Raw genomic sequence first — 72,089 nt, 5'->3', positions numbered from 1 at the left:
CACTACTAGAAAGAGTTACTCACAATCTGGGATAAAAACCCGAAGATCCGTCAAAGAGAAAATGGCTTTTCTCTAGTTGGAATTGTGAATAATTAATTAATTTAATTCAGAAAACTATTTATAGTCCTGAAATATTTTGACAGAAAATATATTTATATTCTCGAACTTGGACTGTAACATTATGAAACTTGAAATGTTCAAATTTCACAAACCCAGGAGCATCCACTCTCCTGATATCTCCTAAATTATAAACCCTAATGTACACAAACTTGTTCGGAAAAGTCTGAAAATCATTGAAATTGGATTGGCTTCTATTGAATAGATATTGTTCGTACAAATGGAAATTTCGGGTTGTCACATCATCCCCCCGTTAGAAGGAATTTCGTCCCGAAATTAGAAGGTAAGCGGATAAGAAATTACAAATAACTAAGCAAAAAGGTGAGGGTATTTCAGTTTCATCTGATCCTCACGTTCCCAAGTGAATTCCGGTCCACGCATTGCGTTCCAGCACACCTTCACTATCGGGATACGGCTCTGCTTTGTTTGCTTGACCTCTCGGTCCATGATCTCTACTGGTTCCTCCACGAAGTTGAGGCTCTCGTTGATCTCGATCTTGTCGAGTGGAATGACAAGAGTCTCGTCAGATAGGCACTTTTTCAAGTTTGACACGTGGAAGGTAGGATGTACGTTACTGAGTTCTTTCGGTAGATTGAGCTTGTAAGCCATAGGGCCGATTCTTGCGAGAATCTCGAAAGGCCCTATGTATCTTGGATTGAGCTTCCCACGCTTTCCAAAGCGTATTAAGCCCTTCCAGGGTGAGACCTTCAATAGGACTCAGTCGCCCACCTGGAACTCCAATGGTTTCCTACGCTTGTCGGCGTAGCTTTTCTGTCGGTCTCTAGAGGCTTTTAATCGTTCACGAATTTGAACGATCTTCTCTGTCATTTCCCGAATGATCTCTGGACCCGTGAGAGTGCTTTCGGGAACTTGTCCCTTAGCTAACTGGGTATCACCCACTTCAGCCCAGCACAGAGGGGATCTACACTTTCGGCCATAGAGGGCCTCGAATGGAGCTGCCTTTATGCTCGTGTGATAACTGTTGTTGTAGGAAAATTCAATAAGGGGTAAATGAGTATCCTAAGCTTTTACAAAGTCTATCACACAGGCGCGCAACATATCTTCTAAGGTTTGGATAGTTCTCTCACTTTGCCCGTCAATCTGTTGATGGTAGGCTGTACTCATGTCCAGCCTAGTTCCTAGGGAATTTTGTAATGACTGCCAGAACCTCGAAGTGAATCTACTATCTCGGTCTGAGATGATAGATAAAGGAACACCGTGCAGCCTTACAATCTCCCTAATGTAAGTTCTGGTAAGTTTCTCCATCTTGTCTGTTACCTTGATCGGTAGGAAGTGTGCAGACTTGGTGAGTCTATCGACGATGACCCATATGGAATCAAGTCCACCCGTTGTCTTGGGCAACTTGGTTATGAAGTCCATAGTGATCCGCTCCCACTTCCATTCTGGTATCTCCGGTTGTTGTAGAAGACCGGAGGGTTTCTGGTATTCGACCTTGACCTTTGCGCAAGTAAGGCATTTACTCACGAAGGTAGCAATATCTGCTTTCATGTTAGGCCACCAGTATAGCTTTTTAAGATCCAGATACATCTTATCTGAACCCGGATGGACGGAATAACGAGTGTTGTGAGCTTCGGTCATGACCAAGTCTCTGAAGCCACCGTGTTTCGGTGTCCAGATCCGATCCATGAGGTATAAGGCTCCACCACCCTTGACTTCCAAGTTCTTATCCATCCCTCTAAGGGATTCACAAGCCACGTTTTCAGGTTTCAAAGCGTCAAGCTGAGCTCCCTTTATTTGCGTGGACAAGTGTGAATGGATAGTTAGAGTCAAAGATTTGACTCTACGACCAGTATATTCTTTCCGACTTAGGGCGTCGACTACTACATTGGCTTTACCCGGATGATAACGAATTTTGCATTCGTAATCACTAAGTAGCTCGACCCACCGTCGTTGTCTCATGTTGAGCTCTTTCTGGTCGAAAATATGATGTAGACTCTTATGGTCTGTAAAGATCGTGCTTTTTGTACCGTATAGGTAATGTCGCCAGATCTTCAGAGCAAGCACAACTGCTCCTAGCTCGAGATCGTGGGTTATGTAGTTAACCTCATGTGTCTTCAGCTGTCTCGAGGCATAGGCTATGACTTTACCTCGCTGCATCAGAACACATCCGAGTCCTTGATTGGATGCATCGCAATAGACAATGAAGTCTTCTATTCCTTCGGGAAGGGATAGTATCGGGGCGGTGCACAAGGCTCGTTTGAGCGTTTGGAACGCTCTCTCCTATTTCTCCTCCCAGTTTCAGGCCATGCCTTTCTGGGTCAGGGTTGTAAGAGGTTTCGCTATGCTGGAGAAGTTCTGAATGAACCTGCCATAGTAGCCAGCTAGACCTAGAAATTGACGAATTTCAGTAGGTGTCTTTGGTGCGGACCAGTTCTCGATGGCTTTAATTTTGGAAGGGTCCACGTGTATACCTTCTTCGCTAACTACATGGCCCAAGAATTCGACTCGTCGAATCCAAAATTCGCACTTCGAGAACTTTGCCTAGAGCTTCTCCGCTCGTAATGTTTCTAAGATTTTACGGAGATGTTGACCATGCTCCTCCTTACTTCGAGAGTAGATGAGTATGTCATCAATGAAGACGATGACGAACTGATCCAAGTAAGGACGACACACCCTATTCATCAGATCCATGAATACTGCGGGCACGTTAGTTAATCCGAATGGCATCACTACAAACTCGTAGTGCCCATAACGAGTTCGGAAGGCTGTCTTGGGAACATCTTCCTCTAACACTCGTAGTTGGTGGTATCTGGATCGCAGATCTATCTTTGAGAAGTAGTTGGCTCCTTGAAGTTGATCGAATAAATCGTCAATGTGGGGCAAGGGATAACGATTTTTAATGGTAAGTTTGTTGAGTTCTCTATAGTCGATGCACATGCGAAACGATCCATCTTTCTTCTTGACGAACAAGACCGGTGCTCCCCATGGCGAGAAGCTTGGTCGAATGAATCCTTTCTTGAGAAGTTTGTTAAGTTGACTGGAAAGTTCCTGCATTTCAGCCGGTGCCAGACGATAAGGAGATTTGGCTACGGGGGTAGCCCCTGGCACTAAGTCGATTCTGAACTCGACTTGGCGTTATGGTTGTAAACCGGGAAGTTCTTCTGGGAATATGTCGGGAAAGTTGCGTACTTCTGGGATTTTCTGGATGTCTTTCTATTCATGGCTGGTATCGACGACGTGTGCTAGGAATGCATGATACTCCTTCCGCAAGCACTTCTGTGCTTGTATGCACGAAATGATGCGAAGGCTCGTACTAGGTTTGTCGCCGTAGATAATTAAAGTTTCGTTGTTAGGAAGGTTAAGACGAACTGCTTTTTCGAAGCACATAATGTCGGCATGCAGAAGACTCAACCAATCCATACCGATGATAACATCGAAACATTTAATGGTAACTGGCATGAGATCTATCTTGAAAGTATGGCTATCTAAAGTTAAGGTACAACCTACGTATATGCAGTTTGTACTCTCTGTTTTCCCGTTAGCCATTTCTATTGTGAATGAACTATCTAATGCACATGGTTTTTGTTTAAGCAGGTGTGCAAATTTGTGACTTACAAAACTTTTCTCGGCTCCACTATCGAAAAGTATGCAAGCATAAGAGTTATCGAGGAGGAACGTACCAGTAACTATCGTAGGATCAACTACTGCTTCCTCGTGGCCTATGGCTATAACTCTTCCCACTCCTCCAGCCATCCCTACTTTAGGGCAGTTCCTTTTGTAGTGGCCCACCTCGCCACATCCGTAGCAAGCTTGGCCCATACCGGCGTTAGGAATCTGGGCAGCTTGAGTTGTTGGAGTTTTATAGAAGCAGACGGTGTGTCCCTTCTTGTTGCAGTTAGAGCACTGCATCTCCCTGCAAGGTCCATGGTGATGGAAGTTGCACTTGGTGCACTTCGGGAGGGTTCCAGCATATGCTCTTGCTGGTAAGAGGTTGGCAGGAGCAACAGGAGTCACTGTGGCAACATTGATTGCCACAAGTTGTTGCTTATTGGAGGATCCTTGCGGAGCCCCACTTTTCCTTTTATTCCACCCCTTCTTGTGGTAGTCGGGGTTGGACTTCTGTGGTACAGGTGTAGGGATTGTTTTGTTCTGGGGTTTCCGGTGATCGATGAGGGATTGTTCTAGTTCCTTGGCGCTATCAAAGGTAATAGGCCTGGAAGCGATCACACTTGACTGGATCTGGGGCGACAGTCCCCAGATATATCTCTCGATCTTCTTGCTCTGGAGAGCAACCATGTCGGGGCATAAGTTTGCCAAATCACAAAACCTATTTGTGTAGGTAGTGATGTCGGATCCAACCATTTGTAGACCCCATAATTCTTGCTCGAGCTTTTGTATTTCACCTTGAGGACAGTATTCCTTCATCAGCATTTCCTTCAACTTTTCCCAGCCGATGGAATACGCCACTACCAAAGTTAAATAGTTAACATGGCTGTTCCACCATGTTAGTGCTCGGTCAGAGAAGGTACAAGCTGCAAACTTGACCTTGCTGCCCTCCTGACAAGCACAGATTTCAAAGACGGACTCCATCTTTTCAATCCATTGTCTCAACACCATAACACCCCCAGTCCCATTGAAGCTGCGGGGTTTGGTGTTAGTGAAGTTCTTGTAGGTGCATTCCCGAGGGTGTCCATGGCTTTCGTCGTGGTTCGAGGGTGGTGCACCTGTTCCTAATCCACTAGGGGCAGGAGCGTTGATTGCTGACACAGCAGCTGCAACTGCTGCTGTGAAAGCTTCCTGGAACATAGTGGCATCAAAAGGATTTGATGGTTGAAGAGGTACAGGTGGTGGTGGAGGTGGTGGTATTGGTGCTGCGTTGTTTGGGTTCCTCCTTGGATTCCTGCGTGGCGGCATCTTTAACTATACGTTTAAAAGATGACGACATGGATAAGAATAAATGATAAATGAATGTGTCTCATGGACTAAATACCCATAGTCCAACAACAGAAAGAATAGCATGACTAAATGAAGAAGATAGCATTTGGATAATAATTTCCATAAGATTAGATATCTGACAATAATACTGGAATTATAGATGTCACAAGTTCGGGAAAAATGGCCTAGAAGTAGGCCTTACATCAACCAAGATGGAAATTTTTGACAGAATTTAGACTAGATCAAGACCTAACGGGTCTAAGATTTATACAGATAGGAAATTAGACCAAAGTTTTACATAAACTAGGTTATATCCAAAAGATGAGTCGATGAGATTCTATCGGCGACGAGAACTGCTAGCATGAGTCCTCAATCCCGACAGTAGACGTTTAATGTCCCTTATACGCCTGTCCGACCTTGTTTGCTGAGCTCGAAGTTCTCTAATCTCCGCTTGGGTTTCAGCAGGTTCCCTTTGCAGATTTGCATTGCGCACCAGAGTCCTTTCATGAGCAGACTCTAGTTGGCGAATGTGGTCAGTGTTAACACCAGAGTTGGCGTCAACTTCCAAAACTTGATTGATAGCCGCCTGAGCTATTATCGAGTTTCGAGACATCCTACGCACCATGATTGGTAGGACTCTGTCAGCAGAACCTCCTTCAGTGAGGTTGTAGAAACTTCGGTCGCCATTGTAGGGAATGGGCTGACCTTGTTCCTGACTCCATTCAGTCAAGTTAATGGCCCACAAGGGTGTGGGTCCTTGAAACACAGGGCGCGGGTTTAGGTTTGGGTTTTGAGCAGTTGGGGGTAGGTTGTTGACTTTTGGCTCCGAGTCAGAACTATCGGAAAAGCCCTCAGCATGGTGATCATCCAAAGGGATTGGGTGATCATCTTCTGGCTCTGCCTCTAGCCAACCAGCATTGCCTTGGTTCGGGAAGTACGGATCGCCATGGTGAAATCCAGCCATTTTAATCTACATGAGAAAAGGGATATAAGAAATAGCTAAGATAGACGAACTACTACGATAATTTCAGTAAGATCAAATACCCATATGGTATTCCTTTATGGTTGTGTTGGTAAGTTTTTAGACTTGTTGCCATATCACAACCATTCTTGGGCATATTCTAATCACTCCTCGGACCAGCATAGTTGATCAGGCTATGCCATTCCCAAGACTGACTATATATCCCTAGGCTTACTTGTGATATTCAATAATCGTAATACTTTTGTTCTTGTCGTTGTGACACTGATTTTAGTATGAATGCAGGCACGTATACTTACTTAAATATTTTATTATTTAAAGTATAACTCTGAGACAGAGTGTTTTAATCCCATGTATTTATAGTTAGTATATCTTTTATGGGTTGATATACTACATTCACTATAAACAATGCTCTGATACCAATCTATCACACCCCAAAACCACGAACGGCGGAAACGTTCAGGGGTGGAGGACGTCATGTACAGTATCACAACAGTGTAATATAATAAACAAGCAACAACATCATCCATTGCATTATAAGTGAAATTTTAATACATGTGTGTTCTTTCATTGTAGTAAGACACCAAAAATATACAATCAAAATAAAAGACGAGACTTATCTGCTCCGTCTTCTCAAAACCTGGCCTCCGTACCTATCTACTGGTGACCTGAGAATACAAGTTATTTTGAAAGTGAGTATCAGCTTTAAAGCTGGTGAATTCATAAGTATATAAGTGTCATTGCCTTGTTTGTGAAAATCTGTTATGAAGGCCATGTAAATTGTTAAATGAAAATGTTGAGGTAAGTATGAAATCCCTAGAAAAACCCTTATTTTCTATAAGTATGAAATGCAGTCTTCTACCAAGACCCGAATGTTCTGTACGTATGAAGTGTAGTCTTCTACCAAGACCCAAATGTTTTGTAAGTATGAAGTGTAGTTTTCTACCAAGACCCGAATGTTCTGTTTGTAAAATGATAGTTTTTCCTTTATGTTGACTAGTACTAAAAGTGCTTAGTCTAACTCATCGTTTATGTGAATGTGTCACAAAATAAAGTAAACAGGAAAAATGTAATATTGTAAGTGTTGTCACTGGGTACTAGGACCAATACAACATCGCATTAAGCGAAATGTATAACCTAATGAACATCCGAAGATTGTCCAATTGTCCTCTGTAGCAGCAGCAGGTAGGTGGAAGGGTTAGTCCCAAATCATTTTCCTAATATAAGTAGTAACCTTAGACCTCCGAAGATGGTCATCGACCACTGGTGCTAAACAGTGGGATTCGGAATGGTAAGTCCCGTCTAGTTATCCCATTAAACCGGGATAGGAAAGACAATTTACACAGTAAGTACTACTAAATCATCCTCATAGTCCTAAGTACAAATATCCAGGTAAGTGAATACAGGATAATGCACCTATGTAAAAGTGTTCTTGTATGGTATTCATGTATGTGTGTCCATGTAACAGGTAAGTATATGTAAACATATTCATGTATCAAGTAAACATCTGTAAGTACTCATGTATCAGGTAATGTACTAGTATAGACTCATGAATGAACTGACTCTTGTATGACTCCTTGTAATAGAAGTAGTGTTTGATATCTTCCCATTATTCCTATGATAATCTACTGTAATATAACTAGTTGATCATGTAAGTTTACACACTCTTACTACTCAATGGTGTGAGAAACTAAATGCAAGGTGCAAACTATAACATCAGTACATATATAAGAATATAAGTGTATATGCATAGTTTAGTTCAAGAATGTAAAATGGTTTTGTAAGACATCTTATGGGTTTTGAACAATAATTAACAATGACTTTATGTCATTTGAATAAACATTTCAAAGGTAAAACATTTGGTAACAATGTGCTTTTAAGATGTAAAACCATTTCATGCATCACATTTTGTAGCATGTGAAATCTGTTTACTGACAAACACAGTTATAAAATACATATAAATGATTTAATAACATGTTTGTTTCTACTTGTATCCCCCCCCCCCCCCCGCCATTAAAGCATTTAAAATCATTTAAAACATTGATTAGGGGTATGAACTCACCTGTAGTTGGTGATTGGAATGATCTGAACGGTATAGGATGGCTAGGTGTCAAGCGAGGACTTGTGCACACACTACGATCCAAATTAACATATAATCACACATATATGCACTCAATTAGACTCAAAGACTAATTGATAATGTTTAAGACATCCTAGATATAGATAACACTTTATGTAAGTGTTTTAAGCCGTAAGGACTTCATCTAAGCTATTGTGGGACAGGGTACTTGTGTTTAGGATTTCCAAAGGACCCTATATGAGAGTTTACTCTCCATAAACCATCACACATGGAGTTTACGGTTGTAAACTCTTGAGTTTACGGCCGTAAACTCCTAAACATGTGTGTTTGGTGTGTTTTGAAGTCCCAAATGCTTTCTAGAATTATTCTAACTTAGTGGCTACTTCCTTGGAAGGGTTTAAGGTCTAGAAGTACTCCAAATAGGAGTTTATGGCCTCAAGGCCATTTCCCCTTGGATTTTACAGCCGTAAACTCCCTTGGGGTGTTTCCTTTGTTGCTTTCAAGCCTCTTGCACTTGTGGGATAGGTTCTAGACTTTTATTCCTAGCATATGAAGGCATTAGGCACACCTTAGTGCCCTTTTTAGGAGTTTACGGCCCAAGAACCATGTCTTGGCCGTAAACTCACTTGGTTAAGTGATTTTGGTGTGGTTTGGTCCTTCCATTAAGTGGGTACAATTTCTTGTAAAGGTCTAGGGCTTTAGGTGTCATGAAAACACCCTTTATGTCCATTTATATGGAGTTTACGGCCTAAGCTTCACTTAGGCCATAAACTCACTTTCATTTGTGTCATTGGATGTGTTTAAGACCTTAAACTACTTGGGAAAATAGCCTAGATGCAAGGCTTAAAGTCCTAGTGTCCTCAAAACACCTTTTAGTGTTAGGAAATGGAGTTTACGGCCTATGAGAGTTCTGGGCCGTAAACTCCCCATCTTGGGTGGATTTGTGTGTGTTTTCTTGTCCCTAACATGCATACATAATGGTCTAAGGCTTTATCATAGCACAAGTGTCGGTTTTGGCTTCGTTTCGGGAGTTTACCGCCCAAGAACACCTTGGGGAGTAAACTCCTAGATCTAATGATTTAGCCATCTAAATCATGTTATAAGCATCTAATATGTATTCTAACACTACTAGAAAGAGTTACTCACAATCTGGGATAAAAACCCGAAGATCCGTTAGAGAGAAAATGGCTTTTCTCTAGTTGGAATTGTGAATAATGAATTAATTTAATTCAGAAAACTATTTATAATCCTGAAATATTTTGACAAAAAATATTTTTATTCTCGAACTTGGACTGTAACATTATGAAAATTGAAATGTTCAAATTTCACAAACCCAGGAGCATCCACTCTCCTGATATCTCCTAAAGTGTAAACCCTAATGTACACAAACTTGTTCGGAAAAGTCTGAAAATCACTGAAATTGGATTGGCTTCTATTGAATAGATATTGTTCGTACAAATGGAAATTTCGGGTTGTCACATGACTCTTGTGTGATTCTTTGTAATAGAAATAAATGTTTGTTTCTTCTAACTATCCCTATGATAATTAACTTGAAAGTAATTGGTTGTTCAAGTAGATTTATGCACCCTTGCTACCCAAGAGTATTGGAAACTAAATGAAGGGTGAAAACTATAATCTCTAACATATAAATGAACATATGCGCATATGTATAGTTTGATTCAAGAAGGTAAAATAATGGTTTTGCAAGATATCTAGGAGTTTTGAACAATAATTAGGAATGACTTCATGTCATTTTAATAAACATTTCAAAACTAATACTTTTGTTATCAAGGTATTTTAAGATAGAAAACCACTTCATGTGTCACCTTTTGAAATATGTGAAATCTACTGAGTGAAAACATAGTTACAAAATACATAAGATTGATTTAATAACATATTGTTTTCTACTTGTATTCCCCCCCCCATTAAAACGTTTAAAATCATTTTAAACATTAATTAAGGGGTATGAACTCACCTGTTGTTGGTAGTTTGGATGAACTGGACGGCGTAGGATTGTTAGGTGTCAAGTGAGGACTTGTACAAACACTAAGATCCTAAAGAACATATATTCACACATATATGCACTCAATTAGTCTCAAATCACTAATTAATAATGTTAAGACATCCTAGACAAAATAAACACTTTATATAAGTGTTTTAAGCCCTTAGGGTTGCATCTAAGCTATTGTGGGACAAGGTACTTGGGTTTAGGGTTCCAAAGCACCCCATATATGAGTTTACTCCTCATATACCAACACACATGGAGTTTACGGTTGTAAACTCCCAACCATGGGTGTTTGGTGTGTTTTGAAGTTCCAAATGATTCCTAGAATTATTCCAACTTGGTGGTTAAATTCTTGGAAGGGTTCAAGGTCTAGAAAGACTCCATTTAGGAGTTTACGGCCCTAAGGCCATTTCCCTTAGAGTTTGTGGTCGTAAACTCTTAAGTATGGGTGTTTTTGATGCTTTCAAGTCTCATGCTCATGTGGTATAGGTTCTAGGCAATTGTTCAAGGCTTTAGAAGGAATTATGGCACCATTTGGCACCATTTATTGGAGTTCACGGCCCTAGAACCTTTTGGGCTGTGAAATCTCTTTCTCCCTTGAATAATAATTGATTTGGTGGTCTAAACATGTAATGTAGGCTTCTAGTTTGAGATCTGAGGCATTGAGGGACTTTGGGACACCTTTAGCCCATAAAATGGAGTTTACTCCCCAAGTGTTCTTGGGTGGTAAACTCCCGAATCTTTCGGTTTTGTTTGTTTTCTAGTCTCAAACACACTTATATACAAGCCTAAGTTCGTTACCTAACATGGGGAAAAGACTAGGTAGCATTTAAGCCACATATAGGAGTTTACTCTCCAAGATGTTCTTGGGGAGTAAACTCTCAAATCTTGTTGTTTGAGTTTATTTTCTATCCCTAAACTAGTTAGTGTACTAGTCCAAACTAGTTTCATGGCTTAAGGGAGGACTAGGCCTCATTTGGCTTTCGAAAAGGAGTTTACTCTCCAAGATGTTCTTGGGGAGTAAAATCACAGATCTTGTTGTTCTGTCGTGATTTTGATGTTATTAAGCACAATCTAAGCTATATAATACAACTAGATTGAGGTACTCACGTTTTGGGATAAAAACCCGAAGATCCGTGAGAGAGAATTTGGCTTTTCTCTAATTGGAAATGTAACTAATGAATTATTTGGTTCAGAATTCTATTTATAGTCCTGAGATATTTTTGGCAGAAAATATTTTTATTCCCGAAATGATTTCTAATATAACCGAGTGTTGGAATAACAGTGTTGCACAAAACCCTAGTGCAACCACTCTCCTGATATCTCCTTAAGTGTAAATCTTGAAAAACTGACAAACTTATACCCGAAGTCTGGAATTTCACTGAAACTGTTCTATGCTCTATTGTCTTGATATGGTTTGTTCAGACTGGAAATTTCAGGTTGTCACATCATCCCCCTGTTAAAGGGAATTTCGTCCCGAAATTAGAATTTAGGCAAGGAAGTATGTACGAATGATCGAGTCGTTAGGTGAAAACTTCCTAATCGATTTGCTCTCGCGCTCCCAAGTGAAATCGGGTTCTCGGTTGGTATCCCAACGAACCTTTACTAACGGGCGATGGCGTTGCTTCGTCCGCTTGACCTCTCGGTAGAGGGTCACTATGGTTCTAATACGAAGGCAAGGATCTTGTAAATCTCGATCTCGTCGAGAGGGATTACAAAAGTCCTAATGGAGGGATACTGTTTCTAGTTCGAGACGTGAAGGGGAAAATGTACGTTACTGAGTTCGCGGAGTAGGTCTAGTTTGTGAAACGCAGGACCGATTCTGGTAAGAATCTCGGAGGTCCTAACTATATTGGATTTTAGCTTTCCACGCTTTACGAAGCGTATTAAGCCATTCTCAGAGTGAGGTTTCCTAAAGAATTTGGTCTCTCACTTGGAATTCCAAATGTTCTTCCTCTCGCTTACTTCCCAGTCAAGGGCCATCCCTTGCTGGGTCAAAGTCGAAAGGGTTCCTGAAGTTTATGGGGAGTTCCGAATGGACTATGATAGTAGGTCTGTAAGACCTAGAATTTGGCGAATTTTCCGTCGGTGACTATGGTGCCGAAAAATTCCCAACGGTTTTGGATAATTTGACAGAGTACTCAAGAATTCCCACAACACTAAAAGTGTGCCTCAGGAAATTTGACTCTAAATTCCAAAACTCTTGTTCAGAGAACTTTGCGGAAAGTATCTCCGAGGGTAATGTTTCTATGGGTTCTGTCTTACTACGAGGGTGGATAAGTAGTCATTATATGGAGAAATGACGAACTGATCCCAGTAAGAAAGGCGTACTCTAGTTATTCAGCTCATGAATACTATGGGCGTATTGGTCCTATCCGAAGGGTATCACTACGAACTCGAAGTGTCTACATCGAGTTTGGAGGGTAGTCTTTAGGACATCCTTCCCTAACACTCGAACTGGTGATATTCGGATCTCAGGTCCATTTATGAAGTAATTCTTTCCCTGTGTTTGCGAGGCAGAGACAACGATTTCTAAAGGAAATCTAAATTATGTCTCCGTTCATCGAGGTACATAAAATGCACTTCGTCGACTTCTGGTAAGGATAAGACCGGAGCTCTCAAGGGTGAGAAGCCTGGTCTTCTAATTCTATTGTTGAGTAGTTCGCTGTGTCATCCGGGTTGTTCTTGTATCTTCCATAGGTGTTTAGACTGTAAGGCGATCTGGTTATTAGAGTCATACTGGGTTCTAAGTTTGTTCCTATGCCAAAGCAATTACTCGTACTCCTGGACAGTCTCCGTCCTGAAGTTCATATTAGAATTCATACGTGATTCAATGATCACAATTTCGTGTATATGAGTCGTATATAATTAAGACTGAAAGGGTAGTCGAATAACTGATTCTTCCTTAATCTCACATCCCATCGAGGGAAAAGAAGTTAAAGTGGAATCATCAATTCTAAACCTGTAGAACATTGATTATATATCACTCTCATGTATACATTCTTCAGTGATAGATCAACCGTATGAATCCTGGAATTGAACTTGACGTACTGCATGAGTAATACTATGGGGATTCCTTTAAAAAGGAAAAGAACTATAAGGTACTCCTGGTATGAGTACTTCGGCGTTGTGATATGACGGCTTCGCTAAAAGACGTTTACAGAGAAAGAGATGTACTTATGAAGCTGGTATTGCGTGGATCGAATTGAATCGAGTCATATGATAATGTTGGAATCATACAGAAACTCAAAGACATTAGATTTGAGCATAAAACGTTTACAGACAAAAACAACCGTGCAACCATGATTAGAGTTACAGTACTTTAGATTTGCTACAAGACTATTGTTGCGAATCAGATATACTACAAAAGACAAGTATACGCAGCATGAGCATCCCTATACCGACTGGATCCCGCAAAAGATAAGACTCTAGTTGCACTAGTTTTAAACATGTTCTTGAACATATAGTATACTGACGACATGGAGGGAACCCATACTATAGTAGGGTCCTTAACTGCCTCTTTGCATTCTGAGGTCAAACTCCTCTGGATTTGCCGTTGTCCTTCTCTGATGGACAGTCCCTTTTGAAGTGCCCTGTTACACCACATAGATGGCATATTCGAGAAGTTTCGACATTTGTGGTTGAAGTGATGTGTGGGATCGGGATATTGCAATAACGGATGGTGTGTCCCTTTTTGTTGCAGTTTAAGCACTGCGTCTCCCAACAAGGTCCATGGTGATGATAATTGCATTTGATGCATTTTGGGAGTTTGCCTGCATACGGCCTGACGGGGTTACAGTTAACTAAGATACCAGAAGGGATGGTAGTTGGAGGTGTTGATGTCGTGGTTGTGAAGGTTGTTACTGGTGGTTGCTTCCTGTTCGCCCTTCGAAGCGACTTGTCCTTAGAGTTAGTCCAAGACTTTCGTTTGATACTCTTGGTCTTAGGACTTGGGGTATCGTGGTAGTTTGTTGCTTGCTGAGGTACTGGATTGTTACTTGGGTTGGAATTGTCGTTAACAAACCTACTAACACTTGCGTTGTTAGCGTTCATGTGGGTCAAAAAAGCTAACATGGCAGCCGAGACTGCAGCTTGAAAGGTAGCTGCATCAATCTGAAGAGTTGGTGTTTGGTTGATGGGCTGATCGGTTTTCTTGGGATTCATGATTCTGTTACACCGAAAGAAAAATGAATTTGTGAGCGAAAATGGTTGAATCTAGACGTAGTTCGATTGCTCATGTAAAGAATAGAAGTATGTTCTCTAAGGTTCGACCTACATCCCTATGATGCAGTCCTAGTATGGAATGCAAGTATGTTCTCGAAGGTTTAACCTACATCCCTATGATGCAGTCCTAGCAAGATCGGAAGTAAGTTCATGCAATGGTCTCAAGATGTTTGTCGTTCTAGTCGAGGTATCGTTGGTTGGCGAATAACATGATCCAACCATTACCAGAGCCTTGGACATGTCTCCGGAGTTAAATGGCTATAGTCCAATGACTTGACTAGAGCATGTTTCAAATAGTCTCAATGAAAGTATGATAATAGTATTCGAATAAAGAACGACACAGAAGTTAGCCGACTGTCAATATCTTTGATATTCATGACGTACAAGTTCGGGAAAATGACCTTTTAAAAAGGTCTTACATCATATCCAGAGAAGATAGTTCTTGACAGCATAAAGACCTAACTAAAGTACTTGCAGTACAAGATAGTTTCATAGAAAATGCCTCATCGGGCATAGACAGGAACACGATTCCTTTCTAACAAGGAATATAACGTAACACATCTACTACTGGCGACGGTCATCCCTCTGGTGAACTCTCAGTTCAGCCAGTTGGCGTTCCACATCAAGTAGGTGTCTTTCGTACACCCTCTCGCGTACCCGAAGTTCCATGACTTCGGCTCCTGATTCAGCCAGTGCTTGCAGCAGGGTTTCATGGTCTCTCTCAGACCTCTCATGAGCATGTTCAAGGCGACTGGTGCGAAGCATATGCATTCCCCCATTTGTATCGACTTTTGCGATACAAATGGGGGAATGCATATGCTTCGCACCAGTCGCCTTGAACATGCTCATGAGAGGTCTGAGAGAGACCATGAAACCCTGCTGCAAGCACTGGCTGAATCAGGAGCCAAAGTCATGGAACTTCGGGCAACTCTTCGGATCAGAATTGGCATGATTCTGTCTGCTGAGCCCCCATTGCTCAGTTCATAGAGGCTTCGATCACCATTAAATGGCATGGACAGATCTTGTCCTTGGCTCCATGTTTCCAAACATTCCACCCACTCAGGCGTCGGGCCATGAAAAGCCGGACGAGTGTTAGGAATCGGAAAGGGAGCTGCCTGAGGTAGGTTCTCAACCTCGGGTTCAGAGATGGCATCGTCTGAAAGGTCTTCAGCATGTTGATCATTCAGAGGGATTTGATGATCATTATCTGTTTCTTCTCCAAACCATCCAGCAATAACCGCGTTCGGAAGGAACAGGTTGTCGTGGGGATGGAATCCAGCCATGTTATCTACGCGAGAATTTGAGGTAAGAAAATACTTATTAGATGAACTATCTAGATAATTATTTAGGAAATCCTCATTAGTTCCATCGCTATTTGTAAAGTGCATACCAGTTATATGTAATCAACACAGGATAGGCCTTCGAATAAGTGACCTTAACTCCACATTCACAAGGAATAAGGGTAAAGCAAAAATTTCACCGATTCTAACTCTATATCATCCTAGTTACATATAACTTTAGCGTATCCACTTAGCAATTATCAACTTAGGAATGAAGATTCCATTTTAGTTCTCAAGTATAAAGTACTTATAGTAACACAAAACACCCCTATGGTATTTTAGACTTAGGTTCTGTTATAATGTTCTCATTGTGGTGATGTTGGTAAGTTTTTAGACTTGTTGCCATATCACAACCATTCTTCGGCATGTGCTAATCACTCCTCGTAACAGCATAGTTGATCATGCTATGCCACTCCCAAGACTGACCATACATCCCCAAGCTTACCTGTGATATTCAACAATCGTAATACTTTTGTTCTTGTCATTGTGACATCGATTTTAGTATGAATGCAGGCATGTATACTTTGTTAAATATTTTATTATTTAAAAGTATATTCTCTTAGACTGAGTGTTTTAATCCCTGTGTATTTATACTTAGTATATCTTTTATGGGTTGATATACTTAATTCACTATAAACAATGCTCTGATACCAATCTGTCACACCCTAAAACCACGAACGGCGGAAACGTTCAGGGGTGGAGGACGTCATGTACAGTATCACAACAGTGTAATATAATAAACAAGCAACAACATCATTCATTGCATTATAAGTAGAGTTTTAATACATGTGTGTTCTTTCATAATGTACAACAATAAAATGAATAATCAAAATAAGGCGAGTCTTGTCTGTGCTCCATCTTCTCAAAAACCTGACCATCACACCTATCTAACTGATGACCTGAGAATACAAGTTATTTTGAAAGCGAGTATCAGCTTTAAAGCTGGTGAATTCGTAAGTATTTATGTGTTATTGTCCTGTTTTGGAATGTTGTTAAGAATGTCGTATAAATCCTTAAATAGAACAGTTGATATAAGTATGAAATGTGGTCTTCTACCAAGACCCGAATGTTTTGTTATGACCAGTAAAATGATAGGTTTTCCTTTCTATTGACTAGTACTAAGAGTACTTAGTCTAACTCATCGTTTATGTGAATATATCACAAAATAAAGTAACATAGGAAAATGATATGAAAGTTTTCTACCAAGACCTAAACGTTTTGTAAGTGAAATGTTAGTTTTTCCTTTCTATCGACTAGTACTTAGAGTACTTAGTCTAACTCATCGTTTATGTGAATATATAACAAAATAAAGTAACATAGGAAAATGATATGATAGTCTTCTACCAAGACCTAAACGTTTTGTAAGTAAAATGATAGTTTTTCCTTTCTATCGACTCGTACTTAGAGTACTTAGTCTAACTCATCGTTTATGTGAATATATCACAAAATAAAGTAACATAGGAAAATGATATGATAGTCTTCTACCAAGACCCTAATGTTTTGTTACGACTAAGTAGTCTTCTACTAAGACCCGAATGTTTTGTTATGACTAAGTAGTCTTCTACCAAGACCCGAATATTTTGTAAGTAATATGATAACTTTTCTTTTCTATTGACTAGTACTAGAGTACTTAGTCTAACTCCTCGTTTATGTGAAAGTATCACAAAATAAAGTAAACAGGAAAATAATCATGTAAGTGCTATTATCTTGGGTTACCAGGACAAACACGACATCGCTGAAGCGAAAGATAGACCCTATGGACGTCCGAAGAGTGTCCCCTCATCCTCTGTAGCGGCAGTAGGGTCGAGGGAGGGTTAGTCCTGATATCGATCTCTTAACACAGATCGCTAACCTAATGATCCTCCGAAGATTCACGTCTCATCCACTGTTGCAACAGTAAACAGAGGGATGGTTAGTCCCGTCACTTACTACTAAATAAGTGACAACCTTAGACATCCGTAGACATTCATCGACCACTGGTGCTAATCAGTGGGATTCAGAATGGTAAGTCCCGCCGAATTATCCCATTGAACTGGGATAGGAATGATAATTTACACAGTAAATACTAATAAATCATCCTCGTAGTTCTAAGTACAAGTATCCAGGTAAGTAAATACAGGATAATGCACCTAAGTAATAGTCTTCCTGTATGGTATTCAAGTAAGTGTGTTCATGTAACAGGTAAGTATATGTAAACATATTCATGTATCATGTAATCCTAAGTAAGTGTACTCATGTATCATGTAATCCTAAGTAAGTGTACTCATGTATCATGTAAGGTATTGGTATAGAATCATGAATGAACTGACTCTTGTGTGATTCTTTGTAATAGAAATAAATGTTTGTTCCTTCTAACTATCCCTATGATAATTAACTGGAAAGTAATTGGTTGTTCAAGTAGATTTATGCACCCTTGCTACCCAAGAGTATTGGAAACTAAATGAAGGGTGAAAACTATAATCTCTAACGTATAAATGAACATATGCGCATAAGTATAGTTTGATTCAAGAAGGTAAAATAATGGTTTTGCAAGATATCTAGGACTTTTGAACAATAATTAGGAATGACTTGATGTCATTTTAATAAACATTTCAAAACTAATAATTTTGTTATCAAGGTATTTTAAGATAGAAAACCACTTCATGTGTCACCTTTTGAAATATGTGAAATCTACTGAGTGAAAACACAGTTACAAAATACATAAGATTGATTTAATAACATACTGTTTTCTACTTGTATTCCCCCCCCCCCATTAAAACGTTTAAAATCATTTTAAACATTGATTAAGGGGTATGAACTCACCTGTTGTTGGTAGTTCGGATGAATTGGACGGCGTAGATTGCTAGGTGTCAAGTGAGGACTTGTACACACACTACGATCCTAATTGTCACACCCCGAAAACCGAAGGCGGAAACGTTCCCGGGGTTGACTCCATGTTGTGTATCAAATCCAATGTACATAGTAATCACAGTAAACAACCATTACATTACATATGTATAAAAGTTTACATTTGGTTCAAAAGTAAATTGTACAAAGTTATACATATATCATATGAACAAAAGAGACGAGTCTTCGGAGCACTCCATCTTCACCAAAAGATATCGCCGGGTACCTGTCTAACTTGGACCTGAGAATACAAGCAGTTTGAAAATCAGCATAAAGCTGGTGAGTTCATAAGCGGTTTTTGTTTTGTGAAAATGTATTGGCTTCCTTTAGTTTTCTGAAACGATTTGATATCCAAGAAAATCCCATATTTTCTTATGTAAAGTAGTTAAGTTATCTTTCGTTACAGTTCTGTTACAAGTTATAATTTAACCCCAGGAAAATCCCATATTTTCCTAAATGCAAGATTGATTGAATAACACATAGTATAGTTTAATATACAAAACTATAATTTGTACGAACTGTAGATAGAAAGTATTTTGAAAACCTTGGGAATAACATCCCGAACCAGTTATAAGATAATTCGATAAAGATCATGGGATCACTATCCCGAAAGTAGATATAAGATAGCTTGATAAACCATGGGATCACTATCCCGAAACTAGATATATAGTAGTTTGATAAAATCATGGGATTATCATCCCGTATAAGATTTAGTTTCAAAACCATGGGATTACCATCCCGAACGAGATATAGACACAGGATCATGGGATTATCATCCCGAACGAGATATAGACATAAAACCATGGGATTACCATCCCGAACGAGATATAGATACAAAACCATGGGATTATCATCCCGAACAAGATATAGATTCTAAACAAAATCCTAGCTGTGAATAAGTTCATATTAATACATATTGTGAGTCGGGTAACCATACTGATACGACAACGAGACCTCCTTGACGTTAGTCAGACGTTAGACGATATACAAAATTTGTCACCCAGGCGTGCCCGCCTAACTGTAGCTAGCAGTTAAGGTGTGGGATTGTCAGTCCCGAATAGATCTATTCACAAATTCCTCGCTCTCCCTCCAGGAGACTCTGGTTACACTTACGGAGAGGATTTACTTGATCATCCATAAAGGGTAGTGACTATCTCACAAGCTAGTATTAAACTATTCACAGGATTCTCATACGATACCAAACATACAAAGTTTTCAAGACATGATACAATGAAGAATAGATACATACAATGAGACTATCTGGCAAAACATTCGAATGATATAGAGATAAACTGAATCAGACATAGTTTATCTAATAACTTAATACAGATATCAGTACATGATATAAAGAGAAACATAGAACCCCAAATTATTCCCATAATAATTTGATTAGTTTGGTTATTTTCTTAACTAAAATCCATTTAGTTGTAATTGATAAATCATTCCTTATGCTCAACATAATACATAAGGAGTAAAAGAGTTTATAGGTTTGCCAGATATTATTTGAAACACATAAATGTATGATTTGAAAACAGTTTTGGTTTGCTTGTATTCCCCCCCTGAAAACAGTTAAAAAACAATGAAAAAGATGTAGGGGTATGAACTCACCGGATGAGAAATGTGACGATTTGGATGCTAAGAGTTGATCCGGGGCTTGTAAGTACACGAGGTTCCTAATTATAATGTAAAGATACACATTTGTATCTAATTAGGACTTAGTTTATTTGTATGATAGGGACACTTGCTTCAAATCGCGAAAACACTCCGATACGAGTGTTTGGAGGGACCCGGGTGGCGTTTAAAGACGTGAAATGACACTAGGGACTTGGGACTTGAGTTTACTCCCCATGAGTAAACTAATACAAGAGTTTTTGGTCCAAAACACACATTCCCCATGAGTTTACGGCCGTAAACTCATGGTAGGGTGGTTTATGGTGCAAATTTGGGTCATAAATGGATATGGACACTTGGAAATGCTTGGATTAATTTTTCTTAAGGCTTGGATTGAATTAAAAACATCATTTACAATACATAAGGGAGTTTACGGCCTAGGCATGGGGTCTTTGGCCGTAAACTCTCAATTCTCCAAGATTTAGTGTTTTTAAGGTGTTAAAATCAATCACATGTGATTCTAAAAATTTCCACAAGCCTAGAAATGAGTTTGTATGGGACTTATGAGGGATTTATGGAGTTTACGGCCCATGAGACCCCTCTCATGGCCGTAAACTCTATTATATGATGCTACAAGGTGTTTCAAGGTCTAAAACTTGCATAGAAGGGCTTCTAAAATTCATCTAAGGGCTTTAGGGGTGTTTAGTTTGCATTCTAACACCAAAAATTTTGGAGTTTACGGCCCAAGAACAAGCCTTGGCCGTAAACTCTTAGAAATCCCATGAATGATGTGTTTAAGGCCCTTAAAGTATTTTTGGTTGGTCCCTTGATTTATTCCAAGGCTTTTGGTGGTGTTAGATGGCTTTCTAACACCTTAGAATTGGATTTATGTCAAGTTTTGGGGAGTTTACGGCCCAAGCACTCTCCTTGGCCGTAAACTCATGTAAATCCCCCAAAAATCATGTTTCAAGTGTCCAAATGCTAAAACCAAGGTCCTATAATCCATATCTAAGCCATAGAAGTGATTTGGAAGGGTTTAAAGGCATGAAAAACCCCATTAACATGAGTTTACGGCCCAAGCTTATGCCTTGGCTGTAAACTCCTTCAAAGTCCTCAAAATCAAAGTTTTAAGTGTTCAAATTCCATATCTTGAAGTCCTTTAGCCATATCTAAAGTCCAATTGAGTTAAGGAAGGAGTTTAAGGGCTAAAAACTCTTCTAAATGGTGTTTACGGCCTAGGCAGCCTCCTGGGCCGTAAACTCACATATATTGTCCAATTTCATGATTAAGTGTCTAATTTGGAAGCTAAACATGCTAGAGATTAAGGCTAGGAAGGTACCTTAAGGATTTGAGGCCTTAAAATTGAGTTTTGGACACTTAATCTTTGGATTTAGGAGAGAGGTTAGAGAGAGAGTAGAGAGAGAAGGAAAAAGCTTCAAATGAGAGGTTAAACATGTTTATATAGTTCCTAGAACTTGGACACGGTGGAATTCTACCCGATACCGGCCTTAAACGATGCTTTGGGTCGCACCCGATTGAGTTTCCGTCACCCGACGAGAATATTTCTAAAACTTATGAAATAAATGTTTTGGGCTAAATTCATGAGTTCCTAAATGATTTGGACCCTCATTGAATAATAATAAATATAACATTTTAGTTAACTAAGCCCAAAAACGATATCGGGACATTTTAATTTCCGACGAGTTATACGGGCAGAACGGGGTTTTTGCGATGAACAACTTAGGGTTGTTACACTAATGAACATATATTCACACATATATGCACTCAATTAGTCTCAAATCGCTAATTAATAATGTTAAGACATCCTAGACAAAATAAACACTTTCTATAAGTGTTTTAAGCCCTTAGGGTTGCATCTAAGCTATTGTGGGACAAGGTACTTGGGTTTAGGGTTCCAAAGGACCCCATATATGAGTTTACTCCTCATATACCAACACACATGGAGTTTACATTTGTAAACTCTTGAGTTTACGGCCGTAAACTCCCACCCATGGGTGTTTGGTGTGTTTTGAAGTTCCAATTGATTCCTAGAATTATTCCAACTTGGTGGTTAAATTCTTGGAAGGGTTTAAGGTCTAGAAACACTCCATTTAGGAGTTTACGGCCCTAAGGCCATTTCCCTTAGATTTTGCGGCCGTAAACTCTTAAGTATGGGTGTTTTTGATGCTTTCAAGTCTCTTGCTCATGTGGTATAGGTTCTAGGCAATTGTTCAAGGCTTTAGGAGGAATTATGGCACCATTTGGCACCATTTATTGGAGTTCACGGCCCTAGAACCTTTTGGGCCGTGAACTCTCTTTCTCCCTTGAATATTAATTGATTTGGTGGTCTAAACATGTAATGTAGGCTTCTAGTTTGAGATCCGAGGCTTTGAAGGACTTTGGGACACCTTTAGCCCTTAAAATGGAGTTTACTCCCCAAGTGTTCTTGGGTGGTAAACTCCCGAATCTTTGGGTTTTGTATGTTTTCTAGTCTCAAACACACTTACATACAAGCCTAAGTTCGTTACCTAACACGGGGAAAAGACTAGGTAGCATTTAAGCCACATATAGGAGTTAACTCTCCAAATGGAGTTTACTCTCCAAGATGTTCTTGGGGAGTAAACTCTCAAATCTTGTTGTTTGAGTTGGTTTTCTATCCCTAAAGTAGTTAGTGTACTAGTCCAAACTAGTTTCATGGCTTAAGGGAGGACAAGGCCTCATTTGGCTTTCGAAAAGGAGTTTACTCTCCAAGATGTTCTTGCGGAGTAAACTCACACATCTTGTTGTTCTGTCATGATTTTGATGTTATTAAGCACAATCTAAGCTATATAATACAACTAGATTGAAGTACTCACGTTTTAGGTTAAAAACCCGAAGATCCGTGAGAGAGAATTTGGCTTTTCTCTAATTGGAAATGTAACTAATGAATTATTTGGTTCAGAATTCTATTTATAGTCCTGAGATATTTTTGGCAGAAAATATTTTTATTCCCGAAATGATTTCTAATATAACCGAGTGTTGGAATAACAGTGTTGCACAAAACCCTAGTACAACCACTCTCCTGATATCTCCTTAAGTATAAATCCTGAAAAACTGCCAAACTTATACCTGAAGTCCGGAATTTCACTGAAACTTTTCTAAGCTCTATTGTCTTGATATGGTTTGTTTAGAATGGAAATTTCGGGTTGTCACAATATCTCCTTTGGGTGATTTATTAAGGACTCAATCGATCAACTAACTTGAATTTGTTTCTCCCATTTTGTAGATGTCAAAGTTCGACAACTATGGTCTTCTCAAATCCCGTGGAACAAGCATTCCACATGAAGATGATATTCCATGATTCGATCGAGGAACAAGAAATCATGCTTCACTTCCTCCTCCTCCTCCTCCTGTTATTCTCCCTAACCCACAAGATCGAAGAATTGAAAGGTTCAATGTCACTAAAGTACTATTGGAAATGAAACATGAAGATGGTAAACCCATGTGTGCCCACGTTGTAGGAATGAAATCACACATCGATAGGTTGATAATGTTGGGTGCGTCATTCCCGGATAAGTTGGCTGTGAACTGGGTTCTGCAGTCACTTCTCGAATGATATAATGAGTTCAAAAGAAAGTATTATATGATGGATCATGACGAAAACCTCATTGACCTAACTTACATGCTCATTGTTGCTGAATCAGAAATGATTTGGCAAAGCAATGGAGCGTATTTGTTGGGAAGGTCAACCAACCATGCTTCCGAGGGTGTTATAGGAGAACCGACCTGCATTTGCTGCCAAGAGAAAGGGCGTTGGATATAAGTCTGCCCTAAGATCCTGAAGATTCCAGAAGATGGGAGAGTCAAAGAGTATGGCTGTGTTTCAGGTAAAATCCACTATCTAACTCCATTAAGTTCCTATTCATTGATTCTTAATACATAATGTGATAAGATTGCATTTGAATGTTTTGCAGGATCAGTGAAAAGAGAGGAGGCTTGATGGAAGAGCAAGATGAGTCTAATCACAAAGAAATGGATCTCGATCGCATGGACTTGAAGATTAGATTTTGAGCTTAGAAAGTTATGATAGAGTTGTTAGGAATATTTATTACATAATTTTTCAATTGATTTTGCATTGTAAGGACAAATGTTTTCTGCTGCTTTATGAATAAAATAAATTTTGATTTGACTCATTTATTTATTTATTTATTTCCTTGCAATGAAATCGTTATGAAATATTGATGCTTGCATATTTCTACAACCAATGGATGTGATTCTCAATTATGATAATTGTGGAAATGTCGAGAATTTACCAAATAGGGAGAGTTTCTCATCGCTCAAGTTTCAATTGGATTGAAACTTGGAATCATGCAACTTGGTTTGCACGCTGAATGAGAAATTTCATATTTGGAAATTAGACTAATTCGTTGACAAGTGTCAAGTGAAGGACTAGGAGATCAAGTACACAAAGGTGTGTGTTGATCAAGTCCACCACAAGAGTAACAAAGATATTCGTCATGATTTACCAAAGGTTTAGTAAATATGATTATACTTATAAGATTAAGTGTAATTCTGAATTGATTGAAAAGGTTTAAATCAATAGCAGTACGAATAAGAAGAATCAAGTAGGCAGAAAAGATAAAAGTTTCTCTATTCTAAGTCAAACGAAGGAAGCAAAGTCGTATCCCGATAGTGAAAGGTTCGCTGGAATGCCAAGCGAGGAACCGAGTTCAATTAAGAACATGCGGAGCAAATAAAACTTCTATCCGTATCATGAACTCTAATTTCGGGACGAAATTCCCTCTAACGGGGGGATGATGTAACAACCCGTCATTTCAGGTCCTTGAAATTCGAGTCTTGTAACGTCTTTGAAAAAGTAATTAGAATGTCATCGAAAAATGAAGTATTCAAAGGCTCTGTTTGGAGTATGCTATGTAATATTTATCGTCTTAAGGTTTCCAAGCATATAAAGAACACTAAAATCCGAGTTATAACGAAGAAGTTATGACCGTTCTAAGTTTTCCGACAAAAACCGACAATACGAAGTTACGTAAAAACTCGAATCGGAGATCGAGCGACTTTCGGCCTGAATGACCTAAACGAGAATCGAAGGTCTCGAGAATGGTATTTCAGCGGTAAAAAGTCTAGCAAAAACCGACGTCAGATAAAGAAGTTATGAATTTTTAAAGAAATTCCTTAATCACATCATTTTAATAAATAAATAATAAAAATAATTTCATAATTTGTCATCGGAGTCTAAACGAAAGTTGTAGAGCATAGTCTCACCTACGCGTGGATATAAAGACCATCGAAAACGGACTTCGTATGAAGAATATATGATTTTTTGAAGTTTATTAAATAAATTATATATAAAAATAAATAAAAAATCCGGTAATATCTGAGGGACGAGTCAGCGTCCTCATCCGAGTTACGCGTTGCGTAACCCAGTACGCCCCGCGTACCTGAGGGCCTTGGTCTCGGTCCATCCACGTCCCCCCTATGCGAGCCTACTCGACCCGTCCCATCCGAAGCGAAGCAGTCGAGGACTTGGTCACTGGTGACGCACGAGTACGCGCTGCGTCCGAGCGTACGCCCCGCGTACCGACGCCTCTCAGCCCCTATAAAAGGGATGCGAGGGTTTCCGGAAAACTTGCTCATTTCTTCTCATTTCTCTTGCGTTTTGCCTTGTTTTCCGTGCCTGTTCAAACCCGAAGCCCTGGTCATTTTGCTCAAGTCCCGAAGGTCGATTTTACTCCCGAGATTCCCGAGAATCCCGAGAAAAATCCGTTTCCCGAGACGAAACTCTGCCGGGTTTTCCATCTCGCTATCTTCAAACTTTCAAGTGAGTTCATACCCCTACAAACACACTTTAAATGCTTTTTAAATGCTTTTTAAACAGTTTTAAGGGGGGGGGGGGGGGAATACAAGTAAACACACGACTATAATCGTGTGAAACATCGATCTTTTACTATACTTTTCATATTGTTGTTTTAACTATCTTATGAAGTTATTATCATGCAAAACACCTCACAACACAGCTTTACCCTCTTGGGATACAATATGTTTTTATAAATAGAAATAATGTTTTATTTATACGTTTACATACAAATACACCATATTGAAGGTAACATTCTTTACTAAACCGTTTTATACATTCAAACAACTTATGATTTATGCTTTGTCAAACATTGTGAAAAAGGATAAACTTTGCATACAAAACTACTACTTTAATACAGACTTAGTTGAGAATCCGTGAGACGTGTACATCTTCAAATACTGCCTTTTGTTAGAAGGTATCGCTACAAGTCCTGTCTATAACTAGAGTCTCCCGTTCGAAGAACGTGTCCAATGTGTATAGATCTATATGGGAAGTCATGATCCCGCGCCCTGACTGTTAGCTATAGTCCGTCCTTTGGGGTGACAGTTTGTCATAACGCTTCGACGCCTGAAGAACGTCGATACAGGCATATTATATTTAGTATGGTTATAAAACTCATCGTATATACAATTATTATGGTGTTATGTTTTTATGAACGAGTAGCTATTAAATCTATTCTTCATCTAACAAGTGTGATCTTCGTATAGCTTTATTATATAAAACTATGCCACAACTTTTAAGCACGTCGGTTGCTTGCGATTTTCGGTCTTAGCGGCTGCCAGTTATGTTAGGGAAAATATGGGATTTTCTGGATCTAATACATTCATTTTCAACACAACAAATCATAACTCTTTACATTTGAAACACTGCGTTTTCTGGAAAACATACACGAACTTTCGAATGGCATACATTTTCCCAAAACACTACTCATGAACTCACCAACTTAATTGTTGACACTTTTTCTTTGAAATAACTTGTGTTCCCAGGGTACCGCTAAGCAGATTTGGAAATCAACTTTTGGAGATTAACGTGCTGACATTAGTTACTTCTTTTGAAAGATGTTTATGTATTTAACTTTTGAACATGTAACGAATACAATTATGTAAACATTTTGGAAACTTTAATATATATGGTGGTGTGTACTTTCCTTTCTATGAACTGTTATGATACTGAATATGACGTCCACCGCCCCCGGACGTTTCCACCGTTCTTGTTTGGGGGTGTGACAGATTGGTATCAGAGCATTGTTTATAGTGAATTAAGTATATCAAAACCATTTTGGTATACAACTATAAACACAACTGGGCAAAAACACTCTAAGTAAGAGTCATACTTTTAAAATTAAATTTATTTAGTTTTTGTAAATTAGGCATGCATTCATTTCATATTAATAACATGGTCAGTATCTTAATTAAAACAATATAGAAGTATTATAAATAAGTTGTGCAGTGTAGGTATGCCTTGGGACATGTAATCAGAACTGGGAAGAATATAGCCTGATCAACTATATTTGTCCAAAAGCCGACTAACGTATGCCAAGGAATGTCTGCAATGGACAACAAATTTAAAACTTACCAAAAGCATATCGTTAAAGAATACTAAGGGAGTATTCGAGTGCCTTCAACCCTTAAACTTAAAGAGTAAATTCCATGTGCTTTAGCTTATAGTCAATTCTTAACCCTATTCTCGTATAGACTCAAATGGCTGGATTCCATCAACCCGGTGACCCCTACTACCTCAACCAAAATAATGGAGAAGGGATAGAGAATGATCCTGAAGAAGGAATGCTAGAAGAATCAGACTCAGATCCCGAGAACAACCTACCCGTAACGGCTCCAATTCAAAATCCTAATCCTCGACCGGAATTTCATGGCTCGACGCGCCTTTGGGCAACTTACCTGGATAGGTGGAGCCGTGAACAGGAGCAACCCCTTCCATTCAACGGAGACCGAAGCTTCTACAACCTAAGCGAGGGAGGCTCAGCAGACAGAGCCCTTCCTATATTGATTCGTCGGATTTCTCGCATTGGTGAGCAAGGACGGACGACCATCCATCGAACTGAGGAAAATGATGTGAACACTGGAGTCAACACAGTTCGCATCCGACAGTTAGGATTATCTCACGGGAGAATCGTAAATCGAAATGAAGGTTACAGAGAGAGCTAACACCAACTCAAACCGAAGTGATAGAACTTCGGGCATGCCAGGCAAGACATGAACTACGTATGCTCGAGATGGAGCGTCAGTTGGCAGAATCTAAGGCCCATGTAGCCAGCTCGCGTAACAAATAAAACATGTCTGACTTCCAAAATTTTGTCATAGCATAAGACCTCGGATAAAGTCCTTACTTTTCCTAACCTTGTAATCGGAGGCCTTTAGATAGGTCAAAATTTTCCTAACTACAACATGTAGCGCACCATGTTTTATAATATATGATGTATTTCCTTTATTTAAACCCTTTGCATACCCCTCAAATTCACGAGTTTATCTACTCTCCTCATGAGTCGAACTCAAAACCCTATTCAGGGAGCAATGTCTCCTCGTAGATCAGCACGTAGAAATGCAACCCTACCACCACCTCCTCAATATGACCCCAACATAGTGCAATCTGTTATCGTTGCGGCAGTAACAGCTGCACTGTCTCAAGCAAACTTTAGCGGCACAGCAAGGGCCGGAAATAATCAACTTACCAACGCAACCCCATTCCTACATTTGGACACCGCCACTTTGCAAGCTACAGTTATAGCCACAGTGACAGCCATTATAGCGTACGATAACTCTGTCAACTCAAACAGGGAAGGAAACGATACCAAAAACCCTAATCATTAAACAAAATTTCATAGTAGTAATAATAGAGATAGACTAAAAAGCACTGAAAACACATACGTAGAATGCCCTATCCCACTAACGAACGTCTTACAATGAGAAGTACCGACATTGGCATTCGACGTGGATTGGTGTGGCCCTACCCATACCAGTTCCATGTGTTATAAAGGACGCATTCACTTTAACCATCGACTAACGAAACTCGATCGATTTATGATGACAAACCCCATACAAACCCCAATTGCTTTCTAGTTTCAAAACCCTGAAGTACTCATATGAGGAATCTTTACAACCTTCCCGTAGTATCCTCCAACAAATCATTTAGAAATACCACGCATGCAACAAGTCAAATCCAAGCCCAGAAACTAGTAGTGAATTCAACCATGAACTTCAAAACGTAGCTACCCTAATGCATCGAGTGAATATGCTAACATTTAGAAGAACATAAGTAATTAAACCCAAAACCACACGATCCCGATCAGTCGAAGTGATAGGCGGAGTAATGAAGGTCCGCTAAAACACGCACATTAGGATCTAGATTCATAAAGGAACAAGTGACAACTCCTGCAAAACGCCTTAGGAAGCAATTTCCAAGGTAGGGGTATTGAGGAAGGCACTCGTGTCCACTTAACACAGGCTAAACACCTCACTCCCGCCACTAAGGCTAGCACTAGCCAGTCATGCCGCCAAGGCGATGAGATAAGGGCACCTCAAGAAGGATTGCCCTATCACAAAGAATTCTAGCATAAACGGTAGAATTCTCAGGACCACACTTGCAGGAGAACCTACTCCGAACCTATATTAATGTAATTTAGACATTTCATTTTAACAGACTTATAAACCATCCAAAACTAGTGCAACCAGAGCCTTGTCTTTTGCAGGATCCCGTCAGTATAGGGATACTCATGCTGCGTATACTTGCCCTTGTAGTATACCTTATTTGCAACAATAGTCTTGTAGTAGTCTAAAGTACTGTAACTCTATTGATGGTTGCACGGTTGTGTTTTGTCGGTAAACGTCTTATGTTCAAATCTAATGTCTTTAAGTTTCCTTATGACTCCAACATTATCATACGACTTGATTCAATTTGATTCTCACAAAAACAGTTTCATACGTACATCTCTTTCTTCGAAATCGCCTTTCCAGCGAAACCGTCATATCAGAACACCAATTACTCATGAATGGAGTACCTCATAATTCTTTTCCTTTCCAAAGAAGCCCCTGAAGTGCCACTCGTATAGTACGTCAAGTTCAAATCCAAAGATCTTTACGGTTGATCTGTCACTGATGAATGTATACGTAGGGGTGATATATAATCAAGGTTCTACAGGTTTAGAATTGACGATTCCACTTTAACTTCTTTTTCCTCGATGGGATGTGAGCTTAAAGAAGAATCAGTTATTCGACTACCTTTTCAATCTTCATTATATACAACTGATATACACGAGATTATGATCGTTGAACCATGTATGAATTTCTAGTATGAACTTCAGGACGGAGACTGCCTAAGACTACGAGTGATTGTGCTGCCATACAAATAAACATAGAAGCGCAACACATGCCCCTTTCTGTCGATTGGTTCAAGAGAGACAGATAGAATAAAAATACCCATCCTTTTTTCTTAGTTCGGGAGTAATTATACTTTCTTTTACATCTTCATGACATCTAATCCACTTCCAAGATTTTGACATCATAAACAGTATGAATTGGTTGTGTTCTCATGCAAAAGGAAAGGTAACTGCCTATACCTCAAGACAGCATAAGACACAGGAAGTTAACTATAAAACACATGATCTTGAGTCAGGAGCATCGGTAATTACTTCGAAGATCTGGAGACACTACTTGTAGGGTACAAGATGTACTACTCTCACAGCCCACAAAAACATTCAACATACGTTCGACCAAGAAGGGTTATCATGCCAGTGAAGTCAAACGAAGGAAGCAAAGTCGTATCCCGATAGTGAAAGGTTCGCTGGAATGCCAAGCGAGGAACCGAGTTCAATTAAGAACATGAGGAGCAAATAAAACTTCTATTCGTATCATGAACTCTAATTTCGGGACGAAATTCCCTCTAACGGGGGGATGATGTAACAACCCATCATTTCAGGTCCTTGAAATTCGAGTCTTCTAACCTCTTTGAAAAAGTAATTAGAATATCATCGAAAAAGGAAGTATTCAAAGGCTCTGTTTGGAGTACGCTATGTAATAGATATCGTCTTAAGGTTTCCAAGCATATAAAGAACACTAAAATCCGAGTTATAACGAAGAAGTTATGACCATTCTAAGTTTTCCGACAAAAAACGGCAATACGAAGTTACGTAAAAACTCGAATCGGAGATCGAGCGACTTTTCGCCGGAATGACCTAAACGAGAATCGAAGGTCTCGACAATGGTATTTCAGTGGTAAAAAGTCTGGCTAAAACCGACGTCAGATAAAGAAGTTATGAATTTTTAAAGAAATTCCTTAATCACGTCATTTTAATAAATAAATAATAAGAATAATTTCATAATTTGCCATCGGCGTCTAAACGAAAGTTGTAGAGCATAGTCTCACCTACGCGTGGATATAAAGACCTTCGAAAACGGAGTTCGTATGAATAATATATGATTTTTTGAAGTTTATTAAATAAATTATATATAAAAAATAAATAAAAAATCCGGTAATATCCGAGGGACGAGTCAGCGTCCTCATCCGAGTTACGCGCTGCGTAACCCAGTACGCCCCGCGTACCTGAGGGCCTTGGTCTCGGTCCGTCCACGTCGCCCCTATGCTAGCCTACCCGACCCGTCCTATCCGAAGCGAAGCAGTCGAGGACTCGGTCACGGGTGACGCACGAGTACGCGTTGCGTCCGAGCGTACGCCCCGCGTACCGACGCCTCTCAGCCCCTATAAAAGGGATGCGAGGGTTTCCGGAAAACTTGCTCATTTCTTCTCATTTCTCTTGCGTTTTACCTCGTTTTCCGTGCCCGTTCAAACCCGAAGCCCTGGTCATTTTGCTCAAGTCCCGAAGGTCAATTTTACTCCCGAGATTCCCAAGAATCCCGAGAAAAATCCGTTTCCCGAGACGAAACTCTGCCGGGTTTTCCATCTCGCTGTCTTCAAACTTTCAAGTGAGTTCATACCCCTATAAACACACTTTAAATGCTTTTTAAATGCTTTTTAAACACTTTTAAGGGGGGGGGGGGAATACAAGTAAACAGACGACTATAATCGTGTGAAACATCGATCTTTTACTATAATTTTCATACTGTTGTTTTAACTATCTTATGAAGTTATTATCATGCAAAACACCTCACAACACAGTTTTACCCTCTTGGGATACAATATGTTTTTATAAATAGAAATAATGTTTTATTTATATGTTTACATACAAATACACCATATCGAAGGTAACATTCTTTACTAAACCGTTTTATACATTCAATGAACTTATGATTTATGCTTTGTCAAACATTGTGAAAAAGGATAAACTTTGCATACAAAACTACTACTTTAATACAGACTTAGTTGAGAATCCGTGAGACGTGTACATCTTCAAATACTGCCTTTTGTTAGAAGGTATCGCTACAAGTCCTGTCTATAACTAGAGTCTCCCGTTCGAAGAACGTGTCCAATGTGTACAGATCTATACGGGAAGTCATGATCCCGCGCCCTGACTGTTAGCTACAGTCCGTCCTTTGGGGTGACAGTTTGTCATAACGCTACGACGCCTGAAGAACGTCGATACAGGCATATTATGTTTAGTATGGTTATAAAACTCATCGTATATACAGTTATTATGGTGTTATGTTTTTATGAACGAGTAGCTATTAAATCTATTCTTCATCTAACAAGTGCGCTCTTCGTATAGCTTTATTATATAAAACTATGCCACAACTTTTAAGCACGTCGGTTGCTTGCGATTTTCGGTCTTAGAGGCTGCCAGTTATGTTAGGGAAAATATGGGATTTTCTGGATCTAAGACATTCATTTTCAACACAACAAATCATAACTCTTTACATTTGAAACACTGCGTTTTCTGGAAAACATACACGAACTTTCGAATGGCGTACATTTTCCCAAAACACTACTCATGAACTCACCAACTTAATTGTTGACACTTTTTCTTTGAAATAAATTGTATTCTCAGGGTACCGCTAAGTAGATTTGGAAATCAACTTTTGGAGATTAACGTGCTGACGTTAATTACTTCTTTTGAAAGATGTTTATGTATTTAACTTTTGAACATGTAACGAATACAATTATGTAAACATTTTGGAAACTTTAATATATATGGTGGTGTGTACTTTTCTTTATATGAACTGTTATGATACTGAATATGATGTCCCCCGCCCCCGGACGTTTCCACCGTTCTGGTTTGGGGGTGTGACAGATTGGTATCAGAGCATTGTTTATAGTGAATTAAGTATATCAAAACCATTTTGGTATACAACTATAAACACAACTGGGCAAAAACACTCTAAGTAAGAGTCATCCTTTTAAAATTAAATTTATTTAGCTTTTGTAAAGTAGGCATGCATTCATTTCATATTAATAAGATGGTCAGTATCATAATTAAAACAATATAGAAGTATTATAAATAAGTTGTGCAGGGCAGGTATGCCTTGGGACATGTAATCGGAACTGGGAAGAATATAGCCTGATCAACTATATTTGTCCAAGAGCCGACTAACGTATGCCAAGGAGTGTCTGCAATGGACAACAAATTTAAAACTTACCAAAAGCATATCGTTAAACAATACTAAGGGAGTATTCGAGTGCCTTCAACCCTTAAACTTAAAGAGTAAATTCCATGTGCTTTAGCTTATAGTCAATTCTTAACCCCATTCTCGTATAGACTCAAATGGTTGGATTCCATCACCCCGGTGAACCCTACTACCTCAAACAAAGTAATGGAGAAGGGATAGAGAATGATCCTGAAGAAGGAATGCTAGAAGAATCAGACTCAGATCCCGAGAACAATAACCTACCCGTAATGGCTCCAATTCAAAATCCTAATCCTCGACCAGAATTTCATGGCTCGACGCCCCTTTGGGCAACTTACCTGGATAGGTGGAGCTACGAACAGGAGCAACCCCTTCCATTCAACAGAGACCGAAGCTTCTACAACCTAAGCGAGGGACGCTCAGCAGACAGAGCCCTTCCTATATTGACTCGTCGGATTTCTCACATTGGTGAGCAAGGACGGACGACCATCTATCGAACTGAGGAAAATGATGCGAACACTGGAGTCAACACAGTTCGCATCCGACAGTTAGGATTATCTCACGGGAGAATCGTAAATCGAAATGAAGCGTTACAGAGAGAGCTAACAGCAACTCAAACCGAAGTGATAGAACTTCGGGCATGCCAGGCAAGACATGAACTACGTATGCTCGAGATGGAGCGTCAGTTGGCAGAATCTAAGGCCCATGTAGCCAGCTCGCGTAACAAATAAAACATGTCTGACTTCCAAAATTTTGTCATAGCATAAGACCTCGGATAAAGTCCTTACTTTTCCTAACCTTGTAATCGGAGGCCTTTAGATAGGTCAAAATTTTCCTAACTACAAAATGTAGCGCACCATGTTTTATAATATATGACGTATTTCCTTTATTTAAACACTTTGCATACCCCTCAAATTCATGAGTTTATCTACTCTCCTCATGAGTCGAACTCAAAACCCTATTCAGGGAACAATGTCTCCTCATAGATCAACACGTAGAAATGCAAGCCCACCACCACCTCCTCAATATGACCCCAACATAGTGCAATCTGTTATCGTTGCGGCAGTAACAGCTGCACTGTCTCCAGCAAACTTTAGCGGCACAGCAAGGGCCGGAAATAATCAACTTACCAACGCAACCCCATTCCTACATTTGGACACCGCCACTTTGCAAGCTACAGTTATAGCCACAGTGACAGCCATTATAGCGTACGATAACTCTGTCAACTCAAACAGGGAAGGAAACGATACCAAAAACCCTAATCATTAAACAAAACTTTCATAGTAGTAATAATAGAGATAGACAAAAAAGCACTGAAAACACATACGTAGAATGCCCTATCCCACTAACGAACGTCTTACAATGAGAAGTACTAACATTGGCATTCGACGTGGATTGGTGTGGCCCTACCCATACCAGTTCCATGTGTTATAAAGGACCCTTTCACTTTAACCATCGACTAACGAAACTCGATCGATTTATGATGACAAACCCCACACAAACCCCAATTGGTTTCTAGTTTCAAAACCCCGAAGTACTCATATGAGGAATCTTTACAACCATCCCGTAGTATCGCCCAACAAATCATTTAGAAATACCACGCATGCAACAAGTCAAATCCAAGCCCAGAAACTAGTAGTGAATTCAACCATGAACTTCAAAACGTAGCTACCCTAATGCATCAAGTGAATATGCTAACATTTAGAAGAACATAAGTAATTAAACCCAAAACCACACGATCCCGATCAGTCGAAGTGATAGGTGGAGTAATGAAGGTCCGCTGAAACACGCACATTAGGATCTAGATTCATAAAGGAACAAGTGGCAACTCCTGCAGAACGCCTTAGGAAGCAATTTCCAAGGTAGGGGTATTGAGGAAGGCACTCGTGTCCACTTAACATTGGCTAAACACCTCACTCCCGCCACTAAGGCTAGCACTAGCCAGTCATGCCGCCAAGGCGAGGAGATAAGGGCACCTCAAGAAGGATTGCCCTATCACAAAGAATTCTGGCATAGACGGTAGAATTCTCAGGACCACAGTTGCAGGAGAACCTACTCCGAACCCACATTAATGTAATTTAGACGTTTCGTTGTAACAGACTTATAAACCATCCAAAACTAGTGCAACCATAGCCTTGTCTTTTGCGGGATCCCGTCAGTATAGGGATACTCATGCTGCGTATACTTGCCCTTGTAGTATACCTTATTCGCAGCAATAGTCTTGTAGTAGTCTAAAGTACTGTAACTCTATTGATGGTTGCACGGTTGTGTTTTGTCGGTAAACGTCTTATGTTCAAATCTAATGTATTTAAGTTTCCTTATGATTCCAACATTATCATACGACTTGATTCAATTTGATTCTCAGAAAAACAGTTTCATACGTACGTCTCTTTCTTCGAAATCGCCTTTCCAGCGAAACCGTCATATCAGAACACCAATTACTCATGAATGGAGTACCTCATAATTATTTTCCTTTCCGAAGAAGCCCCTGAAGTGCCACTCGTACAGTACGTCAAGTTCAAATCCAAAGATCCATACGGTTGATCTGTCACTGATGAATGTATACGTAGAGGTGATATATAATCAAGGTTCTACAGGTTTAGAATTGACGATTCCACTTTAACTTGTTTTTCCTCGATGGGATGTGAGCTTAAAGAAGAATCAGTTATTTGACTACCTTTTCGATCTTAATTATATACAACTCGTATACACGAGATTTTGATCGTTGAACCATGTATGAATTTCGAGTATGAACTTCAGGACGAAGACTACCTAAGACTACGAGTGATCGTGCTGCCATACAAATAAACATAGAAGCGCAACACATGCCCCTTTCTGTCGATTGGTTCAAGAGAGACAGATAGAACAAAAATACCCATCCTTTTTTCTTAGTTCGGGAGTAATTATACTTTCTTTTAGATCTTCATGACATCTAATCCACTTCCAAGATTTTGACATCATAATCAGTATGAATTGGTTATGTTCTCATGCAAAAGGGAAGGTCACTGCCTATACCTCAAGACAGCTTAAGACACAGGAAGTTAACTATACAACACATGATCTTGAGTCAGGAGCATCGGTAATTACTTCGAAGATCTGGAGACACTACTTGTAGGGTACAAGATGTACTACTCTCACAGCCCACAAAAACATTCAACATACGTTCGACCAAGAAGGGTTATCATGCCAGTGAAGTCAAACGAAGGAAGCAAAGTCGTATCCCGATAGTGAAAGGTTCGCTGGAATGCCAAGCGAGGAACCGAGTTCAATTAAGAACATGTGGAGCAAATAAAACTTCTATCCGTATCATGAACTCTAATTTTGGGACGAAATTCCCTCTAATGGGGGGATGATGTAACAACCCGTCATTTCAGGTCCTTGAAATTCGAGTCTTGTAACGTCATTGAAAAAGTAATTAGAATGTCATCGAAAAATGAAGTATTCAAAGGCTCTGTTTGGAGTACGCTATGTAATAGATATCGTCTTAAGGTTTCCAAGCGTATAAAGAACACTAAAATCCGAGTTATAACGAACAAATTATGACCATTCTAAGTTTTCCGACAAAAACCGGCAATACGAAGTTACGTAAAAACTCGAATCGGAGATCGAGCGACTTTCGGCCTGAATGACCTAAACGAGAATCGAAGGTCTCGACAATGGTATTTCAGCGGTAAAAAGTCTAGCAAAAACCGACGTCAGATAAAGAAGTTATGAATTTTTAAAGAAATTCCTTAATCACGTCATTTTAATAAATAAATAATAAAAATAATTTCATAATTTGCCATCGGAGTGTAAACGAAAGTTGTAGAGCATAGTCTCACCTACGCGTGTATATAAAGACCATCGAAAACGGAGTTCGTATGAATAATATATGATTTTTTGAAGTTTATTAAATAAATTATATATAAAAATAAATAAAAAATCCGGTAATATCCGAGGGACGAGTCAGCGTCCTCATCCGAGTTACGCGCTGCGTAACCCAGTACGCCCTGCGTACCTGAGGGACTTGGTCTCGGTCCGTCCACGTCGCCCCTATGCGAGCCTACCCGACCCGTCCCATCCGAAGCGAAGCAGTTGAGGACTCGGTCACGGGTGACGCACGAGTACGCGCTGCGTCCGAGCGTACGCCCCGCGTACCAAGGCCTCTCAGCCCCTATAAAAGGGATGCGAGGGTTTCCGGAAAACTAGCTCATTTCTTCTCATCTCTCTTGCGTTTTGCCTCGTTTTCCGTGCCCGTTCAAACCCGAAGCCCTGGTCATGAACGAGTAGCTATTAAATCTATTCTTCATTTAACAAGTGCGATCTTCGTATAGCTTTATTATATAAAACTATGTCACAACTTTTAAGCACGTCGGTTGCTTGCAATTTTCGGTCTTAGAGGCTGCCAGTTATGTTAGGGAAAATATGGGATTTTCTGGATCTAATACATTCATTTTCAACACAACAAATCATAACTCTTTACATTTGAAACACTGCGTTTTCTAGAAAACATACACGAACTTTCGAATGGCGTACATTTTCCCAAAACACTACTCATGATCTCACCAACTTAATTGTTGACACTTTTTCTTTGAAATAACTTGTATTTTCAGGGAACCGCTAAGCAGATTTGGAAATCAACTTTTGGAGATTAACGTGCTAACGTTAATTACTTCTTTTGAAAGATGTTTATGTATTTAACTTTTTAACATGTAACGAATACAATTATGTAAACATTTTGGAAACTTTAATATATATGGTGGTGTGTACTTTCCTTTCTATGAACTGTTATGATACTGAATATGACGTCCTCCGCCCCCGGACGTTTTCGTCGTTCTGGTTTGGGGGTGTGACAAGTTAATTATGCATATGAATCCTACGAGTTCTCATTGAATGAATAAAAGGCAAGAACCTTGATCAATGAAAAGTACATTAATAGGAAAGGGTGATCTGCTTAACTACTTGGAAGACATGGTGGGCAGCCGTGTTACCATAAGGCAAGAAATCAAGATTAAGAAAGTTCGGTCTATATGAGTTTGAATTTGACAAATTCACATGGATAGGAACACATACACCATTAAATCTAAGTTTCATAAGATTCCCTCCTTCATGAAAATGATTGTGAGGAAATGCTTTCACTAAGAGAGATTTTTAAAAAGATAGTGAATGTGAAAATTGGATTCTCGAATTCGATTATGGTTATGGTATCCCTTTCCATGATTCGAATTGTGAGATTTGGCAATTAGTCTTAATTGTTTAGACACACATATGAGCTATCTAATACAAAGGTGTATAAGTCCAAGAAGCCTTGATAAAAGATTATCAAAGCATTAGGTATTAGAAACATGGACTTAAGAAATTCAATAGGTATTGTTTTTCTGAAAGTTAAACTGTTTCTGAATACATGTCAAAGCTAGTGGGAGCATAAGTGTCATGTTTATAATAATCATCATGATAGTGGGAGCATAAATGTTATGATTTTATGATCATTAAGCCAAGTATTGCAAGTTAGCAATATTAATTATGGAAAACAATAGTCATACTTTGCAAAGTTGTAAGGGTTGAATAGTTGTTTTGTTATAATTAAGGGAGAGAATATTATGCTTCATTTCAAATCTAAAGGCTTAGGTTGTGGAATGTTAATAAATTAGTCTAGGATACATGGTATGTTCTTAAATTTCGATTATGATTATGGCATTTCTCTTCATAGTTCGAATTGTGAGAACGTAGCACATTAAATATTATGGCAGAAGATTGATAAAGTATCAAATCTTTATGTAAGACATTATGCATCGTGTCCCATACGCTTCGGGTTAAGGATCGATTGCAAAGGCTATAATATGTGACCATTCTAAAATTTTCCAAATTTCTAGCACATTTAGAGGGAAAAGGACAAGAATCGGTTTTGACTAAGATAATTAAACAACTATCAAAGGACAATCCAAAGTTCGCCAAAGATTGGTCGCTTGTGAGTAGTTGGAAGTATGATATTGGATGGACCATATCGACATTATTTTGAATAGATAAGATTCTATTAAGAATGAGTTGTCATATGCCAAATATGGAAATGTTTCTATATTGGGAGTTAGATATTAAGAATCAGTGTCTAGATTAGAAAATTTTATGCAAAAGGATGTTCAAAGGAATGTACTTTGAGTGAGAGACATCACATCTAAGGAATTGTATTTTAACAATCTTCGATAAATGACTTTGTAATTTCATTGGCAATAGTAATTGTGACTTTAGTGTAGTGACATTACGAAAGAATCATTGCATAAAATGTTAGAATCTAACATATTCCATAAGTGGCAAGAATTTGATATTCTCTTACTTATGAAAAAGGATTAGGAGTTGTGAAATGAGTATGATTATAAATGTGTTCATTTGATCTATTTCACAAAGTAAGAACCATAGGTAAACATTGTATGCATGCTAAGAGCATGGGACAAGTGTTGTAATAATTCAAGTAAGAAGTTGATTACCCGAAACAACAAATAATGAGTAATAATCGATATGGTGATAAATAAAAGGTGTTTTATTTATACTAAAAGTTTTGAGGCCATATGGGATTAGTATTATTCTTGTGTTTCACTTTGCATGTTTTGACTTCCTGAATAATTTAATTGGTTAAGAACAGTCAAATTATTCGAATGGGCCACAGTCGTTCGTATGTTGGAAGTAGGTATGATTGAAGACTATCGTGAATTGGTGTGTGGATTGTCTAAAGAGTATTAGAGATAAACAAATGTTTGCTGCAACGTTCATGAGTGCTTATGAATATGATTTGAGCATTGGATTAAACCCACGCTCACTTGGATAACTTCATGGATTTTATCACGAGTGATTGGTGAGATGATAATATCTTTTATTCTTGAAACCGAGATGTGTGAGTTGTATCTTGCGAGTCGGTTGCACATTCATAATATGTAAATGCACCAGTAATTTGGTTTTATAAAACATATTGATGTGTGTGATTTGGTGAGTGAGTGCAAGCGAGCATTGAGTCAAATTTTATCCGTTCCTTTTATCCAAAGTAGGATAAAATGTGATATATGTGGGCTCCTCGATGATTTAGTGATGGCACCTAAGCGCTTGGCTAAGCCGGGACTAAATTGATATGTTTAATTGTAGTCTGTTGTCAGTCGTCATAAATCTAAATTCGGGAAATAGCACATAGACAGAGAGAATGATTTAGATCCATGTCACAGTCTATACGATATCTAGAATGGAGGAATATATGATCCCTTATCTGAAGGACACACATATCTGATAAGATCAGAGTTGACAGCGGCTTTGGAAAGCTACGATTGCATATCAGGATCTGAAGACATACGCGGAATAGTTATTAGACTTATCTAAGTGGGAGACTGTTGGATTAGTGTCTAAGTCCATAACTATTTTGGTATGTACTTGACCCGATGGTGCATGGTCCTTTTGGGTTGCCTTCACCAAAGCAACTTGATAGGATGAATTATGGAGAGAAAGGATTAATTATGATTTATTAATATATTATGAGAATAATATATTAAAGGAGAAATCATATAGTTTAATTAATATTAGTCAAGAATTAATAAGAATTAAGTTTGTGGCTAAAAGACATTAATTAAACTTAAGGGACTAAAACTGTCAATTGTATGATAGTTCAATATTAAGCTAATGGACTCCATATTAAAGGGGTGGACGAATTCTATGGGGAAACCCATTAGAAATCGTCCTAGGGACTTTAAGAAAGCAGTCCATGGGTTGCTTAGGGCTTAAGCATCCAAATTAGGGTTTCCTTGTTAGATAACCCTAATAGCCTCTCTATTTAATGAACCCTTATGGATCAAAAACGTGGGGAACTAATTGGTTAGGGTTTCCACATGTTTTTGGCAGCCTCCTTCTCTTCTCTTGTTCATCCTCTTGCTCTTGGTGTTTGTGAACCATTAGAGGAGTGACATTTGTGACTCTAAGCTTTCAAAAGTCATTACAAGGAGGATTTGAGATTGTTATTACTACATAAAAATCAAGGTATGATCTAAACCCTAATTCATATGTTATATTGATTATCATATATTAGATCTAGGGTTTATAGTCTTGGATGAATTGCATTTACAATAGAGAAACCTAGTTCCAAGCATTAGGGTTGGTATGGGCACATAGGATGTTCTTATGGCTAAAACCCATCAGTTGGATCATATATTTTCCCATGTGTTGTATGCCATTTTAGGCAAATTTTCCCTGTATTAAAACAGTTATTATTAATGGAAATGCTATGCATTTTAACGTGATGTTGTTATCTTCTATGTGTTTTATTTCTTTGTTTCATGCTAATATATGAAATCACTTGGATGAACAAATCGATCCGCGAAAGACCAAACCGTTCCATGACAGAAAGATGCCTCAAAGACCAAACCATGAAAACAATCAGCCACCGACGCCACCAAAGATAAACACAATTGTATTCCAAGCGGCAGTGTCAGCTGTAGTCACAGAAGCATTGGCGCCAATTCACAACGGAAACAACAGTGGAGGCAACGGACATGGAGCCGGAAGTTCAAACCACAGAATGAACCAAGGACCCACCAGAAGCTGTACCTACTAGGACTTCACGAACGCCAAGCCTCGAACCTTCAACGGGATGGGAGGTGTGTTAACTTTGAAAAGATGGATAGAAAAGGTGGAATCAATGTTCGAGATCTGCTGATGTCCTCAGGAGTGCAAGGTCAAGTTTGCGGCTTGCATATTCGTCGATCAAGCTCTCTCTTGGTGGAACGGTCACGTGGAAGCCATGACACTCATAGTGGCGAATGCTATGCTGTGGGAGGAGCTTAAGGAGATGTTGATGGCTAAATATTATCCAAGGGGATAAATCCAAAAGATGGAGCAGGAACTGTGGAACCTCACGGTTCTGAATTTTGACATTGATACTTACATCTCAAGGTTCAGTGAGCTATCACTCGTGTGTCCAGGAATGTTCACATCCAAAGGGAAAAAGATTGAAAGATTCATTTGAGGATTGACCTCCCCGATTTAGGGAAATGTAGTCGCGGCAAACCCTGAGATGTATGACAGTGCAAAAAGGCTAGCCAAGAAGTTATACGATCATGGAAACAAGAAGGGTGCCAAAGTGGGAGAGACGGAAGTCAAGAAGGAAAGTGATAACAACAAGGGCAAGAACAAAAAACCGAAGGGACAAGAAACCCAAGGGTCAATAAAGAAACAACAACCAATAGAAGTTCATGCTGCTACTCAAGCTACCACAACACCACATGCTCCAGCCTCATCCACACCAAATGCTCCCAAGCAACAAACATTGCAACTTCCACTACCATGGCGAATGCAGGGAGATGCAATGCACAAGTAGCAACCGAAAAGGTCACACTGCAAGATATTGTAGAACTTATCCACAACAGAACCAACTATCAAACAACAACAACAACATCAATGGCCGCAACAACAGCAACAACAACAACAATTGTAACATCCCATTTATTGAGTAAATAAGTAGAAAAATATTTATAAATGAATAATAATCCTAAAATAAATAATATTTAGCGGGGTGTTGGTGTTGGGGAGCCAATTGATTCAATTTTAGAAGCTGGTAAATTATTGAGACTTAATTTGAAAATATTTGTGAGGCTCTGGGGCTGAATGGTAAGTTTTGGATTTATTATTAAAAGAATTATAGAAGTAAGGGGCTAAAAGGTAAATTTCGGATTAAAAATGAAGAGATTGTGAATGGGAGGGACTAGTTCTGCCATTTCTCTATCAAGTTTGTGTGGAGCGGGTTTTAGCATCGTGCCTTCCGTTTCCGATGATAATTGTTTTATTAAGTAACCCTAACCCTAGACGTTCCATTCCAGCCGCCACCACCATGGATCGCATCTTCAACCGCCACCGTCTGTGGAAGCCTTCTTGAAGCTAACAGCAACTATTTCTCCGCCGGAGACGCAACCCTGCTGCCGGATACGCAATTGGTCAGTCGAATGAACCAACTGAGATCGAGTGTTGAGCCTTGATGTGTTGCTGTGTAGGGTGTGAGCGAATGTGATGATGCCGGTAAGTCTAACACCACACATCTCCTCTCTCTTTCATTCTCACAATGGATGCGATGACTTGAGCATCGATGTGCTCGTCAGTGCCCTGAGGTCGCCACTTCTAGGCCATCAGTCGTCGTCTGCCGCCCTATGAGGCAGAGTGGTTGTGTTTGTGTGATTTTGATCGAAATTGTGAGTGCGTATGTAGGTTTAATCGGCTGGAAATCAAAAAAACCCGGCACCACCATCGGGAGGTGGTTACAGCCACCCGCTACTATTTTCAACCACTCTCCGCCGCCAACAGTCACCGTGCGAGGTGTATGTGGGTGTGCTTATTGGTGTGCATGAGTGTTTCAACTGTTTTCGGTATTTTGGAGATTGTATGCATGTTTTTGTGGCCGGAAAACCCACCACCATGAGGTGGTGGTTGCCGCCGTGAGCCGCCACCGACCACCACCGCCCGAGGTGCCGGTATGTGGTCCCTGTTCTAGTGGAACCCTATTGGGCCAAAACAGTTAATATTGGACTGGGATGGTTCGTTATTAGGCTAGAAAACCCTAATTTTTGGGTTTTTCAGTTTGGATTTTACCGGGACCTGCGGTTATTCTGTGGGATTAACATTGTGAATTATATCCGACTTCATTGTATGAATGGCCTAGTGGAGTGATGGACTTAATGGGTTAAGTGAGAAACACTTAACCCTAATCGTCATTTTCTGTGAAAACCCTAATTTTGGATTGGGCCTTGATTTGGGCCTTCATATTGTGCTTTGGTGTTTGGGCCATTGATGGGCCATCCAAGAGCAGTCATGTGGACTAGAATATTTAGATGGGCTTTAGGGTAAGGCCCATATGAGGGTTTGGGCCCAAATTGGAAAAATTGGGCCATGGTTGGGCCTTGGTGGGCCCAATTGACTTGAGTTATTTATGGGCCAGGTTGGTGGACCATATTTATACATAGTATATGAAGGTTAGTCTTAGATCCTAATGAGGTTATTTGTGGGTTTGGCTTAGTGATAGAAGCCGGAGTGTAGCAGCAGCATTTATAGGATCTGTTCGCCATCCGAGGTGAGTCTTCTCATTATACTTTTCCTAGAGTGGTAGTTATGTGTGACCAGAGGGTCTTATGTGCTTTATTGTGTTGTACATTTTCTATGTGATATGTTTTGTGTGCTATATTATGTGATATTTAGACCGGACCAGTGGGTCCAACGAATTATGAGACTGGAAGGTCCTCACTTAGATTGGACCGGAGGGTCCAACAAGCAGTGAGACCGGAGGGTTCTCACCTAGACCGGACCAGTGGGTCCAACAAATTATGAGACCGGAGGGTTCTCACTTAGACCTGACCGGAGGGTCCAACGAGCAGTGAGACCGGAGGGTTCTCACCTAGACCGGACCGGTGGGTGCAACGAACTATGGGACCGGAGGGTCCCACTGAGACACATTGACCTTAGGGTCTTACAGAGTTATAGCCTAGAGTGGCTAATGACTTGTGCGTGGTATTTTGGGTAATTCACTAAGCTTCGTGCTTACCATGTTATGTGTTATGTGTTTCAGGTACTTCTCAGGATCACAGAAAGGCAACAGCTCGATTGTACACTTGAGATAAAGAGTTATCTTTTGGAGGATCTTGGATTATTAATCAAACAATTATGGAATTGTGTTTTGTTAATTTGATAATTTGAATTTTTGTGAGATGTATTATGAGAATTTTTGTAATTTAAAAATGAAAAATTTGTGTGAAAATTTATGGTGTTACAATTTGGTATCAGAGCCTTGGTTTGAGGGATTCGGATGCACCTTCGGGTATGTCTGGACTCAAACTGAGGATTTGAGGAAAAAAATTCAAAAGAAATGATTTACTAAAACGAGCAAGAGTTTCTAAGAGAAAAACGAGAAAGAGAAGTGTGTACAATCAGCCAGAGCCCGAACGGTGATTTCCTAAAATACATTTACTTATTTGTGATATGAGTTATTATTGAGATATTAGCGATTAATGTTAGAAAATCGGCTAGGCATTTCATATATTAGGGCTAGAGTTGCCTGAATTGTGTTGCCTTGTTATCTGTGATGTGCTTTGAGTATGTGTGGAGTAAGAGTATCCAGCATGAATCTTTTAAAGAGATCCTTGAGTAGAGGAGTAATCTTGGAGAGATACCTAGATGAGTATTGGGGAGCCTACTGAGGAAGTAGTTAGATACCCGCGAGGGGTAAGGTTGCTTGAGTTCGGTAATACCTTGAGTGTGTGTAGAGCAAGCGGAGTTGTAACCTAGAGTGGTTTTATGTATTGATGGAGATTATTCGATGTCCGAATGCTGCTTGCTCCGTGCTTTGTGGAACTCTTGATGATGGGAGTCAGCTACTAAGTTTATATGACGATATTCAGGAGGTAGATGGCTGGCATCATAAGGAGTTTTTCAGCAGCTGATGGCAGAGAAGTGTGAGAACCTAGGGAGAGCATAGGGAGTGACCTTTGTCAGACAAGTATGTTGATAGAGGAAGAGTAACTACTTAGGAAATCTAGGATGATCCGTGTGGAAAGTATGGGTAGATGTGGCAGGTAGTATGGGCCGGAACTACTGAAAGCAGAGGACCCATACTCGATACAGGGAAAATTTCAAAGGTTGTAAATAGTAGAATGAGAGGTGATCACGTGGTTCGAGTACCATGATTTAAAGTAGAATGAGAGGTGATCACATGGTTCGAGTACCATGATTCGTAGCGGATTGAGAGGTGATCACGTGGTTTGGGTACCATGATTAGTGGCGGTTAGTGCTTATGGTGTTACCGGTTATTCTGATTGAGATCAAATATGATAGAGTGTGGAGCCAGAGGGGCATGTTGACGAGCTTCAAGGGAGTGTACCTTGAGGGGGGGAAATGAAATGTCAGTTGGAGTCGCAAGACTCAGTGATAAGTAGAAGTGGTACTTCATGGAGGTACGGTTAGAGCTACGTAGTCGGCCGCTAGCGGAAATGTCACTTCCTGTGACTGCAATGTCCTATTTCTATGAGGAGCCGAAGGGATATTGAGTTTTTGGTCTAGAGTTGGAGGTAAACCCTGTGGGACAGCAAGAGTGGCGACCTTCTCACCAGAGTATTTGGGTAGTATATTGGCTGTGAGGTATTCTTATACTAGGAAAGTGTCATTAGTGGGACTGAGATGTCATAGAACAAGGAGGTGCCTTATTGGGGGAAAGGTACTTTTATTAGCAGCTCCTGGTGGTTAAAAAGAGTATATGGGGGTGGTGGCCCTCGTGGTCTACATTGTGTATCGACAATGAGAATGAGGTGTGTGCTTTTATGATTATTCCTAATTTGGTAAGCGGTTCGAGGAGTTAGAGTCAAAGTGGGTGATAATGCAATATTTCCAGATTGAGACAGATTTGATTTGGAACAACGGGGTTTCCGGCAGTGTGTCAGTCTGAGGCGTCAAAGTGACTAGAGATAGTCACGTGGGGAGGTTTCTGAGATTTTTGTCAGAGTTACGAGATATTGGAGTTGCTTGGTTTCCATTAGGAAGATCATTGAGTGATTATGTGATACATTCCAAGAGTCAAGGGTGATGTACCTGGAGAAACAGTCTATGGAGTAGACTGTTGGTATGCCAATTGGTGATGGTTCGAACCCTGAGTGGGGGAGAACTGGGTGTTCTATTGAGAGGATCAGCGATCCATTCAGGTATCGCTAGAGAACTGGTTATGGAGGTCTACAGTGCGGACACATGAGACCTGGGTTATCGGTAGATGAAGCAAGGTGCGAGACGGGAAGATTTATGAGAATGTGTTTAAGAAAGGATGTGTGAATCCCCGCAGGTGGCCATTGGTCAGAGAATTTATTATGGCTAGCGATTTTTCAGGTTTGCAATGTATGGGCTCAAGGCGGTTTGTTCGTTGAGATATAGTTTCAATTATTAGGATTGCCAGTTTGATGTATAGATTGTTACCTATACTCCGGGAGGAGCAGCATTTGATTTGTTAATTAGTTTCAGAGTCATTATGAGTAACGACGCATGGGTTTTGGTCAGCAAGAGGATGGGGTTTAAGATGGTCATCAATGTGATCTCAAACATTGACGATTTCTCCGTGTTTCAAATTGTTAGCAGGTATTTCGATGATTACGGGTTGTGCGAGAAGATCACTGGTCGTAGCAGACACTATGAGATTCTGTGATGGTGTATCGGGGCATCCGACTATGATACCCTAAGTCGTTGGATTATTTTGAGACTCGAGTTTATGATATGATAAGTGGAGTATAGAATAGCTATCGTTCCAGTGGGAACACGTTAACTAATTGTCATCGGTCGGGGTGGTTTAAGAATGTGAATTGTATCGAGAGAAAGTGCGTTGTTGCAACAACTGTCGTCAGGAATGGGTGGGTGCACCTGTCCCCGATGGATCGCGGGGCATGAGTTTAGTAAGCGCAATATGGTGATGGCTTAATGATGAGATTGTAGGGTGGTAAGAGAGTGGAAGGATCCGGGTGGGAGTAATCACTTTGTGATATCAAGGAAAACCATGGGAAGAGCCCATGGCGAGTGACTGAGTGATGTAAGCCTACGGGGATCCGTAGCATTCACGAGTGAGTGAGCAAGTGATGTAAGTATGCGGGGAGCCGTAGCATTCACAGGTGAATGAGTAAGTGACATTAACCTGCAGGGAGTTGCAGCATTCACGAGTCGGTGTGAGAGTATCGTAAGATTACGGGAATCTATAGTATTCCCTGGGTAGAACATGCCACAAAGGAGTTCTTAGGCTTGGGTAGCCCTACCGACTGAGTCTTTGGGAGCCTGGTGGTCGGACCATGGGTGAGACTGGGGTCTCCATGATAGTCGGGATCCATTATATCTTGAATTGGGAAGAGGTTGTCGCAATTCAGAGGGAATTGGAGAGTAATGTACGCGTAGATTCGCAGATCACAAGTCGTGAGTCGAGTATCTGATTGGAGATGAGTGATTCCAACTATGCTAACGAACCAGACTCTCGAGTTTGAGTTGGCCCTATCTGTGTAAAGGATAGATGAGTTGAGATTTCAGATTCTTGATAAATGTCATTTTGAGTGGTTATGGTTTGCATCTGATGTTCTAGACCTGGGAAAGTCGGTCTGTTTGGTTTCAGAAGGACCGCAACACACATGGAGTTAGTGAGTGTTAGACGATAGACGTCAGAAATGATGGGTAACTACAAATCAGTTGTATTATAACTGGGAGTAAAGCAAACTTAGTGGTTGCATGTACATGTGGTTGGTTGAGATAGCTCAGTTGAATTCAACGGTTGGGGTTATGCTCGGGCTTGTGGCCATTGCGTTCAAGTTGTCGGGCGTGTAAGGGATGACGAGGAATGATTTCGGGGAGGAAATCTAATTTAAGAGGGGGAGAATTGTAACATCCCGTTTATTGAGTAAATAAGTCGAAAAAGATTTATATATGAATAATAATCCTAAAATAAATAATATTTAGCGGGGAGTTGGTAATGGGGAGCCAATTGATACAATTTTAGAAGCTGGTAGATTATTGAGACTTAATTTGAAAATATTTGTGAGGCTCTGGGGCTGAATGCTAAGTTTTGGATTTATTAGTAAAATAATTATAGAAGTAAGAGGCTAAAAGGTAAATTTCGGATTTAAAATGAAGAGATTGTGAATGGGAGGGACTAGCTCTGCCATTTCTCTATCATGTTTGTGTAGAGCGGGTTTTAGCATCGTGCCTTCCATTTCCGATGATAACTGTTTTATTGAGTAACCCTAACCCTAGACGTTCCATTCCAGCCGCCACCACCATGGATCACATCTTCAACCGCCACCTTCTGTGGAAGCCTTCTCGGAGCCGACAACAACTATTTCTCTGCCGGAGACGCAAGCCTACTGTCGGAGACGCAATTGGTCAATCGAATGAACCAACCGAGATCGAGTGTTGAGCCTTGATGCGTTGCTATGCTGGGTGTAAGCGAGTGGGACGCTGCCAGTAAGTCTAACGTCACCCATCTCCTCTCTCTTTCATTCTCACATTGAATGTGACGACGTTAGCATCGCTGTGGTTGTCAGTGGCCTGAGGTCGCCACTTCTAGGCCATCAGACGTCGTTTGCCGCCCTTTACGGCTGAGTAGTTGTGTTTGTGTGATTTGGATCGCAATTGTGAGTGAGTGTGTGGGTTCAATCAGCTGGAAATCAAAAGAACCCGACACCACCACAGGGAGGTGTTTGCAGCCACCTGCTACTATTTTCTACCACTCTCTGCCACCACCAGCCACCGTGGGAGGTGGCTGTGGGTGTGTTTATGGGTATGTGCATGAGTGTTTCCACTGTTTTTGATATTTTGGAGATTGTATGCGTGTTTTTTGTGGCCGGAAAACCCACCACCACCACCATGAGGTGGTGGCTGCCGCCGTGAGCCGCCACCGACCACCACCGCCCGAGGTGGTGGTCTATGGTCCCCGTTCTAGTGGAACCCTAATGGGCCAAAACACTTAATATTGGACTGGGATGGTTCGTTATTGGGCTAGGAAACCCTAATTTTTGGGTTTTTCAGTTTGGATTTTAATGGGACCCGCGGTTATTCTGTGGGATTGACATTGTTAATTATATCCGACTTCATTGTATAAATGGCCTAATGGAGTGATGGATTTAATGGGTTAAGTGAGAAACACTTAACCCTAATCGTCATTTTATGTGAAAACCCTAATTTTGGATTGGGCCTTGATTTGGGCCTTCCTATTGTGCTTTGGTGTTTGGGCCATTAATGGGCCATCCAAGAGCAGTCATGTGGACTAGAATATTTAGATGGGCTTTAAGGTAAGGCCCATATGAGGTTTTGGGCCCAAATTGGAAAATTGGGCCATGGTTGGGCCTTGGTGGGCCTAATGGACTTGAGTTATTTATGGGCCAGGTTGGTGGACCATGTTTAGACATAATATGTGAAGGTTGGTCTTAGATCCTAATGAGGTTATTTGTGGTTTTGGCTAAGTGATAGAAGCCGGAGTGTAGCAGCAACATTTATAGGATTTGTTCGCCATCCGAGGTGAGTCTTCTCATTATACTTTACCTAGAGTGGTTGTTATGTGTGACCAGAGGGTCTTATGTGCTTGCTTGAGTTGTATATTTTCTATGTGATATGTGTTGTGTGCTACATTATGTGATATTTAGACGGGACCAGTGGGTCCAACGAATTATGAGACTGCAGGGTCCTCACTTAGATCGGACTGGAGGGTCTAACGAGCAGTGAGACCGGAGGGTTCTCACCTAGACCGGACCAGTGGGTCCAACGAATTATGAGACCGGAGGGTTCTTACCTAGACCAGGCCGGTGGGTCCAACAAACTGTGGGTCCGGAGGGTCCCACTGAGACACATTGACCTGAGGGTCTTACAGAGTTATAGCCTAGAGTGGCTAATGACTTGCGCGTGGTATTTTGGGTAATTCACTAAGCTTCGTGCTTACCATGTTATGTGTTATGTGTTTCAGGTACTTCTCAGGATCACGGGAAGGCGACGGCTCGATTGTACACACGAGATAAAAAGTTATCTTTTGGAGGATCCTGGATTATTAATCAACCAATTATGGAATTGTGTTTTGTTAATTTGATGATTTGAATTTTTGTGAAATATATTATGATAATTTTTGTAATTTAAAAATGAAAAAATTATTTGAAAATTTACGGTGTTACAACAATGATGGGGCCAGTCACACCTGCTATGGGTGTAGAGGAACCGGTCACTTCGGGTGCAATTTCCCAAAAGCTAACAATCAAGGAGTTGGAGGATCAGGAAGGGTCCTGAATTTGGGTCAAGTTGAAGCGGTTCAACACCCGACCGTTGTCACTAGTACGTTCCCACTTAACAACACATACGCATGTGTCACACCCCAAAACCGAGAATGGCAGAAACGTTCTAGGGCGGAGGACGTAATGTATGTATCACAAAAATGTAAAGTAGTAAATAAGAAACAACATCATCTATTGCATTAATAGAATAATTCTGCTTACAATTGTGTTCTTTCATAGTATAAAACAACATAATTAGTACTCAATTTAAAAGACGAGTCTTGACTGCTCCGTCTGCTCTAAACCGTGCATCGGTACCTGTCTATTTGTAACCTGAGAATACAAGTTATTTTGAAAGCGAGTATCAGCAATTAAGCTGGTGAATTCATAAGTATTTTAATGTTATTGCTTTGAAAAGTTGTTATGAAAGAATGGTGAATGTTTTATGAAACATTTAGTATAAGTATGAAAACCCTAGAAAATCCCATATTTCCTACTAGTATAAAAAGTAGTCTTCTACCAAGACCCGAATGTTTTGAAAGTAGTCTTTAACAAAGACCTGACTGTTTTGAAAGTAGTCTTTAACCAAGACCTGACTATTTTGAAAGTAGTATTCTACCAATACTTGTATGTTTTGCTGTAACAAAGATGGTTTTCCCCTTTATGACTACTATTAACAATATCTAGTCTACCTCATCGTTTAAGGGAATGTATCACAAAATAAAAGTAATAGGGAAAATATAGCCATATAAGTATTATCCTTTTGTATTAGGATAAACTCGACATCGCGACTACCCTGAAACATATTCACCTTGAATATCCATAGATGTTCATTTTCCTCTCTAGCTAACAGCAGGTTGAAGGAATGGTTAGTCCTGTAAAGGTATCCCTAGTATAAGTATTAACCGTAGGCATCAGTAGATGTTCATTACCTCTATTGCTAATAGGTGGGTGCCGGAATGGTTAGTCCCGTAAGTGTATATGTTATGGTATCAACCGTAGACATCCGTAGATGTCCATTTACATCTGTTGCTAACAATCGGGTGTAGGAATTGTTAGTCCCTTATAGTTTCTTATCATATAGTATCTATGTAAAAGTATCCCTATAAGTGTATCCGTGTAAGAGGAATCTCTGTAAGAGTATCCATATAAGTATATCAATGTAAGAGGAATCTCTATAAGAGTATCCCTTCATATAGCATGTAGTGTAGACTCATGAATAAACTGACTCTGGTGTAATTTCTTGTAACAGGGATAATGTTTTGTATCCCCTAAACTATTCCTATCATAGTTTACTAGAATGTAATTGATGAGTGTCCAAGTAGGTTTATACACCCTTGCTACCGAAGAGCGTCGGAACTGAATTAACTGATGGAACTTTTATGACTATATATGTACACATGATATATAACTAATATTTAAACGACCTTCGGACGGGTACCCGATATCCGACCAGACCACATCCAAATCGAGGAAAAGGAAACAGGGTGGATATCCTTCCTAAGTCTTTTAAACATTTCTTATATAACTATACATATAGAGGCATGCAATTTATAATATAAAAGCATAAAAGAAGTTTTGTAAAAGCTGTGAAAAGTTTAATAAATAAGAATTTATGATTTGATGTCAGTTTATAAATCGATTTGAAAACCGTTTGACAAGACAGTTTAAGTGCGAGAAAACCTTTGTTTGAAGCACAACTATAACAGATTCAAAAAGGAAACCTACTGTTTGTAAGACAGTTTCTAAAAGTGTTTTAACGTGTAAAACTGTTTGTGAAAACTATTTGAGGTACATATGAAAATGTTCGTTTGTTCTTGTATATGAATGTATCTCCTTGAAATAGTATTTCTAGTATGTAAAAGTTCGTGATGTTCTCGTAAAACTATACCTATTATAGTTTTCTAGAAGTGTGTCTCGTTTGTATAGTAATCCCTAGTGAAATGCTCACTTGTTATGAAAAGTATAATTTTTGTAGTGCCTAAGATGGACACATATACATACAGGATAAGTAGAGTGTTTGATTTATACATATCTATATCAACATTTTTCATTTCAAAAGATATGATGTTATCGTGATATATTTTGCATACGAAAGTTTCCCTATAATAGTTATAAAGCACATATGATTCCGTTGATAATAAGCGTATAACGAAACTTTATATAACACACGATAATAATCGTGTGTTTTACTTGTATCCCCCCCACCCCCCTTAAAAGCATATAAAAGCATTTATAAAACATTTAAAAGTGTGGATTATAGGGGTATGAACTCACATGATAGATTTGAAGAAAGCGAGACGAAAACCGAGCAGAACTTCTACTCGAGAAAGCGGATTTCTCAGGATTCTCGGGAATCTCGGGAGCGTAAAACTTCCTTCCTAACTTGGATATGAAAATCGGGCCTTTGGGATGACTCCGAGGGTTGAAACACAGAGCTTCGGCGCGAGAAAGGGAAGAATTGAGCAAAAATGGTTGGCATCCTCACACCCTTTATATAGGGTCTGAATCCCTCACGTATGCTGGGCGTAGGCAACGTCAGGCATGACCGCATCCTCGGTTGAAGCATCGGAGCGATGTGGACAAGCCGGAGCCTAGCATCCGAGTACGCTGGGTGTAACTTGGATTGGTCCGATGACTCCTCCTTCGGATAATACCGGATTTTGAATTTAATTTATATTTTAATTATTTAGTAAACTTTAAAAATTCATATATTCCTCATATGAACTTCGTTTTTAACGTTGTTTATATCCACGAGAAGGTGAGACTACGTTCTACAACTTTGGTTTAGACTTTGTTGGCTAATTTTGAATTTATTTTTAATATTATATTTTTAATAGGTCGGGACAAGAAAATTCCGTTAAAGTTTCATAACTTTTTCATCCGACGTTCGTTTTCGTCAGACTTTTTACCGTTCCGCTAATATTGTTGAACCTTCGCTTCTCATTTAGTTTGTGTCGGCTAAAAGTCTCTCGATCTCTATTTCGAGTTTTTAGCTGTCTACTGCTATATCCGTAACTTAGAAAAATCATAACTTCCTCATACGAAGTCAGATTTGGACGTTCTTTTTATGTACGTTTACGGTTTAATGATCTCTAAAACTTTCATTTAGATACCTAAGGCTAAAAATTATCGTAATGAAACTTCGCGTTTTACGTCTATCAGTGTCGCCGGTTTTGCCAAGAATCTTCGGTTGGTCATAACTTCTTCGTTATAACTCGGATTTTTGGGTTCTTTATATCTATGAAAATCTTGATACGATTCCTACTAATTTATTTAACCCAAATAAGATTTTAGGAAAGTTAAATTTTGAACTAAATTTTACTGGTGTTACATTTCATTGTCTCGAAATATTGGATGGTCACAGCATGCATCTTATTCGATAGTGGCGCAGAGCGAAGCTTCGTTAGTAACAAGTTTAAACACTTACTAAATCAACAACCCCAGAAGCTCAATGAAGCCTTCACGGTGGAAATGGCTAATGGGAAAATCGAAACAACCACAGATATCTATGTAGGGTGCACATTAACACTAAACAATCACTCAAATAGACTTGATGCCGATAAATAACAGGAGTTTTGATGTGATAATCAGCATGGATTGGTTAAGCCCCCACCGTGCTTATATTATGTGTGACGAGAAGGCCGTTCACCTTCATTTCCCCAATCACGAAACCCTAATAATCTATGGTGATAAACCTGGCGCCCATCTTTGTCTTATCTCTTGCATCAAGGCACAAAAGTGCCTGCACAAGAAGAATTACGAATTCCTCGCTCATGTGGTGGATAAAACAAAAGAAAAATTAAACGTTAAAGACATCCCAGTGGCATGCGACTTCCCGGATGTATTTCTAGAAGGCCTTCCGGGGATACCCCCAGAAAGACAGGTCGAATTCCGAAACGACCTAATCCCAGGAGCCACATCAATTGCCAAATCACCCTACCGGTTAGCTCCCGCCGAAGTGCAAGAATAGTCAAGATAACTGAGCGAGTTGTTGAACAAAGGATTCATCTGTTGGATATAGTGTCTAAGTCCATAACTATATTTGGTATGTACTATTGGATTAATGTCTAAGTCCATAACTATAATTGGTAAGACTTGACCCGACCCGGCATGGTCCATTTGGGTTGCATGGCATCATGCACTTGGATAGACTATAATGAGAGAATTAAGACACTTATGGTTATTAATATATTATGAGTTCTAGTATATTAATAATAAGAATAATAAGATTATTTAATTAGTATTGATCAAGAATTAATCTAGGATTAATTAAGTGATCAAAAGAAGACTAATTATATATATAGGTTGATTGTGCAAATCATCCATACTTATATAGTGGGCTAATGCTTCATGGATTATCTAGTTGGGCTAAAGCCCATATGATGCCCCATGGATGCTCCATGGTGTTTTTGTACCCATGGATCATGGAAATGAAAGGCCATGTTAATTAGGGTTTACAGGGTGTAACCCTAACTATATATGCATCTTATTCTTGACCAAAATGGGTGACTAGTGTGTGTAAAAGAAGGGCTAGCCGATTATCCTGAAGCGTAGAATTCTCTCAAGTTATTCCAAGTGTATTTGGTGTTGTGTGAACCATTTGAGGTGCCACACTTGAGGCACTAGGCACTTAAGGTTAATGAAGACATTCTACATCAAAGAGGTACGTATTCTGTCTTGTTATATTCATTGTTTTGTATGCTAGATTAGGATAATACCTTGGATGTTCATATTTGCATGTATAAAAGAAAAAACATAGATCCAAGGTATTTAGGGTTGCATGTAGACTTAGGAGTGTTATAATGCTCAAAACCCAACAGTGGTATCAGAGCGTAGGCTTGCTTTCTCTTATACTTGATGCAAATAGATTTTTCGAAGCCAAGAAACTGTGAGAGCCTAAAACACGACAAGTTCTTGTCGAAAACTCGACGAGTTCATGTATTAGAGCATGAACTCGACGAGTTTGGCCTCCAGACAGCATATCGTCGTGGTTTTTGGCTGGAATTGGACTAGGAACATTACCCTTAGATGTTTTTGGACTTATAAACATGTTTTTGACGTGGTAATGTTCATGCTAATCCAATTTCAAAGATAATTGTCAATAGATTCATGTTTTGTATTAGTTTAAGGTTTAGACTAATTACATGAAAAAGTTTGATTTGAATTATCTTGTTCTTATGAGTTGCTTAGATTAATAGAAAAGTTAATTGATTATGTGTTTTCAATCCATTTTAATCTAAGAGTTGATTCTAAAAATGTGTTTTTGTAACTTGTCCTCAAGTTATATGAAAAGTCACATTTAAGTTTCATAAAACTAATAAAAGTTGGCAAAGGTTACAAAAATGAAGAGTCTTGTCTCATTGAATGGTTTTATGACTCCATAACTTGTCCTCAAGTTATGGAAGTTCAAGAGTCACTTCATTAAGTAATAAAATGTGTAAACTTAATTAATTCCATAAGTTATAAAATAAAGAAAAAGTTAATTCTTTTATTAGTTTAAAGTCTCCCATAACTTGTCCTCAAGTTATGGAACTTGAAGAGTTTTTGGATTAAAACTACTTTAAACACATAAGTTATGGAATTAATTAGTTTTGAATAGTTTCAAAACTTGCCCTCAAGTTTTGGAATTTGTAAAGTTTTCTCTTATGAATACTTTAATTCCAAGTTAGCCCTTAGAATTTTAAAAGTTAAAATTAAACCCTTATACTTTATAACATTATAAGTTAATAATATATATATATATATATATATATATATATATATATATATATATATATATATATATATATATATAAGAGTAAAGTCAGTCTTACCGTTAGTAGGCCTCATTCACGAAGCCGATCTATAAGGGGGTATAAGGTTACTGCCTATAAAATGGCAGTTTAATGGGTGTCGACTCTCACCCACCGCTTCCTTGACCGGTGGAGGTTCGTTAGCCGAATGGGTTTGACAGGATTATAATTCTCCCTTCATTAAAAGTATTAATGATAAATACTAAGTAACTAAACTCTTAATAATACCCAATCTTAGTTACTTAGGAAAATGTGAATAAGGTGCTAATCCATGAAATTACACTTTTCACTTTGTTTAAGTCGGTTAGTGGAGCGTGTGTGGTTAACCGGCACACTAACTCGTATTTAACAAGCTAGGCAAAGGGTAACTTAATGTTTATCATAGTATCGATGGAGCGTGTGTGGTAAACCGGCACATCGATTGAGGGGTAAACACTTAAGGGTACCAAGTAATTTGCATGGTTAGTTCACACCTTGTTTTGTGATCCTCGGCATCGCAGTCACAAAACCTGAAGGGCACACTCGAGATTGAAACATGCCATTGAAAAGTTCAATGAATCTCAAAAGATCTAGGAGTTTCAAATCCAATTAAAACCTAATAATACATTTCGTTTATCTTGGTGGAAATTGTTGAATCATCATTCACCTTGTAACAGCCCGGATTTCCAGGTATTTTATTATTTTGATTTTTTTTGGTGTTTTGTGAGGGGACTCGGCGAGTTGGAGCTCAGACTCGCCGAGTAGGGTCGCGATTCTGGACACGGGATTTGTCTGGACTCGGTGAGTCCAGGGTATGGACTCGGCGAGTCCACGTTGTTTAATGAAACCCTAATTTCTCGGGATTGGGACCTATTTAAAGGGCCTTATGGCCGTCATTTGCACCCAACAGTCCATAGAGAGAAACCCTAGAGTGCTTTAGCGAATTGGGAGAGAAAGGAAGCATTTCTTGACATTTTTGTGTTGTTTAGCAAAGAAGAGGGAGGTTCCAGCCAAGAGGGGGCAAAGGAGACTGCTATTCGGTGGATTTGAAGCTTAGCCCTTCAATCTAAAGGTATGATTTCGGCTCATCTCCTGTTTTATGAAGTATAATTGATTTTAGGGTTTCTTGTGACCTTGTTGAGATGATTGGATGGCCAAATAGTCCCTTGCTAGTGATGAGACTTCGGATCTGGATCCATAGAGGTCCAAAGAGCCTCATTCATCAAGCTTTATAGAGAACAATGGAGGTTATGACCTTGAGTAGTGAGATTTGTTGATAATTCTTCATATATGGTCATATAGAGGTTGTTTATGCACGAAGTCTGGGGCTTTACGTGGTGAATCAGTCTAGGAAGGCCAGATCGATGAATTGTTGGAATAGATCTGACCTTAGAAGCAAGTTTGAGTGATTGCATGGCATGGACTCGCCGAGTCCGATGAGCAGACTCGGCGAGTAGCTTGAAGATTGCCTTGGACCGGCCAGTGAGTGGTTCAGTCGAGTCATAGGTTGACTCAGTGAGTCAGGGCGAGTTAAAGAGGGTTGTCAAGTGGACCGAGTCGAGCTGGGACTTGCCGAGTCGTTCCTGAGACTCGGCAAGTTGAGTCGGGGTGGCCCCGCGATTTCTGCCAGTTGAAACTCGTCGAGTCAGGGGGAGTACTCGACGAGTAGAAAGGGAATCCTAGGGAGTTGGTGAGAACGTCTAGACTCGCCGAGTTGCCGTGTGCACTCGCCGAGTCTGGTCAAAGTTGATCGTTGACCGTTGACCTGTGTTGACTTCTTGGGATAGTCAACCTTAGAGATAAAAAGTGCTAATTAGAGTCATGTGATGTTATAGGAGGATTAGAGCTCGGAGGATCGAGCTCGAGGGATTTCCAGGATTCGTGAGGTACCGAGACACGCGAGGTAAGTCTTCTCACTATACTTTACCTTGAGTAGGTAATTAGAGCTATGTGTTAGTATATGTATGTTATGTGTATGCCATGTGTTGTACTGCATTATTTCGATGTGATTTATGCTGTGCATGAATTCAGAGTTGGAACCGGAAGGTTCCTAGAGCTAGAACCTGAGGGTTCATAGAGTTGGGTGCACGGACCCATAGAGTTATGGCCTCGAGTGGCTAATATGTGTTTTATGTGTGGTATTTTGGGGAACTCACTAAGCTTCGTGCTTACAGTGTTAGTGTTGTTGTTTCAGGTACTAGCGATGACCGTGGGAAGGCGCCGGCTTGATCTGTACACACATAGGGGACTTTGATGTATTTATGTGATCTTGGGATTTGTATGATACAGATTGGAATTTGAAACTTAATGTTTTTATGAAATTAAATGGGAAATGTTTTTTTTTATTATGAAAAATTATTTTTAAATTCCCGGTGTTACACACCTACCTTCAAATATTTGATAGCTTGGATTACGGTATCCCTCTTCTAAGTTATAAAATACTTTGTAGGGTCCTAGCCTTAATATTTCATACTGGGTGTCATATTAAGGACTTAAAATCAACTATCTTGAATATCTCAAAAAAAAATGTTTGGTTTAGACATTTATGATCTTCCCAAATTTCTTGAAACAAGCTTTCCTAAATGAAGATGATGTCCCATGGAAATCATACTTCTTTCACCTCCTCCAATTATTCTCCCTAACCCACAAGTTCAAGGTCACTCAAGCCCTATTGGCAAGGCAAGGTCTAAGTGTGATCACATCTTGGAGATGTAGTCACATATTGACAAGCCGGGAGAGTTGGGTGTCAAATTCTTGAGAAAGTTGGTGGTTCAATCAATTTCTAAGTCACATAGTGAGTTTCTTTGGAACTCCTATGAACCATACTATGACAAGACCCTTAATGATCTTATCTATTTGCTAAGATCAACTTCCTAAAACTTTATGGACATTGACAATGATGACATGGGATATCCAGTAAAGCTCTCTCTTCCCAATGGAAAAGGATTGACCATAGTCAACTCGGTTGACCAAATGGTAAAGAGAAAAGCTAAGTCTGTGATAGTCCTGTGTACCATTACCAAAGGGTCAATATGCTTATATTGCCAAAGGAAGGGGCATTGGTTGCGAAGCTGCCAATTTACCTAAGGGTGTTAAAGTCAATAAGTTTGACTCTACTTCAGGTAAAGTCCACTATCTAACTCTGCTAAGTTTCTATTCTGAGATTCTTGATATATGATGTGACTCGGTCACATGTTGATGTTTTAAGAATCAAACAAAAGTAAAGAAACTTAAAGAAAGAATATGCTGAATCTGATCGCGTAGATGGATTTCTATCGCATAGTTTGAAGATCGGATTTTTGAGCTACTTCTTAGGAGTTATGATATTTTGCTTAGGAATAGAGTTATGGCCTCGAGTGGCTAATATGTGTTTTATGTGTGGTATTTTGGGGAACTCACTAAGCTTCGCGCTTATAGTGTTAGTGTTGTTGTTTCAGGTACTAGCGATGACCGTGGGAAGGCGCCGGCTGGATCTGTACACACACATGGGACTTTGATGTATTTATGTGATCTTGGGATTTGTATGATACAGATTGGAATTTGAAACTTAATGTTTTTATGAAATTAAATGGGAAATGTTTTTTTTATTATGAAATATTATTTTTAAATTCACGGTGTTACAAGTTGGTATCAGAGCCTTGGTTTGAGGGATTCGAGTACAACTTCGGGCGTATTTGAACTCAAACTGAGGATTGGAGATGTATTTTCAAAAGAGTAAAAGATTTTTGCAAAACGCAGAGCAAGAGATGTGTGTACGATCAGTCAGCGCCCGAACGGTGATTTCCCAAAATACCTTTATATATTATGTGATATTGATATTGATATGATGTATCCGCATGCTAGAGTAGGCTAGGTATTGCTATTAGGACTAGAGTGGCCTGATTTGTGATGCCTTAGCCTAGGGTGAGGTGAGCTGCTATGAGATGCTTGAGAGTGAGTAGGTAGCAGCGAGGGACTTATGAGAGATCTATTAGAGAGAGTGGTCTATGCATGATAGAGTACTTGAGACCTGGGATCCAAAGAGAAGGACTTGGAGTGTATTCTGGTGCGGTGCGGACAGTAGTATTGGGCCCGTACTATTGGAAGCACCGGAGCGGTGTGCAGCCCAAGTCGAAATCTTTGGAATTCCAAGAATCAAGGAGGAAAGAGTTGACGAGTGTGAGCATACTTGTGTGGATTCTAATTTATCGTATGTTGTATTTCAACGGTAGATCATGGTGAGGACACGTTTGATGCCCGAGAGCAATGGTACCAGTGAGGAGGAGATCCACGGATCATTCAGTAGGAGGTGGTTGCGGCCATCAGGGCAGAGATACCGGAGATGTTTGGGTCTATAAAGACCACATTGTTTGAGACGTTTGATGAGCGTTATGCCGCTCTTTCTGAGGCTGCTGCTGCAGCGGCTACCGCAGCAATTGCTGCTGCGAGGCCGCAGGGTGGGGATGCGTTGCTGTTCCGTGAGTTCAGCAACACAAAACCACCAGAGTTTGATGGTACTCAGGATCCGGTGGCAGCTATGCGGTGGATATCTGATATCGAGGGGTGTTTCTTCACTTGCTCGTCTCCTGAGCATTTGAAGGTCCGGTTTGCGCTGAACCAGCTTCGCTTGGGAGCGAAGGACTGGTGGAAGTTTGTGACGGCGCATTATACGCCTGTTGAGCTTTCTGCGGTGACCTGGGAGAGGTTCACCACCATGTTTCGGGATGAGTATGTTCCCCAGGTGGAGAGGGATCGTTTGGCACAGGAGTTTCTGACCCTCAAGCAGGGTACTGAGTCTGTTACAGCGATCACGAGGATGTTCCACGAGAGGGCGATGTTCTGCCCTGAGCACGTGTCCACTGAGCAGGCACGTATGAGCCACTACTTGAGCATCTTGAGGCGGGATATTCGGGAGTTCGATGCGAACTCCTCGTACCGAACATTTGCCGAGCTTCAGGAAAATGCCCGGAAGAGGGAGATTGAGCTTGAGACTCAGTCCAGGGAGGAGGCGGAGTCTCAGGGGAGGGATCGGCGACCAGCACAGTCGCAGCCGGCCGCCAAGCGGGCCAAGCCTGCTGATCCCAGATCAGGGAGCCAGAAGGGCCGCACTTGCGGAAAGTGCGGCAAGGGTCATGACGGAGTTTGCCGAGCGGGGTCTTGCTACAAATGTGGCAAAGAGGGGCACATGGCTAAGGACTACCCCAAGGGGTTTGCAGTGTGTTTTCACTGCAACCAGACCGGACACCGGAAGGCCGAGTGTCCGCAGTTGCGCAGAGCATCTCAGGGGTCTGCTCCTGCTGCAATCAGAGCTACAGAGAGTCGGCCTGTGAAGGCCGAGACGCCGAGAGCTCGAGGGAGAGCCTTTCAGCTGACTGCGGAGGAGGTCCGCGCTGCGCCCGATGTTGTGGCTGGTATGTTTCCTTTCGAGTATTTATTTTGATATTGAGATGTTATGCTTATATTATGTTATGCGTAGGTACCTTTCTTGTGAATTCCGTACCTGCTTTAGTGTTATTTGACTCGAGTGCGAGTCGGTCTTTTGTATCTTTGGCCTTTGGTCAGCATATCAGTGTTAGTCGTGAGGCATTGAGTCGGCCTCTGAGAGTTTCCATAGCTGATGATAGAGTGATCTGTGCCACGGAGGTTTTCCGGGGATGTGTGTTAGAGATTTTCGGGGTTGAGTTTCCGATTGATCTGATTCCTATTGCGATGGGTGATGTTTGTGTCATTGTGGGCATGGACTGGTTGAGCCGATTCGGCGCGGTTATCGACTGTGAGCGTCAGTTGGTGACCATACGAGACCCTAGTGGGGGAGTTCTTCCGGTGTACGGCGAGGGTACCCGTTCGGGATCAGCCTTTTGTTCGGCCGCTAGGGCGAGGCAGTGTCTACAGCAGGGCTGTAAGGGTTTTGTGGCGTATGTGTTGGATACGCGAAAGACTTCCGAGAGACCGAGTTCAGTTGAGGAGGTACCGGTGGTGCGTGAGTTCCTAGATGTTTTTCCCGAGGAGCTGCCGGGAGTACCTCCTGTGAGGCAAGTGGAGTTTGGTATTGATTTGGTTCCGGGGGCCGTGCCTATAGCTAAGGTGCCTTATCGTCTTGCACCTCCAGAGATGCAAGAGTTATCCTCGCAGCTTCAGGAGTTTCCGGGGAAGGGATTCATTCGGCCGAGCAGCTCGCCGTGGGGAGCACCTATTCTGTTCGTGAAGAAGAAGGATGGTTCACACCGGATGTGTATTGATTATCGGGAGTTGAACAAGCTGACGGTCAAGAACCGTTACCCGTTGCCGAGGATCGACGATTTATTTGATCTGTTGTAGGGAGCATCTTGGTTTTCCAAGATTGACTTGAGGTCGGGATATCATCAGGTGAGAGTGCGGGATGAGGACGTCCAGAAGACAGCATTCAGGACGCGATATGGGCATTATGAGTTTGTGGTGATGCCTTTTGGGCTCACCAATGCCCCGGCGGTGTTCATGGATCTCATGAACAGGGTATGCAGGCCGATGTTGGATCGGTCGGTGATTGTATTTATCGATGATATTCTGGTGTATTCGAGATCGAGAGAGCAGCATGAGGAGCATTTGAGGGAGGTCCTTGGGGTACTGAGATCGGAGAAGCTTTATGCAAAGTTCTCCAAGTGTGATTTCTGGTTACGGGAGGTCCAGTTCCTAGGGCATCTCGTTAACCAGGAAGGGATTCTGGTCGATCCGGCCAAGGTTGAGGCGGTGATGAGTTGGGAAGTGCCAAAGTCACCCTCTGAGATCAGGAGTTTCCTTGGATTAGCAGGGTATTATCGGAGATTTATCAAGGATTTCTCCAAGATCGCAGTGCCGCTCACCAGATTGACCCGGAAGGGTGTCGCATTCTCATGGGGTCCCGAGCAGCAGACCTCCTTTGAGACACTTCGCCAGAGGCTGTGCGAAGCCCCGGTATTAGCTCTCCCGGAAGGGATGGAGGATTTTGTAGTATATTGTGATGCATCGATTTTGGGGTTGGGTGCGGTGTTGATGCAGAGGGGTCATGTGATATCATATGCATCGAGGCAGCTGAAGCCTCATGAGACGAGATATCCCACGCATGATCTAGAGTTGGGGGCAGTAGTGTTCGCCCTCAAGATTTGGCGTCACTACTTATATGGGGTTCGGTGTACGATATACACGGACCATAAGAGCTTGAAGTACTTGATGGATCAGCCCAATCTAAATATGCGTCAGAGGAGGTGGTTAGATGTGGTCAAGGATTACGATTGTGAGATCCTGTACCACCCGGGCAAGGCCAATGTGGTGGCCGATGCGTTGAGCCGCAGGGCGGAGAGCACTCCATTTCGAAATGTATGTTTGAGATTGACCATGATAGCTCCGGTATTGGATGCCATTCGCGGGGCACAGGCCGAGGCTGTGCAGCCGGAGATGCAGAAGAGGGAACGGGTCGTGGGTTTGGTTTCAGAGTTCGTTACGGATGGACGAGGGCTTATGACTTTTCAGGGTCGGATTTGGGTACCGTTTGTGGGTGGTATGCGCACTTCCTTGATGGAGGAGGCTCATCGTTCGAAATTTTCGATCCATCCGGGGGCTACGAAGATGTATTTGGATTTGAGGAAAGAGTATTGGTGGCCCTGTATGAAGAGGGACGTCGCATGGTTCGTTGAGAGGTGCTTGACCTGCCGTAGGGTTAAGGCCGAGCACCAGAGACCGCATGGCAAGTTGCAGCCATTGGAGGTTCCCGAATGGAAGTGGGAACAGATCACTATGGATTTCATCACCAAATTGCCGAGGACTGCCAGAGGAGTTGATGCAATTTGGGTGATTGTGGATAGGTTGACGAAGAGCGCTCACTTCCTTGCCATCAGTGAGAGTTCTTCAGCGAAGAAGTTGGCAGAGTTATATGTGAGAGAAGTGGTATCTCGGCATGGGGTGCCGATCTCGATTGTTTCAGACCGTGATGTGCGCTTCACTTCCAGATTCTGGGAGAAATTTCATGAGGAGTTGGGTACTAGATTGCATTTTAGTACCGCATATCATCCCCAGACAGACGGTCAGAGTGAGCGGACGATTCAGACGCTTGAGGACATGCTTCGAGCATGTGTGTTGGATTTCGGGGGTACCTGGGATGCGTATTTACCCTTGGCAGAGTTTTCCTACAACAACAGCCATCATTCGAGCATTGGTATGCCACCCTTTGAGCTGTTGTATGGTAGAAGGTGTCGAACCCCCATTTGCTGGGGAGAGGTTGGGCAGAGAGTGATGGGCAGTACAGAGATCGTGCTTCAGACGTCAGAGTAGATTCAGCAGGTCAGACAGAGGTTATTGACCGCCCAGAGCCGACAGAAGAGTTATGCAGACAGACGCCGGTCCGAGCTTGAGTTTCAGGTCGGCGACTTCGTTCTCCTGAAGGTCTCTCCTTGGAAAGGAGTGATCCGATTCAGGAAAAGGGGCAAGTTGGGGCCCCGGTATATTGGGCCATTTCGTGTGATTGCGAGGGTAGGCCGGGTAGCCTATCGATTGGAATTGCCAACAGAGTTGGGGCAAATCCACGACACTTTTCATGTGTCGCAATTGAGGAAATGTATTGCCGATGAGTCGGCAGTAGTTCCATTAGAGGATATTCAGGTGGATGCGAGCCTGAATTATGCCGAGAGACCAGTAGCCATCAGAGATCGAAAGATCAAGGTTCTGAGGAACAAGGAGGTACCTCTGGTGTTAGTTCAGTGGCAACACCGGCAGGGATCAGAGATGACCAGGGAGCCGGAGCGCGAGATGCGGGAGCAGCATCCGGAGCTATTTCCAGAGCAAGACTTCGAGGGCGAAGTCTAGTTCTAGTGGGGGAGAGTTGTAACAGCCCGGATTTCCAGGTATTTTATTATTTTGATTTTTTTTGGTGTTTTGTGAGGGGACTCGGCGAGTTGGAGCTCAGACTCGCCGAGTAGGGTCGCAATTTTGGACGCGGGATTCGTCTGGACTCGGCGAGTCCAGGGTATGGACTCGGTGAGTCCACGCTGTTTAATGAAACCCTAATTTCTCGGGTTTGGGACCTATTTAAAGGGCCTTATGGCCGTCATTTGCACCCAACAGTCCATAGAGAGAAACCCTAGAGTGCTTTAGCGAATTGGGAGAGAAAGGAAGCATTTCTTGACATTTGTGTCTTGTTTAGCAAAGAAGAGGGAGGTTCCAGCCAAGAGGGGGCAAAGGAGACTGCTATTCGGTGGATTTGAAGCTTAGCCCTTCAATCTAAAGGTATGATTTCGGCTAATCTCCTGTTTTATGAAGTATAATTGATTTTAGGGTTTCTTGTGACCTTGTTGAGATGATTGGATGGCCAAATAGTCCCTTGCTAGTGATGAGACTTCGGATCTGGATCCATAGAGGTCCAGAGAGCCTCATTCATCAAGCTTTATAGAGAACAATGGAGGTTATGACCTTGAGTAGTGAGATTTGTTGATAATTCTTCATATATGGTCATATAGAGGTTGTTTATGCACGAAGTCTGGGGCTTTACGTGGTGAATCAGTCTAGGAAGGCCAGATCTATGAATTGTTGGAATAGATCTGACCTTAGAAGCAAGTTTGAGTGATTGCATGGCATGGACTCGCCGAGTCCGATGAGCAGACTCGGCGAGTAGCTTGAAGATTGCCTTGGACCGGCCAGTGAGTGGTTCAGTCGAGTCATGGGTTGACTCAGTGAGTCAGGGCGAGTTAGAGAGGGTTGTCAAGTGGACCGAGTCGAGCTGGGACTTGCCGAGTTGGTGAGAACGTCTAGACTCGTCGAGTTGCCGTGTGCACTCGCCGAGTCTGGTCAAAGTTGATCGTTGACCGTTGACCTATGTTGACTTCTTGGGATAGTCAACCTTAGTGATAAAAAGTGCTAATTAGAGTCATGTGATGTTATAGGAGGATTAGAGCTCGGAGGATCGAGCTCGAGGGATTTCCAGGATTCGTGAGGTACCGAGACACGCGAGGTGAGTCTTCTCACTATACTTTACCTTGAGTAGGTAATTAGAGCTATGTGTTAGTATATGTATGTTATGTGTATGCCATGTTTTGTACTGCATTATTTCGATGTGATTTATGCTGTGCATGAATTCAGAGTTGGAACCGGAAGGTTCCTAGAGCTAGAACCTGAGGGTTCATAGAGTTGGGTGCACGGACCCATAGAGTTATGGCCTCGAGTGGCTAATATGTGTTTTATGTGTGGTATTTTGGGGAACTCACTAAGCTTCGTGCTTACAGTGTTAGTGTTGTTGTTTCAGGTACTAGCGATGACCGTGGGAAGGCGCCGGCTTGATCTGTACACACATAGGGGACTTTGATGTATTTATGTGATCTTGGGATTTGTATGATACAGATTGGAATTTGAAACTTAATGTTTTTATGAAATTAAATGGGAAATGTTTTTTTTTTATTATGAAAAATTATTTTTAAATTCCCGGTGTTACACACCTACCTTCAAATATTTGATAGCTTGGATTACGGTATCCCTCTTCTAAGTTATAAAATACTTTGTAGGGTCCTAGCCTTAATATTTCATACTGGGTGTCATATTAAGGACTTAAAATCAACTATCTTGAATATCTCAAAAAAAAATGTCTGGTTTAGACATTTATGATCTTCCCAAATTTCTTGAAACAAGCTTTCCTAAATGAAGATGATGTACCATGGAAATCGTACTTCTTTCACCTCCTCCAATTATTCTCCCTAACCCACAAGTTCAAGGTCACTCAAGCCCTATTGGCAAGGCAAGGTCTAAGTGTGATCACATCTTGGAGATGTAGTCACATATTGACAAGCCGGGAGAGTTAGGTGTCAAATTCTTGAGAAAGTTGGTGGTTCAATCACTTTCTAAGTCACATAGTGCGTTTCTTTGGAACTCCTATGAACCATACTATGACAAGACCCTTAATGATCTTATCTATTTGCTAAGATCAACTTCCTAAAACTTTATGGACATTGACAATGATGACATGGGATATCCAGTAAAGCTCTCTCTTCCCAATGGAAAAGGATTGACCATAGTCAACTCGGTTGACCAAATGGTAAAGAGAAAAGCTAAGTCTGTGATAGTCCTGTGTACCATTACCAAAGGGTCAATATGCTTATATTGCCAAAGGAAGGGGCATTGGTTGCGAAGCTGCCAATTTACCTAAGGGTGTTAAAGTCAATAAGTTTGACTCTACTTCAGGTAAAGTCCACTATCTAACTCTGCTAAGTTTCTATTCTGAGATTCTTGATATATGATGTGACTCGGTCACATGTTGATGTTTTAAGAATCAAACAAAAGTAAAGAAACTTAAAGAAAGAATATGCTGAATCTGATCGCGTAGATGGATTTCTATCGCATAGTTTGAAGATCGGATTTTTGAGCTACTTCTTAGGAGTTATGATATTTTGCTTAGGAATAGATAACAACAAGTTTTCATATGGATTGTAAGGATAAGTTTTTGCGCAAAGTTTTTAAAATAAAAGGAAATTTTAGATTTTATTTATTTTCGAATATCCTTACAATGGCATTTGGTGAAAAATTTTGTTGCTTATAAGATTCCATTAATAGCAAGAGTGGAAATATGAAATTGATTCTTTCATTTGTGGTAATGTCTAAATTTACCAAATAAGAAAAGATTCTCATCGCCCAAGTTTCAATTGGACCAGAAACTTGGAATCATGCAAGGTGGATAGCATGATGAATGGGAACTTTCAAGTATTGGAAAATTAAGACTAATTACTTGTTCACATGGATGTGTGAGTCAAGTAACGGACTAAGGGATCAAGAACACATTCTTGTGCATTGATTAAGTCCACCACAAAAGATCGATAAGATTATTCGTCATAATTTACTAAAGCTCAGTAAATATGTTATACTTACAAGCTTAAGTGTAATTCTGAGACATTGGAAAAGGTTCCAATGTAAGGCAAAGCGAATAAGAAGAATCAAATTAGGCAGATGGATAAAATTTTCTCAAATCTAAAAAGATGGGAGAGTACTTTAGTATCAGTTTTTATGATCATCTTACTGATTTAGAGACCTTATCACAATTCATCCTCTAAGTGCCTTCTTATAGCTAAGAAGAGGATCTATGAATTGTTGAAGTGGTTAAATCAAGAAGATGAGTCATACTTCGTTCCAATACAAGTCTTAGAGTCATACTCCAAGATTGTAATTTGAGTGACATGTCTTAGAACAGGTTTAAAACACTCGTCAAATGTAAGAGTAAAAGTTTTCTATTCTTGTACATTTGAAATTGGTAAGTTGTGATAAAACAAAGACCAACTAAGGCCAATTGTGTGAAGTGTTTGTCTTGATTAGAATCCACACTATCTCTTGAATATCTGACAAGAGAGTCTTATATGTCAAGAGGACAGTGGGAGTATTAAAGGTCTTCAAAGTCTCAAGAACTAATCAAGAATGAAACCTGAAGTTCCTCACTAGCACACGACTTGAGGTCATAACCTATCGTGTTGACATATTCTGTGCCCATTTGAGTTAAAGTTGGCTTTGGATATGAGTTCTCAGAGTTCTCAATTGGTTACATAACAACTTGGAAGTAATGGCAGACCCTTGAGCTGCTAGATGGCAAGAAATTAGATTGAGTTCAGTCCATATGAGTTTGGATTTGTGATTATCCTTGTCCTGTGACTATGTTTTTGACAATTCACATGGATAAGAACACATACACCACTAAATCTAAGGGTCATAAGGTTTCTCTCTGATTCATGAAAATGATGCTGAGGAAACACTTTCACTAAGTAGATTTTAGCTAGATAGCAATTGTGATATTTGCATTCTCAAAGTCGTTAGTAGAGCGTCTGTGGTTTACCGGCACACTAACATTGACTTGTGAGAAGTGGAAAAGGTCTAAACAATTGAGACTATGATTACGGCATCCCTTTTCATAGTTCTTAAAAATTGTTTAGACACACCTGTGAGCTATCTAATGAAAGGTGTATGATTTTGATAAAGTCTTACCAAAGCAATCTAGTATCAGAAATCTGAACTTTGGTAAGGAAGTCAGCTGATTTCTGAGTACATGTCAAAGCTAGTGGGAGCATAAGTGTTATGCTAATAATCATCATGTTAGTAGGAGCATGATAATTATGATAAAGGTTGCAAGTTAGCAATGTTAATTATAGCAAACAAAATTTTCAACTGGGAAAGAGTTGTTTTGCTATAATTAAGGGAGAGGAAATTATACTTCATCTCAAATCTATAAGCTTAGATCGTGAGGTTTTAATCATTTAGTCAAGGATATATATATATATATATATATATATATATATATATATATATATATATATATATATATATATGAATTTCATGTTGGAATGGCTCAACATAAGGAAATTCTGTATATGAGTCCATTATTTGCGTTCTAAAATTTGATTATGATTACGGCATCCCTTTTCATAATCTGAATTATGAGAACTTGGAAAATAGAAATGGAAATGTTATAGCAAAAGACTGGTTTAGTCTTTATGTGAGACATCATCAATCGTGTCCGATATGCTTCGGATATAGGATCGATTACATGTGCTATATTCATCCTTTCTAAAATTTTCCAAATCCATGGGGCATTAAGAAGGGAAACGGTTTAGAACTGGATATGACTAAAAGGATTAAAAAATTGTCGAGGACAATCTAACGTTTACCAAAGATTGGTTTCTCAAGGACAGTTGGAAGTATAGTGATAATTCTGGAAGGACCATACTGACATAATCAGCAAGGAGGAAACTCTTGTTCAGAAGTGATAGTCAAAATGGAATATGGAAATGTTTCAAAGTTAGAAATTATTCAATCTGTCTAAGACTAGGAAACTTAATGCAAGAAGGATGTTTCCAAGGAGCTGATCTCCTTTGGAATACTTTGTAATGATTGTTGTCAAGTCTTTCTGACTTTGTGCATAATCATTACAAGAGGATCAATGCATATAAGTTTAGAATCTAACAGATTTCAGTAAATGGCATGAATTTGGATTTCTTGCATTTGCAGTAAGGATTTGGGACTGTGAAAGAGGATCATTGGAGTTATGTTCAATTTACCTAATTCACAAAGTGAAGATCATAGACAAACATAGTATGCATACTTGGTGTATGGCATGACTAGTGTTTAGAAAAACATAGTGTACATGCTTGGAGCATGGGACAACTATTGTTTTAAATTCAAGAATAAATTTGATAGTTGAAACAATATACAATGAATAATGTGTAATCATATGGTGATAAATAAAAGGTGTTTTATTTATGTTCATAGTTTTTGATACCATATTGGATTCAATTATTCTTGTGTTCCATTTTGCATGTTTTGACTTCCAGAATAAACTAGGTTATTCTTCCGAAATGACTAAGTTATTCAAACCATCCACAGTCGGTCATATGTTGGAAGTAGATATGAATTAAGATTGTCATGGGTTGGCTTGTAGAGGTCTAAGGTGTTGGACAAAGGGCTACAACACTCATGAGTGCTTATAAGTTCTGAGTATTGGATTCAACCTGCACTCATTGGAATCACTTCATGGATTTTATCACGACTAATCATGAGACAACAATATCTTATATTCTTCAAACCTAGAGATATGAGTTGTTACTATTAGTTGATAGTACATTAATTGCACGAAAACACATTGGTAACTCGATGTTATAAAACGTTCCTTTGTGTATGATTCAACAAGTAGTAGAACAAGCCATATGAGTCGAAGTTTATCCATTCCTTTTACCTTTGGAATAAAAGCGATATTTGTGGGGCCGTCGAGGATTTGATGATGACAAATGGAAGTGCTCGGCCGGGCCAAGACTGATTTGATTTGTTCAATTAGTCAGTCGTCATAAATCGGAAATCGGGAAACAACAAATGGACAGAGAGAATGATTATAATCCATGTCTCAGTCCATATGATATCTAGAATGGAGGAATATATGATCCCTTATCTAATGGACAAGTCATTGACAAAGGTCAGAGTTTATCTACAATGTCAAAGTTCGACAGAAGCTTTTGAGAGCTACGATTGCCAGTCGGTTCTTGAAGTCATACGCAATAATATTTTTAGACTTATCCAAGTGGGAGACTGTTGGA

The sequence above is a fragment of the Lactuca serriola genome, chromosome 2 (genome assembly GCF_051521515.1).
Source record: "Lactuca serriola cultivar US96UC23 chromosome 2, Lser_US96UC23_V15, whole genome shotgun sequence".
Lineage (NCBI taxonomy): Eukaryota > Viridiplantae > Streptophyta > Magnoliopsida > Asterales > Asteraceae > Lactuca > Lactuca serriola.
This window is presented reverse-complemented; position numbering follows the sequence as displayed.